Raw genomic sequence first — 72,089 nt, 5'->3', positions numbered from 1 at the left:
AGAGAGAGAGAGAGAGAGAGAGGAGAGAGAGAGAGAAGAGAGGGGAGAGAGAGAGAGAGAGAGAGAGAGGAGAGAGAGAGAGGAGAGAGGGAAGAGAGAGAGAGAGAGAAGAGAAGAGAAGAGAAGAGAAGAGAAGAGAAGAGAAGGGAGGGGAGGGGAGGGGAGGGGAGGGGAGGGGAGGGGAGGGGAGGGAGAGAGGCTAGAGGCGAGAGGGTGACGGGGTAGGGGTTGACAAGCTGGATGTTTCTGGTAAAGCTGCAGGGAGTGGAGTGATAGTCACCCTTGGATGAAATGCATCTGGATTTTCAGTTAGCCTATGGAGGCAGAAGGGACTTGCTGCCAGAGACTTCCTAAGAGCCTGCTGCAAGAACCTCCTTAATAATTCCTAACAGTTGGAATGCTCATTGACTTTCAAAAGCACAGAGCCGGGGATCTGTGCAGAGGCTGTTAACATGATCTAGGATGTATCTCATAATAAGTCTGCACCTGGCAGTGTCTTTGTCACAATGCCCTCATCCAGGAGACAGGCTTGTGGAGCTGTGTTTTCAGAATGAGATGATCTGGAGTGTGGGCCATTAACTAAGGGTGAGAAAAGAGATGAAGGTATTTGTGGGAAAGATCACAGGGCTCAGCAATGGCCTCCATGCATCTTCCCTTGAACCCCCACATATTCACCATGGCAAGTGCATACCTGCACACGTAAGTAAAAATAAATGCATGTTAAAAGCTGATTATAAATTACCTTTTAATTCCAGGGAGCAGGAGACTCAGATAAGCTGACAGCAGGCTATGACTTGAAGTCTGCAAGAAATTCTTTCCTGATCCTCTGCTAGCTTCTGATGATGACTGGGAACTGTGAGGATTTGGGATAACCCATGCCCACTCTGGGGCCTTTGTGTTGTGTTTCTTTGCCTCTCTCTTCATATTTTAAGGGAAATTTGGGGTTGCTTCTGGGTTCCACCTATTTATGAAGCTTGAGTGGAATTTCTTTAGAGTTTATGAGAAAAGCAGAGCAGACAATAAATCTATGAGCTGCAAACTGAAGGAGATGGATATAGGAAACAAGAAGGCCATTCTTTTTGAGTTAGTGTCCACAAAACCAACCTGCTCAGCAGTGGAAGTCCACAGGCAGCTGTAAGTAGAAGGTTGGTAGGTGGTGGAAGAGACATCTAGCCTGTCAAAGAAAGCAAGCTTAGACAGAGAAAGTATGCTGATGCTTTAGAAAAAGAGCAAGGAAAATTACATGTTTTTGTTTAGAATTCAAAAGCAGGCAGATTTAATGTTGAATATCTGCAAGCTCTTGCATGGGGAGGAGGGGCTATGGAAACGGATAGTATGTGATCTCATTAAGGCAAAGATTATTTCCTCCATCTCCTTCTCTTCAGGTGAATCTGCTTTCCTGTGATATGGACTCCAGGACAAGTGATTGGCAGACACGACTTGATTAACTTTTAAGGGAGAAGACAACACAGTGTAATGTTCTAATCTTTAGAACAGATCAGAATGTCACATCTCCACGGACAGAGGCATTTTTTTTTTAACAGAGAGTCTAATGAGGTGAGATGTGATCATTTCCTTCCTTTCTAGTGTTACCAAGGAAACAGGTAAAGGTCCAAAGCTGACCATAAGGAGAGAGGCCCTTTCTCAATATCATCCAAGGGTATCAATTCCTGCTAGATAACAAAGATGTTTTTCTTTTATGTATCTGTTCATGTCTTCTTCTATTTAATGTCAATGGTCATTGGAGCTGTTCCCACTCTAATCCAGTATAATATTATATTTCTAGTTACATATTAAAACACTGTGTTTACAAATCAAGTTTCATTCTAACATTCCAGTGGCATGAGATTTTTTTGCAGGGGTGCGGGTGGGTTCTAACCTAGCATGTCCTTTTATAGACACTTCATTTCCCCACAGCTGCTTCACTGAAAATCAAAACCAATTTCCAGGATCATTTTTCCAGATGGGAAGTTATCTTGATGATGATCTAAATATGAAGGCAGAGTCTCCCTTGCTGCAGGTCATGTGTCAAAAATGAGTGTGGCTGATTCTTTTGGGTTACTAGGTATAATTTTCCAAACTATATTTTTAGAACACTAAATAGATTCCCCTGACATTTCCTGAAGTGTCCGAACTAAGCCCACACTGGCACACGAGCCTTCACAACGCCTGCCACCTAAGTCAGTTTCACAAACTGCCAGTTCCAGTCCATGCTTCATGCTCCCAGGGACTGTCTTTCAGTTCAGGAACATTTTAGATAGTTCCTCAGTGTTGACAGAAGCATACAGAAGCACAACTCCTCAGCAGTAATCAGGCTTCTCGGAGAGAATGTAAAAGCTCTCCTAACCACCTCTCCATGCAGTGCTCATTCACTATCATTTTACATGGCTGAGTGAGAATAGATTTATTAATGATGCTCTGGGTAGGGAGTGAAAATAAGAGAGGTTTTCACTTCTTATACCTTGGTCTTAGTCACTGATAGCAAAATTAACCCTCACTATAAATAGACATTTAGATGCCCGCTTCCAACAAATGTATTCTGAACTTTGAAAATTCCTCCTATTATAGGGCTATAAAAGATACAAATGTACTGAATTTCAAATGAGTAACTGCATTATAAATATACACCAGAAATGACAAAAAAATCTTAAAACCAATAATGCGGAGCTATTTGAACCCCGATGAACAGAGCTATGGTTATCAGGGCAAACACATACCATATGGATAATATCTTATTGGGCCATTGTCTCAGGGTCTGTATCTTGAGGCCTGTAGGATAGAGAAAAGCCTGGCTCAAGTTTGAGGGATAGTCACTGAGGATGAGACAGCAAAATCCAGGTAGACATCCCTTCAGCCAGAGGGAGGGCTTGGCTGCCTCTCATTGGCTAGAGGTACTCCCACATCATACTATGTCACTTCACCTATATAAGATGATGCTCACAGTGATAAACTGAGTTCCTGCTTTGACTTGAGTCCCTGTCACATCTGATTGTCCTGTTTAGTGGGGCTGAAGATCTGATTGTCCTATGTCATGGAGCTGTGGATCTGAGGAATGGGTGGATAGTACACTCACCTTTCCCTGGGGAATAAGGCTAAGGAAGCCTGACAGGATCTCATGAAGCCAAACATTGCTGGCAGTATTCTATTTTTTTCCTTACTTTTCTTGCTGATGACAAAATTCTCATATTCTATTTCAGTTTCTCTTGGATCAAAAAATAAACAAGCCAGCAAATGGTACAAACTTGCTTGCACTTAACTTTTTTATTCTGGGCCATCTTCTTTGCTCCGTGATGTTACTCATTTGCTTTTTCTTTACCATCTTCCATTGTCCCCAGTAATCCAGTTGTCTGTTTTATGCTGTGATTAACTCCTGGACAAAAGCAGCTTCAGGGTTGAAAGGGTCTCTTTGGATTATTCAGCTCATCATTGAGGGAAGTCAGGGTAGGAACTCAAACAGAGACTAGGAGGTAGAACTAAAGCAGAGGCCACAGGAAAATAATTCTTACTGGCTTCTTCTCATGGCTTTGACCAACCTGCTTTCTTACACAACCCAGGACTGTCTGCCCAGGAGTGGTATCCACAGCAAGCTGGGCTTTCCCACATAAATTAAGAAAATGCACCACAGATACGCCCACAACCAATTTGAGTCAATTTCTCCATTAGGAGGGAATCTTCCCAGGGGATTCGAGTTTTTGCCAAGGCAAGGCTAGCTACTGCTCTCAGCCTTCATCGTCACTCTTGAAAAGAAGGCTTGAATCCGTGGCCCTCATTTTTCCTAAGCAGCTTGGCAACAGCAGCCTCTGATGCTTTGTTCCTTGCCTTCCTTTCATGGTGAGACCTTACCTTCTCATCCTTATATGTGACTCATTTAATTGGATCTACAGAGGAGTTCAATTTTATACCCTTCACAATGCCTGATTTATTTCATAACTGGAAAATTTGTGTCATTTTTCATTATTTTTTTCTTAAAATATATTTTAGCTTTATACATCTCTCTCTCTCTGTTTATAAAACTTCTGAAAAATGTGTGTTTGAGCTCTTCATTCTGAACTCAGTGCTTTTAAATATTTTAAATAACTAATGTGTATTTGAAAACAAAAATCACCTGCCCTATACTCAAGAAGATTCTTGATTTTTTTCTTTCTGAGTCATTTCCAATGTCACTTTTACTTTATATTTGAAATCCTGTAAGTCTTTCTTTCTTTCTTTCTTTCCTTCTTCTTTCTTTCTCTCTCTCTCTCCTTCCTTCCTTCCTTCCTTCCTTCCTTCCTTTCTGATGCTGCTTAGATATCAGAAAAAGTGGTGATGTTAGTGCTACCCTAGAAACTGCAATAAGGTTTATGTGCAAGGGCATGGTGGAGACCAACAAAGTCTTCGATGCTTTCACAAGTCATGCCAGGGGTCTCTGACTCAAACACATCACATAGATCTGTTTATTTTCTCTTGTTGTGAAAATTTTCCTTACTGTTAAAGAGTAAAATCTTTTCAGAAAATAAGGAGTACAGCACTCTAAGAGGACTCTCACTGTGCGTACCTCCTTGTACTTAGAGGACTTTCACATCCCCTTCCAGGAACAGTGAGATGGTTTTGCATTTGGTGGGGAGGATAGAACCTTTGAGGGATACCTGTCTCTGTGAACATCTTCACTGTCTATGTTTGTTTTCAGCATATCAGAATCACCAACCTCAACTCCTCTGCCTCTTTCACAAACTCCTTTCATGTGTTAAGACTTCATAGAATAGGTGTCAGAAAAAGGGCACAAGTGTTTGTGCATCCTACAGGCAACACTGCCTCCTAGAATGAATGGTGCACATCTAAGATATGTCATCCGATATAATCAATTAGCAGAAGAAATTGTGTGGGAAAACTTACTCAAATTATATAAAGACTGGAAATATGATTCAGCAGGTAAAGCCCTTGCCACACAAGCCTGAGGGCTGGAGTTCAGATCCCTAGCACCAAGTAAAGGCTTGGGGAGTGTGGTGACTGGCCTGTAATCCCAGCACTACAGAGGTTGACATATATGTACCCACATTTGTATGCATTTCACAGTAAATACACATCCAAAAGCTAGAGAGAAATTATATGTTAGTATATTTTTCTTAGTGCTATGTAGACATATGTTCTCTGTTTGTGTGCATGTGCATGTGTGTGTGCACGTGTGTGTGCACGTGTGTGTGCGCGCGTGTGTGCGTGTGTGTGTGCGTGCGTGTGTGCGTGTGTGTGTGCACGTGTGTGTACACGTGTGTGTGCACGCATGCGTGTGTGTGCGTGTGTGCACGTGTGTGCATGTGTGTGTGCACGTGTGTGCACATGTGTGTGCACATGTGTGTGCACGTGTGTGTGCACGTGTTTGCATGTGTGTGTGCACGTGTGTGTGCGCGCATGTGTGTGTGCACGTGTGTGTGCACGTGTGTATGCACATACTCATAGTGGTTCTTAAAATCTCATTTCATTTTCTAGCATCTGTCAGGAATGCACCAATCAACCTTTGCATTAAAATGTACTTTTTTTATATACATGTAGCTTAATTCATGTCCTTAATGACACCACAACACATTCTCATATCAGTCAGCACCATGTTAGAATAGAACATGAGGAGAAACTGGGTAATGTGTTGAGGGCTTCCTTCGGATTTTTTCCTGTCTCCCATTTGCTTTCATATAAATTGAGCCGAGGAGAAGCAAAGATTATGAAAATGAAGATGTAGACATTAATGACCTATTTTCCCCATGTTTCTCTGCCCTGCAGTTGGCCACTCCTGGCTGAGGCAACCCGGGACGTGCACAAGACACAGTTTTCCATTGACATTCTGGCTTAACCTAAGGAAAGAAATGTTAGCAATTTGTCAACAAGGTTAGCCCCTGAGACTTCTGTTTTTACAGACTGAAGCCCTGATTGACACCTGAACTTTAGAAGGTTTATTTAATGTACAGAACTCTGGCGTTTTAGGTTACCCTTCAATTTAAAAGTTTTGTATATGTTGTATCCAGTGATCTATTGCTCACCTCTGCTTAGCCCCCTAATCCCCTTGCTCTTGAGGTCAGCATCTCTCAGAGAAGTTCTTAAATAGATGCCCTGGTACAGTTCCTGGAAACAGGTAATGGCTGGTGGCACCTGTGATCTGCACTGCCCTCTGCTTACCTCACTTTTTCCCATGTTGAAAATTAGATCTAGTTTGTGCTTTTAGAACCTGAGATTTCAATGATACATTCTTTAAATTACATCCCCTCATACTGTCCATTCCTTTCGGCTCTTCCTACCTTCTGGCTACATAGTCATACGGAGTATCTGATTGGTTTTCATGGTGTAACTGCAAAATGCCTCTCCTGAGATGAGAATAAATTACAGTAATTTTGCATTTATGCCAGCACTGTTTTTAATTAGCCTGGGGGCAGGTTTTCTTTATGAGTGTTTCAGGAGTAAAGACACGCTGCCACAAGTGTGATTTGAGTGTTTCTGTGGAATTAAGATGGAGAGAAATGAATTAAAGTAGCAAGCAGTAGAAGAGATGTAATCAGAAACCAGAGGTTGTTTCACTCTTTCTGTTCTTATTTGGTAGTTTAGGTGGTGTGGTTCTCTGAAAGAAAATGACCCCCAAAGGGAGTGGCACTTGGAGGAATGGCCTTGTTGAAGTAGGAAGTGTGACACAAAGTGGGGTTTGGCTTTGAGGTCTCTTTTGATCAAACTTTGTTCAGTGTGGTACTCAGTCTACATACTGTTGCCTGTATATCAACATGTAGTGTCTACCTCTCTAGCACCATGTCTGCCTGTATGGTGTCATGTCCCGCCATGATGATAATGGACTGACCTCTGAACTAAAAGCCAGCCACTGCAATTAAATATTCTCCTTGTAAGAGTCACGTGGCTGTGGTGTCTCCTCACAGCATTAGAAACCCTAACTGAGACAGGTGGTAAACTCATCATTGGCAGTGTGTGTGTACACACAGTAGGAACTCAGCCTATTTGACCTTAGTGACAGATGATGAAGACATTAGACACTTGTGGCAGTAGCACTGTATATACAGTGGGCGAGCCAATGATATCAAATGGAGAAGATGAATGTGTGCTCACTACAGACCTGTCTTGAAATGGTTTGTGAAATTCTCTTCTCACTTTCTCCCTGAAAGAAAAGAAATTCAACCTGGCAGACCAAGAACTGATCCTTGAGTTATCACTAAAGATAAAGGAATCTGGTGGAAGTAAAGAGAAGTTTATGCCTAAAGAACTGAGGATCAGTTTATCATATTTGGGCTGGTAGTTCCTGAATTCACTGGTTGTGGTTGTACATACAGTTAAATTTTGCTTAAGGAGGCAGGCAGAGACAGGAAGATCACAAGTTCAAGGCCAGCCTGGGATATACATTAAAAAAATAAGTGCCTGAAGCGGGCAGTGGTGGTGCACCCCTTTAATCCCAGCACTTGGGAGGCAGAAGCAGGCAGATCTCTGGGAGTTCAAGGCCAGCCTGGTCTACAAGAGCTAGTTCCTGGACAGGCACCAAAGCTACAGAGAAACCCTGTCTCGAAAAAAAAAAAAAGAAAAAAGAAAAAAAAATAAGTGCCTGAATTCTTCTATGTATGTATCTCAACATGAATTTTGGAATAGGTAACCTGGGATAGGTGCACATGTAGTAAGAGCTAGCTCTGCTTGGTGCCTTCCTGACTATGAGGGAACCAGAAGAGTCCCCATGTGAAGGCATCTGGAGACTATGAGGGATTAGAGAACAAAAGCAGATTTGTTGAGGTATATAAGTACACTCAGCTTCTATGGCATTGGAAGTAGAAAGGTACCTGAGGTACCTGTGTCATTGGTAGTAATTTAGCAAGATGTGGCTGCGTAAATGTGAGTCTTAGCTTAGAGAGCAATGTTGTAGAGACAGACAGGGAGGGGGAACTGAGCTCTTTGAGACTCCACACCTGACACCTGTCTTTGATATCAAAGGCCATATGTTAATGACAGGCTGATTTCCCATATCTGGTGTAAGAGTCTTCAGAACAGGTTTATGCCCCTCTATTCCCGTGAGGTAATGAACACATGCAGAGGAGCTGAAGGAGGTAACAATAACTCCTAAATATTCTAGAATTGTATTGTCTGATTCAAGGTAGAGACACAGAACCACATCCACATTTCTGTGTCTTGGAATAGTGAGCCAGACACAGTTTGGGAGAGCACCCTCCTTAAGAATTAGATTTATGACTTTTGGATGTTATTACTTTTATATAATGGAAAACATCAAAATAAATTACTTTCTGTTACAGATATAGGGAAGGTAGAGGATTCCTAGGAAATTGCCTGGATGCTAGGCCCCATGTAATTATTTGGGTGAAGCTGAAGATGGCATAAGTGAGGGAGCAGGGACTCATGAACAAGGAAGTATAACTTAAGAATGCTATGAATTACCATAATGAGTTGATCTTAGCCCTCTCTTCTCCTGTGGGCGGGGAGGGACAAGGGCAGGGCAGAAAGTGATGCATCTGCACTAATTGAGTCTACCCTGTGGAACTTCTGGCCTTAGTTGGGGACCAAAGATTCTTATCCCCAGGTTGCAGTTACTACAGTTGTCCCTCAGGGATGATTAAAGTTATCTGCCACTTTGTTATATGTGAAGAAATAAAGGGCAAAACAAAGAGTGAAGAACTAAGCACTGATTCGTGATTCTATATGCAGTCTTGGGATAGAAAGTGATATAAATAGTCATGTCACATCTACAGTATGAAAATGATTAGCGTCTATACACTCAAGAAATAGGCGCCAAGGAGCATACAAATGATCCAAAGAAGTATTTTTTTTCAAATAATATGCAGCAGAGGCTAAAACTTGGGGAAAAAGAATTACAACAGCATCGTAATTTTTTCTCCATTCAGAAGTGTATGAAATGTTTTTTTATAGACTTCCTCAATAATGTAAAGATAAAACTTTGCTTAAGAATCATGCAAAAATTGCAGTGTTCCCCTTCTCTGGACTCCAGTTTGAAAATTTACAGTTTTGGTTGGATGACAATATGGAATAAATTTGTAGAAAAGTGTTAATTTATGTAGAACATGGGAAAAATTCTAGTACACAGGTTAATAATGCTGATACTTCTGTATGTGTGTGTCCCCATCTTCTACATTGAAGGGAATACATTCCAGTCCCTATGTAGCAGAATGTAGCCTGGCCTTGGTTCTGGTGTTTAGATAGGGAAACACATCCATTGTTAGATTCTTTATCGTGGGTGTGCTTTAAAGCTGAAGAGGAACTCTGCTGCCAAGTATGAAATTCAGATTAAAATAAACAGCCACGAGAAAGTCCATTTGCTTTGGTGATGCAAACACTAGCCCATTCATTTGTGCTACACTTGAAAAACATTAGGAATAAGTGCAGCTGCTATTACCTGTGGCACAACATTTTGCAGTAGATGGCTGCTCTGCTAATGAGCTCCCAGCATGAAGTGTGGTTTCTAACTAAAGCATTTCTTGGCTTCCAATGCAGGGTAACTGGTATGTTTTTCCACGTCCTGTTTACCGAGTTAGAATCTCTGCATGGTGCTTTTTGAAAGTAGACTAGGACTCTGTTTTGTTAAACACTGTGGTGTGCTCTGTTTTGTTAAACACTGTGGTGTGGATGGCTAGCAACTGCCGATCAAATAGTACTAAGCATGAGAGGAAATCTATGCAGAAAAAGACAACACATTCTAATTATGTACATATGATTTAAGTCCTTTTGCATTTTTTAGGCTAGTATTTTAATTATGGTATAATGCGTTTTTCAATCTCCTGTCTTAAGAATGACTAGCTGAGTTTGCAGCTACCACACTTTCGAAACCAGCTTTTAATAAAGATTAGCTTATGACAGGAGCTTTCATGATGAGGTTGTAAGTTGTTTGGCAGAAAGCATTTGGCAGAACCCATGTCTGTGTTCACATATGTTACCCTAACACTAAACATACAGTAGGTTCTTAAAATTTGATGATAGCATGGGGAGTGTTGGAGTTCTACAAACAGCTCAGAGAGAAAGAGAGAGAGAGAGAGAGAGAGAGAGAGAGAGAGAGAGAGAGAGAAAGCTACTGGAGAGCCGTGAATTTTTCTGCTGTTTTAGATGTTGGTTCATTTCTTTTAAAGATTTATTTATTTACAGTGTTCTGTCTGCATGTATGCCTGCATTCCAGAAGAGGCCACCAGATGGCATTATAGAGGGTTATAAACCACCATGTGGTTGCTAGGAATTGAACTCAGGACCTTTTGAAGAACAGCCAGTGCCCTTAACCTCTGAGTCTTCTCTTCTGCCTTTATGTTTTGGTTTTTCATAGTTTAGAAGGGGGGGGGGATTGGAATGCTATCAAATGGTACAAAGGAATTAAGGTTAGAAGTTAGGGAGTTGGCACAGTGAGTAAAGGGCTTGTTGAACAAAAACAAAGACCTGAGATCCAACCCTCAAACCCATGTAAAAGGATATGGTAGCTCACACATGTAACTCTAGCACTGAAGGGTATGAAGAAAGGCATATTTTAGGAGCTGTCTGGCCAGACAGTCTAGTCAAAATGGTGCTCTCCCTAATCAGTCATCAACTTTGTCTTAAAAACAAACTAACTAACTAACTAACAAACTAACAAAAAATGGATACATGATTGAGGCAGACATCCTTATGTCACCCTCCATCCTTCAGAAGTACCCATGTGAGGGAGCTCGCTTATACACATACATAAACCACACGTCCACACAACACACATACAGAGAGAGGCAGAGACAGAGACGGAGAGAGAGAGAGTTGGGGCACAACAGATGTCAGCAGGCCAGTTCCACAGCAAAGATTCCATAGCAAAGCCTGGGTGTTTAACCCTTCAACCAACTTACTGCACAGTGTTACCTGGAGGAGAGAAGCCTTGGGGTGACTATTTCTCAGCACTGTGGGGTCTTTCTCAGTCCTCTTTAGAAAGAATCTGATCTAAACCTGTCTGTACAATGTTCTCAAAATTCCTCCAGGAAAGTACTGCAGAGGCCATATGCTTCAGTGCCAAGTTTCCTGAGGGTTATGAGAAGGAAGCTTTAATACTTTGTAATAGTAAAATTTAATTAAACTAAATGTACCTCAGGGAAAAATAATGTATGCAAACTTATCACAAAATCAAGCACCATGGTGAGAAAAAGTGGGAACTTAATATGGATGAGTTCCAAAATATTTGGCTTAAGCAACAAACCAGCCTATTTCTTATTTCCCCTTAATATGTTGTGCAGGTCTGGTAGCAGTTGGTTGTTTAATAATAGTAATCTTCAAGCTTATTTCTGCTGTCAGCATGCCTGTGACAGTCCTTCCCTCCCAGGAAACAGCATGTGATACAGTTGCTCTGCCGCAGATGCTCCTTATCTATTACGGTGGCATGATCATTTGGGAAAATCTGTGAAGCTAATGCAAAATCTCCCAGAGCTATTCAGAGCTACGGCTTGAAAATGCGAGACTGGGAAAATGGCTCGTCGTAGTTCGTTAGCAGCTGCACACTAGGGCTCTAGAAACGCCTCTGCAAACGCTTCTATCCTGCATATTGCCTTTCAAATATGCCACCTTGTTTATTCTGCAAGAACAGTGAGTATAACTACCCTAGAATGTTGTATGACTGACCAGGAAAACACTAATATATTTAAAATTAAATATATGATTCAATTTAAAGATTAGTATTTGCATTTTTCTGAGAGAAACAACATTTCATGAAGGAAAAACAAGTCACTAACATAATATGATTCTATAGTTCTACTTGGATGAAAGGTATTTGTATTTCACAATTGACCAGCTTTTTAAAACTCAAATTGGTAATGAGTTCTCCATTATTTTATGAAGATTTAGTAATAAATTTTGCTTCCATCTAGTCTGCCCATAAGTTGGGTGCTAATGTCTGTCTTCTGCACAGACACAGTTATTTGTAGAGGATGATACATCTCTATACTAGGACTATTTAGCTGGGCCATGAGTACGGAGACTAGAGTGCCCTCCATCCACCGAGAAGGATTCCAGGGACTCTCTAAGAAACATGTTTGAAACATTTGCAACCTACACCTTTCACAGAATAAAAAGAAAGTTGATAAAAGTAAAAGAAAAACACATAGACACCAATGTAGAAATGTGTCCAATTCTCTAAGTTCCCGGTAGATTACCTAACACTCATCTAAATCCACACTGGCCCTTCTTGCCACTGGGCTCCAAGTCTCCTATTCTTAAGACATTTGCTTTAATGATTTTATATTGTAATTTCCCTCTCTGCACCTTGGAGGTGTGAGTCTTGTTAAAACTATCATCTCATTTCCCATCCTAGGACGTCTTTGTCTAGAACTTGCAGACATGTCTTTAAAATGTAAGCATCAAGGAAGATAGAACACTGTCTCTGTTTGGTGGAAAGGTAGGGGCCAAAATTGTTCAGGTTTGATAAAGTACCCTTGGTAATGAAGATTGCAGGAAAGCTGCTTTTCCTTTGGATAAAGCCAAGTGGTACAAACAGATGCCTGCAGAGTAGAGAGATGGGCCCAGCACTGTCCTCTCAGATTCCCAGTACCCATGGCAAATGCGCCCAAGCTCTTCTATAACTGCTCCAGGTGGTCTGACACCTAGAGTTTCCCTTAGTGTCTACATTCACGTGCACATACCTAACACAGACATACACATGGAACATGTACACATACTTAAAACTGATGATATGATAGTTTACATAAGTGATCCTAAAAATTCTACCAAGGAACTCCTACAACACATAAACACCTTCAGTAATGCAGCAGGATACAAGATTATCTCAAAAGAAAATCAGTAGCTCTCCTTTGTACAGATGATAAATGGGCTGACAAAGAAATCAGAGAAACATCATTCTTCACAATAGCAACAAATAACAAAATATCTTGGAGTACCTCTAACTCAACAAGTGTAAGACCTGAATAACAAGAACTTTAAATCTTTGAAGAAAGAAATGGAAAAGACAGAAGAAAGTGAAAAGATCTCCCATGCTCTTGGGTAAATAGAATTAACATAATAAAAAATAACAATATTACCAAAAGCATTCTACAGAAATTCCAGAAAAATTCTTTACAGACGTAGAAAGAATAATACTCAATTTCATATGGAAAAGCAAAAAAACCTCAGGATAGTCAAAACAATCCTGTACAATAAAGGAAATGCTCTACATCCTTAGCCATCAGAGAAATGCAAATAAAAACAACTCTGAGATTCCATCTTACACCTGTAAGAATGGCCAAGATCAAAAACACTGATGACAACTTATGCTGGAGAGGATGTGGGGTAAAGGGAACACTCCTGCATTGCTGGTGGGAGTGTAAACTGGTACAGCCACTTTGGAAATCAGTATGGTGATTTTTCAGAAAATTAAGAAACAACCTACTTAATGACCCAGCAATACAACTTTTAAATATATACACAAAGGATGCTCAACCATGCCACAAGGACATGTGCTCAACTATGTTCATAGGAACATTATTTGTAATAGCTAGAACGTGAAAACAACCGAGATGCCTCTCAACCAAAGTATGGGTAAAGAAAATATGGCATATTTACACAATGGAGAAAAAGAATAATGACATCTTGAAATTTTTAGGCAAATGGATGGATCTAGAAAAGATCATATTGAGTGAAGTAACCCAGACCCAGAAAAACAAACATAATATAGACTCACTCATAAGTGGCTTTTAGATATAAAACAACAACAGCAGCGAAATACCAGCCTACAGTCCACAATCTCAGAGAACCTAGACAACAAAGAGGACCCTAAGAGAAACATGGATGGATCTAATCTACAAGAGAAATAACAAAGACAAAATCTCCTAAATAAATTGGGAGTATAGAGATCATGGGAGAGAGTAGAAAGGGATGGTGGAGGAAGAGGGGGGGAGCAGGCAATAACATATAGCTCAATAGAAACAATAAACAACAAACTTGACAATGGGGATGTTCTACTGGGAACTCACCAAGGCCAGCTGGCCTGGGTCTGGAAAAGCCTGGGATAAAACCGGACTTGCTGAACATAGGGGACAATGAGGATTACTGAGAACTCAAGAACAATGGCAATGGGTTTCTGATCCTACTGCACGCACTGGCTTTGTGGGAGCCTAGGCAGTTTAGATGCTCAACTTACTAGACCTGGATGGAGGTGGGGGTTCCTTGGACTTCCCACAGGACAGGGAACCCTGATTGCTTTTCGGGCTGGCGGGGGGAACTTAATTGGGGGAGGGGGAGGGAAATGGGAGGCGGTGGCGGGGAAGAGACAGAAATCTTTAATAAATAAATAAATTTAAAAAAAAGAGAACGAGAAAGTAAAAAAAAAAAAAAAAAAACCAACAAACTTAAATCCTAGTTCCAGGCCTCCCACCCCCACCCCAAGGGATTAAATTTTCATCTGTCTTTTAGTAAAGCCTAAAATTTCCCCTTTTCTAAGTAAAAGGTTTAAATGAAGCCTTTATTATCTTTTTAACTTAGTCTGGGTCAGAGTCCGGTGTCATGTGTGTGTGTCGTGTGTTTTGTTGTGCCTCTTTGTGTGTCTGGTTATATGTGTATGTGTGTATATGTATGCATTATATCTCTATGTGGGTGTGTATCTGTGTTATGTGTGTGTATATCTGTATTTGTATATATTCTGGAGATTTTACTGTTTTCTCACATATGTTCATAACAAAAAATGCATCCATCTTAGTGTGGAAGTTTATAAAATATAACATGAATATTGAAAGCAAATAACTTTCACAGAAGAACTAACTATGGGAATTTCTTTAAATTTTTTTTTCTCTTTTATGATGACAAATGCTTCAATCATGAAAGTTATGATTTGTTCACCATACTCCAAGAACATAATAATAAAAGTAAGAAAGGGCTAGAAACTGGATTTGAGAAGGGGGGTAGAGGAAGAGAAAGGGAAATTAGGGTGAATGGATAAAATTCACTGCAAAAATGTATAAAACATCAAACACTAACAATTTTTAAAAATATAATGGTTGTGGGTATATTTATAATCATACAGTAACGTCTTAGAACTTCTGTCTTACATGATACTGTTGATGGTTGTGTTCCTTTGTGTTGAAGATGTCAGTGAACTTGCAAGTACAGATGAGTCACCATATTTACAGAGGTATGAATAGTGTACATTTTTTACAGTTCACAATATGAAACTGTGACATGTATGAGTACCTATGTAGACAACTCTGCACAATTACCCTCACAAAATCAGGCTAATTGATATACCTGTTATTTCATTTTTTTCTCTAATTTTGCAAATTCACTGTAAATGTGCTTTGATAGATTAATAAGAATGCTTGTTCTCCTTTGTCAGCTCTTTATACAACAGAAAGTGGTAAACTCACTAGTTTATGGATTTAGCACAGGCCTCAGGTGGGAAGGGACCAGGACCTTCTAAGGTGGTTCCCTTAACCCCACAAACCTGACTTCCTCATTAAAAAGAGTAAAACAAAGTCAGCACACACTGCTGCATTTTACCTCATATTTGCATAACAATGAGTTTAATTCTTTTCACTGCCCAATTTATTCCTGTAGTAATTCGCAGCAGACCCTCAGTTTGCTTGACTTTAATAAATTAAGTGCCTAAGGATAAACCCTGTAACTCTGCAGGCTTGGTTACAAAGTGCTTATTCTTGTCCCTCGCAGAGACACTGCTCTGTAGGAAGTATGGAACTCCTCTCCAATCCCTCCCTGTGTGCTCTCCCCTGGGAGCTCTGTGACAGGTAAATTACCTGTCCTCAGAACCCTCCAGGTGAATAGTAATTAGACTCTGCCTTTATAAAAATATCCCTAGCTTGGAAAGCCCTTCACAGAGTAATCTTACTGAAGCTTGTGGCATCCATGGGTGTGATGTACTGTTATCCCTGCTCTCAGGGATGGGAAGTGGAAGGGGGAAAGAGGTACCACAAGTCTTCATGAACATCCTAAAGCCTTCCAATTTTCCTGCTATCATCTATTGGCCATAAAAAGATTCCCACAGGTTTCATGTCATCTTTTGTTCTCTACTTAGTAGTAATCTCAAATCATCTCCTGGATCATCCAGGGAGTGGTATGGATAGTTTGTGTTTCTTGAAAGAGTAGCTCAGAGATGCTCAAGTAAGTAGATCATCCTATCCCTCTGTGCTTCTTTTCTCCTTTTTTCCCTGTCCAAATTCAGAGAGGTTATATTTATAGCCACATTCTTTATAATACTCTAGAGAATAGCAAATATAACCATTCTCAGGCACCAGGTGCATTCTTGGTTCTGCTTCTTTTCTTTGACCTTCCCCAAATAAACAGTACAATTACCCTAAACTTTCATTTCCTGTAGATAGCGAAGGTAATACCCGTCTTATGGAAATTTTATAACGAGTAGAGTGCAAATCAGAGCCTTGCGTTTGTCAGACCAAATGCATTATACAAAAGTCATTACTGTGTGTGAACAGCTAGGGAACATTTTATTCTCATCAGGGGGTGGTTCTTGTATTTATTTGGCATAAATAGAGCAGCTTGAAGAAACCTTGGCATGACCTCCTCAAATGGTGTTGTTTCACAGACCAAGTGATGAAGAAAATCACTTTGTGATTTTCACAACCAAGGTCAATTGGGCTCTGTTCCCCCAAATTTTTTAAAAGGTTACCATGTGCTTGCAGACATGCATTCAGTTGGCGGGGGTCAATATTGCACTTCATTGGTTGTCGTGGTGTAGGCTATACTAATTTTCCAGAGAACTACCTGCTACAAAGATATTAATTCCTACTTGTTTTTTGTATCTAACTTAATAAAATATATCCGAAATATATTGTGGTTTTTGCTTCAGTATGAAAGCTTCAAAAATCAGCTAAGACTTTAGTATGTAACTCCGAAGCAACTTGTGTGCTTTCAATGGGATGGATTCACAGGGTAACTTGCTATGGAGACTTCATGGTGCACCTGTTTTCTACATTCCACTTATTGACTAGGACACAGAACAGCCCCTTCCTGCCCACAGAGCCATAGCAAACATTTCACCCTATAGATACTTTCCACTCAGTTTCTTCTCTTCCTTCCTCCCTCTATTCACATGCTCCTCTTTCTCCTCTTTCTGACAATATTACTTGAGTCTATAGTCACATAAAACAGTGCATGCCAAGAAATGTTTTTACTCCTTGTACTCAAGAAATATCTACTCCCCCAAAAATCTGCTTCTGCACATGGCTTAGATGAGATTTTCAGATTCCTCTTGTTTATGGATGACAAAGCAAGATACAGTCCCTGTCGCTATCCTTACAGCTTCTGAAATTTATTCCTACCTCCAGTTGTTGGCAACCATTGCAACTCTTTGCTACTGGGCCTTCCTGAGAACCAACAGCTGGTGTGGGAAGTCCTTCTGTATATGAGTTGCTTTTTTTGGCTAATGAATAAAGAAGCCTGTGACATGGCAAAATAGAGCTAGACAGGAAAACTAAACTGAATGCTGGGAAAAAGTAGATGGAGTCAGTGAGAGGCTAGAAGAGAAAGATGTGAGCTGATAGGTAGAACCTTGCTGGTAGGCCACGAGCCTCATAGTAAAGTATAAAATAATGGAAATGGGTTAATTTAGGATGTAATAGCTAGCCAATAAGAAGCTAGAGCTAATAGGCCAAGCAGTTTTGTAGTTAATATAGTTTCTGAGTGGTTATTTCAGGTCTGGGTGGCCGGGAAATGAATGAGTTGCCTTCTGCCAACAAGCACTGTTTTTACACAGATCTCAACACTAACAGATAGGACTCTGAAACTGTCTCTCCTTTTATGACAGTCTCCCTTCTCATACTAGCATAATTATTCTTTCCATTGGATAACCAATTCCCTACAGCAGTGATTACCTTCTTCCTGTGGCAATTATCTTTTGGGCACTTGCATGCAATGTGTATGTGTGCATGTTTGTGGGTGTTCATGTACATGTGTGTAAACTCAAATGTCAGTTTGGGGAATCATTCTTAAGGTACTATCCATTTTGTATTTTGAAACAAGTTCTCTCATTGATTGAGAACTCACTGAGCAATCTGCACAGACGGGTCAGCCAGTGTTGGGAGCCTCTCTCGTAAGAGATGGGAGTGTAGGCACATGCTATTGTGCCTGGCTTTCTTTATGTAGGTTTGGGGATCAAACTTGGATCCCTAGGATTATGTGGCAAGTACATCAACAACTGAGCTTCTCTCTAGCCCTAAAATTGTCTTTTGAAATAAACTCTCTTAATCTGCATCCAGATTTATTTCTCTTTGGCATGTCTTTTAAATATCTAATGTTGATTCCCTTCTATCAACTATTAAAACCTAATTTTTTCATTGCACATCTGAGATTTATAATCTATATACAAGTGACTTATTTTTAACTGTTGGTGCCTTATTTCTCTTTTACTAAGTATAAGCTAAAACTACTGTCAGTTATTACCGTGGGAATGAGGGGATAAGAAAAATATATACATGCAGGTAAAAAATGTAAAATATATAAGATTAACTAGTCCAGCAATGTATGAATTGATGGCTAAAATTGTACTATATTTGGGATTTTTGTTATATTAATAGATTTTAGTGAAAGTTTCATATAAAAATGTATCTGTGAAATCATAGATGTTAACTTATTTTACTGTTGGTCAGTGAAGTATCTGACATTTATGTCTCTATCATCCATCTTGTAATATAATGTGCTAAAGATCAAAATATGCAATACAATTTATTTAACTTATTTTAAAACACATGAAATTTGACTCTTGCTCCAGGGTCTATGTGTATTTCTTTGTGTGTAGATTACATTTCATGCAAATTAGTGGCTTGATTAGTACTGATTATATGGTCATTGACTTGTTTTTATAAACATACTTAACTCAATTGAGTTTGAAACAAAAATTTAATGATTATCACTTCTGTGAAGGAATGTAAAAGGATGAATCAATCACATTTCCCATTTTTCCAGAAAACATAATTTGGCTGGAGTTCTCTAGAGTATTCATTTTTGATTTTTTTTTTGGGGGGGGGTCAGGCAATTCATACATATCTCCTCTCTCTACACATGTATAGCTATTATGTACAATAACTCTAATTGAGGGCAAAAAAAGATCCATGTCTATCACTAGAGTTTCTGATGGAAAGAGGATTTTCCCCCTTGAATTCTTACTCAAACAGACATGGGCTTAGAAGGAAAAATAGTTATTTTGAGCAGGTAGAACTAATGGAATATAGATTAGAGGTGGCCTTCCAGATGGATAAACACTTAGCAATTTTAAGTGGAAGTTCTGAAAATATTATAGAAGTTTAGAAGAATAAGCACTCGATTGTTTTACTAAATATAGTTCCTAGTATATTGATCACTGGATTGAATTATCATTATGTGTTATAAATTACATATTGAATTTTATTGACATAAACATCATGGGGACTAAAAAGTTGAGAAGAACTGTACAGAGGGCATTTACTTAAAATATGACATCAAGTATAATAAGTTTTATTGTTATATGCTTTCCACCCTATGGATACAAACTTTACCAGAAGTGCTCTCTTGGAATTTCTTTTGCTGTAAATTTCCAAGACATTATTTTACACAGTGAAGAAATATGAAGACATCTCCATGGCTTCTTTCTAAGTTCTTTCCCTGCAATGGGATGGTTTTCTGCATTTCTTTGGCCATGGAGAGATGGAAATGTGAAATCTCTCTCTCTCTCTCTCTCTCTCTCTCTCTCTCTCTCTCTCTCAGCATCACAACAGTTATGTATACATAGCAGATATATCTGACCAGATTCTTACATTTCACTCTCTGAAATGAAGAGCCAAAGAGCAAACTCTTCAATCTTCTACTTAGGTTCTATGAATCAGAAAGGCCTTTAATAATCCCAGAAGAGATGCAGACGCATCAGGTCTCTCCACAGCACTCATTCTTGTCACCCATCCTAAATAAGCATCATGTACCTAATACCAGGCATGATGAGAGGAAATGATTTTAAATCATTCATACACAGAAGAATTGTGAGAGGTAAGACAACATTCCTACATTTTATGCCTAGATTCTGGTGTTTCTAGGACACAATAAGAGGAAGAGGAATTCTAGTTTCTGTGCCTTGTGTTGGGGAAGAAAAGAGCAGGCAGATGTTCAGAAGACAGAAAACTACAGCTTCAGAATCTTTTTATTGTGTTCGGATAAAATAAGACCATGCTTTTGGGACTCTTTTCCTGAGCCCACAGTCAGAGGTTGCACACGTTGGGGCATCATATACTGAGCCCCACAATCAGAGGAAAACAACTTAGTGTCTGGATTTCTGTAGCTCAAAGACAGACCTCTCCTGAAAACCTTTTTTCTTCATGGCTTTCTCTTATTGTAATCTCGAGACATGTCTGCAGTCTGCCAGATAGATAGCTAAAATGACAGTGACAGCTCCTGCCCATGTGTGTGAAAATAGCTTTAGGTTTTGGAGAAAGAAATGCCACCACGCAGTACCGAGGACAGGACAATAGCCTTTGATTTCAAGTATTTTTTATTGCTCCCTTATCATTTTGAGACGTTGTACCTAATTATTATTCTTTAAAAATAGATTTCTGACCACCAGGAGGGCCACCTTCCCACATGGAGTCCAGCAGAGTGAATAATGAAAACTTAGCTGTTAAGGACTTGGCCTGATGCAGACATAATTAGCAGAGGATGGAGACACTTGTGATGTCCTACTTCACAGCAGAGACACTTCCCTTATTACCTTCTGCCCAAGGTGGCTTTTTCTTGTGTGTGTTGGGGAGTGTTTAAAGAGACTCTAGAGTTTGAATGATAGGTAAATTTAGAGAGGCATTCTGTTTGATTGACATACCAAATCCTCTATTAACTCAGAAGCAGATTTAGATTAATGATCAAGTACCCCTGTGTGATATGTGCATCGTGATGAATTAAATGTGCACTTTAACTAGGTGAGCAGTTCCAGTCTAATGTGTTAGGTGCTGGGATTGGTGAGTTTCCTGGTTGTTTTAGCACTTTCTTTATATTTGATGCCTGAGGAACAAGTCAGTCTCCCAGAGACAGACCATGTACAGCTTTACTTTGTGTTCTACACAGGCAAGTTGAAGTCTTTGTTTTTTTTTTTTTTTTTTGACTTTTAAAAAGAATTTAAACTTAAAGAATATTTAATGTGTATGGTGTTTTGCCTGCATGTATGTCTGTGTACCATGTGTGTTCCTAATGTCTACAGAGACCAGGAAAGGGCATCAGATTGCAAAGAGTAGGATTTATAGAAGATTGTGAGCTACCTGTAAATATCCTGGGGATGGAGCACAAATCCTCAGATGAGCCATCTTTCTGGCCTTGCATGTTATAGTTTTTTTTAAGCCTCCACTATTCACATTCAATAGGCCAAGGCCTGAATTATAGTAATTTAGTTATCACTTCCTATTTTCAGCAGAATTGTACTTTAGCTCAAAATTTCCATCTTCTTAATTTTATGTGGTTTTGTCAGATGTCAGTTAAACCAGATTGCAAGTGAAAATGAATATCATCAACATACTTAAATATTTCTCTACATGATACAAAGCAGACAACAGATGATTCTCAATAATGAAAAATGTGCTACTGGAACTTCCTTCTGAATTGCTCGGAGTATGTCAGAATGCCAGGTTACTTAGGGATTGGTGCTCAAAACTTCACTAAACAAACCTTTTTAAAAAGGTTCACCTGGAGACTATGATAAAATGATAAAATGAGCACTATCCTCTCAGACAATACTCATCTCTCTTCCTATTGTTCGAGGAGAGAGCTGCCCAGAACCAAAATAACCACACAATAATTGTATTAATTAAAAGACTCCTTGGTCAATTAGCTCTAGCTTCTTATTGGCTAACTCTTATATTAACTTAACCCATTTCTATTAATCTGTATATCGCCATGTGGCAGTGGCAAACCGGCAAAGATTTGACATGCCTGACTCTGGCGGCTCCATGGCATCTCTTTAACTCTGCCCTTCTTTCTCCCAGCATTAAGTCCAGTCTTCCTCACCTATCTAAGTTCTGCCATATCAACAGGCCAAGGCAGTTTCTTTATTCATTAATGGTAATAACAACACACAGAGGGGACTCCCGCATCACCTCCCCTTTTCTATTTAAATATAAAGGAAGGTTTTAACTTTATCATAGTAAAATTACATATAACAGGTATCAAGCAAGAATTACAGTTACAATATTTATATCTACTTTATCTTTTTTGTAACTAAGGAAAACTATATCTATAACTATCTATCTATTCTTCAACATTATCAAAGACTCCAGAAGGATATAATATTACCTAAGTAAATAGGAAGTACATTTTAAGCAACTTCCAAAACTCTAGAAATGACAGAGACATCTGTATGGACAGTTAACCAAAGTTCTTCTGTACCATTGGGGCATCCATCTTCGGCCTAAAGACCCATAGTATCCAGCAGACCTTTCCACAAAGCAGGCAATTTCAAAGACAGTTCAGTTACTTTCTTCTGTATCCTATAGAATGTCTCACAGACTGTTTCATAAAGCAGGAACCCCATAGAATCATCTCACCTTTAGGCAAGTTCAGCAGTCATTTCTCTGCAGGTCCTGCATGTCTAGTTAAGCAGTCCAGGCAAGAACACTTTCTTGCCCAAATGTCTAATCAACTCCATAAGGAGCCTCTTCAATGCCCATCTTCCACTTGAAGTAGCTTCTGTTGCCAGTAGCAGATGTGTCTCATTGTCATGAAAAGTCTTAAGTTTTAAAATATTTTAAATGCCATATTCTGAAGGTCTCTGAAAGATTTGAAGAATACCTAGATGAAATATATCGCTATATATCTAGAAAACCTAACTAACATGGCTACAAGCTTGACTATTATAAATGACTATCTATTAACCTATACTTCTTAATTATACATTACATTTTTAAATGAACTACACAATCATAATATCTTAATCAAGAGCAGAAATATACATATAACAAGATTGACCTTAAATTTTTTTCAATAGAGCAAGATCCATACCAATGCAAAGTATCCATCTCTATAACACATCCTTCTTTAAATGTAAACAAACAATTATAAACAATATTTGGAAATATGGACATAGTTCTGTCCATACTGCTTCATGCTGTTTGGGGGCACTATTAATCAGGTCTTTCATGGTATATCCTGTGTGCTAGGTTCATCTCAGCCAGCAGTTGGGTGAAGTATTTTCTTTGTGGGAGTGTTCAGAGCAACCTTTCAGGGGGTCTTGTTCCATGAAACCATATTGGTTTGGAAGCAATCCACAGGTTCTCATCTTCTGTGGAAATAAGAGAACAACCTCTTTTCCAAAGCAACATATCCATAGACCCAAATTTGGAAGTCATTATACCTTTATAATATGTGTGCTGGTTTAGCTTAGCAGCTCATACAATGAAATGTCTCTCTGTACTTAGCTCCGTCAATGTCAAAAACTCAAATAAAACACAATAATATATATATATATATATATATATATATATATAATATAGACTCAGTGAATTTTTCATTTTTATGTGGTTTATTTTTCTTTACTCCTTTTAATCTATGACTATCTGTACTGTCTCTTTAAAGACTTTACCCTTTTTAAAAAAGCATTAACTTTATTTTATGACTCTCTCTACTCTTTTTCTTCTTTCTTCCAAGCCTATATACATTTATCCAACACTGATGCCCATTTAGAGTTCTTTTATGTCTGAATCTGTCCTTATTGCATTATCTGTAATTCTCTACTGTCTTGAAGAGATTTTAAAAAGTAAGCAGCTGGTTGCAGTTGCTCTGGATGCTGGCTCTGCCTTGCTCCACTTTAAAAATGGTGGAGGTTCTGGGGCCGCCAGGTAGGAGCCACACTCAGCATTTTAACTCTGAGAATGAGCATGCAGCAAATAAACCCTTTTTATCTGAGTAATAGCTAAATATGCCATATAGGGAATTGCGCACGCTGGAAATATCTCTGTGTATGGTGGCAAAAGTCTGACATGCCCTCCTGCCTATGTATGCCCAGTAGACCTGATCCTGTTGCCTACCCAGGTAGGGGGCGCCGAGCTGTGGGCATGGTCTCAGTTACTTTCCTCCAGATCATGAGTGGGCACATAAACACCCCGGTCCACCAATGCCATTGAAATGTTCCATAGCTGGAGTTTGTGCTAGCAGCACAGCCCAGGATGCTGTGTTTTAAATTCACTTGACTATTTTTTCTGCTACAGCTGAATCAGGAAAATCTGTTTTAAAGGAGCTGCAGCACGCTGCCAACGAACAGAAAGAAGCTGTGTTAAACTCTGAATTTTTGTGTCTAGAATCCCTTTTCAAACTCTCTCAGGTTTTAAGTGGATTTAGCTGTCCACATGGGAACCAAACTGTTGGAGGAGGGTGCTTTTTTTTTTTTTTTGACTTTTTTTTCCATTTTTTTTTATTGAGAAAAGGAGAAAAAAAAAACAAGTTTCCACCTCCTCCCAGCCTCCCATTTCCCTCCCCCTACTCCCACCCTTCTCCCACTCCTCCCACCCTTCTCCCACTCCTCCCACCCTTCCCCCCTCCCCCCACTCCTCTCCCCCTCCCTCTACAGTCCAAAGAGCAGTCAGGGTTCCCTGCCCTGTGGTTAGATCCTCCCCCCTCCGTCCATATCTAGGAAGGTGAACATCCAAACTGGCTAGGCTCCCACAAAGCCAGCACATTACGTAGGATCAAAACCCCGAGCCATTGTCCTTGGCTTCTCATCAGCCCTCATTGTTCGCCATGTTCAGAGAGTCCAGTTTTATCCCATGCTTTTTCAGTCACAGTCCAGCTAGCCTTGGTGAGCTCCCAATAGATCAGCTCCACTGTCTCAGTGGGTAGGTGCACCCTCGTGGTCCCGACTTCTTTGCTCATGTTCTCCCTCCTTCTGCTCCTCATTGGGACCTTGGGAACTCAGTCCAGTGCTCCAGTGTGGGTCTCTGTCTCTATCTCCATCCATCACCAGATGAAGGTTCTATGATGATATGCAAGATATTCGTCAGTATTGCTATAGGATAGGGTCATTTCAGGTTCCCTATCCTCAGCTGCCCAAGGAACTAACTGGGGACCTCGGTTTGGGCATCTGGGAGCCACTCTAGGTTCAAGTCTCTTGTCAACTCTAAGGTGGCTCCCTTAACTAAGAATTGTGCTTCCGTGCTCCCCTATCTAACCTTCGTTTATCCCAATCCTCCTTTTTTCTCCAAGTTCCCCCCTTTCTCCCCTTTTCCCTTTTCTCTCCCCATCTCCCCTTACCCCCATCCCACCCCACCCCCAAGATCTCAATTTTCTCCTTGGCAATTTTGTCTACTTCCCATAGCCAAGAGGACAACAATATGTTTTTCCTTTGGTTCACCTTCTTACTTAGCTTCTTTGGGATCACCAATTGTAGACGCCGTGACCCTTGTTTATGGCTAGAACCAATTATGAGTGAGTCCATCCCATATTCATCTTTTTGGGTCTGGGTTACCTCACTCAGGATAGTGTTTTCTATTTCCATCCATTTGCATGCAAAATTTGAGAAGTCATTGTTTTTTACCGTAGCGTAGTACTCTAATGTGTATATATTCCACTCTTTCTTCATCCATTCTTCCATTGAAGGGCTTCTAGGTTGTTTCCAGGTTCTGGCTATTACAAGTAATACTGCTATGAACATAGTTGAACAAATGCTCTTGTCATATGATAGGGCATCTCTTGGGTATATTCCCAGGAGTGGTATTGCTGGGTCCAGGGGTAGGTTGATCCCGAATTACCTGAGAAACCGAAACACCGATTTCCAAAGTGGTTGCACAAGATTGCATTCCCACCATCAATGGATGAGGGTACCCCTTCCTCCTCAGCCTCTCCAGCAAAGGCTATCATTGGAGTTTTTTATTTTAGCCATTCTGACAGGTGTAAGATGATACCTCTAAGTTGTTTTGATTTGCATTTCCCTGATCGCTAAGGAGGTTGAGCATGACCTTAAGTGTCTTTTGGCCATTTGAACTTCCTCTGCTGAGAATTCTCTGTTCAGTTCAGTGCCCCATTTTTTAATTGGGTTAATTAGCATTTTAAAGTCTAGTTTCCTGAGTTCTCTATATATTTTGGAGATCAGACCTTTGTCTGTTGCGGGGTTGGTGAAGATCTTCTCCCAGTCAGTAGGTTGCCTTTTTGTCTTGGTGACAGTGTCCTTTGCTTTACAGAAGCTTCTCAGTTTTAGTAGGTCCCATTTATTCAATGTTGCCCTTAATGTCTGTGCTGTTGGGGTTACACATAGGAAGCGATCTCCTGTGCCCATCTCCTGTAGGTAACTTCCCACTTTCTCTTCTATCAGGTTCAATGTGTTCTGACTGATAGTGAGGTCTTTAATCCATTTGGACTCAAGTTTTGTGAATGGTGATATGGGTCTATTTTCATTCTTCTACAGGTTGACATCCAGTTATGCCAACACCATTTGTTGAAGATGCTTTCTTTCTTCCATTGTATACTTTTTGCTCCTTTATCAAAAATGAGGTGTTCATAGGTTTGTGGGTTAAAATTTGGGTCTTCTATACGATTCCATTGGTCGACTTCTTTGTTTTTATGCCCGTACCACACTGTTTTCATCACTGTAGTTCTGTAATAGAGTTTGAAGTCAGGGATTGTAATGCCTCCAGACAATTCTTTATTGCATAGGATTGTTTTGGCTATCCTGGGTTTTTTGTTTTTCCATATAAATTGATTATTGTCCTCTCAAGATCTGTGAAGAATTTTGATGGGACCTTGATGGGGATTGCATTGAATCTATAAATTGCCTTTGGTAGAATTGCCATTTTTACTATGTTGATCCTCACAATCCAAGAGCAAGGGAGGTCCTTCCATTTTCTGGTATACTCCTCAGTTTCTTTCTTCAATGCCTTAAAGTTCTTGTCAAATAGATCTTTCACTTCCTTGGTTAGCGTTACCCCAAGATATTTTATGCTGTTTGTGGCTATCGTGAAAGGTGAAGCTTCTCTGATTTCCCTCTCTGCTTCCATATCCTTTGTGTATAAGAGGGCGACTGATTTTTTGGAGTTGATCTTGTATCCTGCCACATTACTAAAGGTGTTTATCGACTGTAAAAGTTCTTTGGTGGAGTTTTGGGGGTCGCTTATATACACTATCATATCATCTGCAAATAACGAAAGTTTCACTTCTTCCTTTCCAATTCGAATCCCCTTGATCCCATTATGTTGTCTTATTGCTATTGCTAGAACTTCAAGCACTATATTGAAGAGGTATGGCGAGAGTGGACAGCCTTGTCGTGTTCCTGAGTTTAGTGGGATGGCGTTAAGTTTTTCTCCATTTAATTTGATGTTAGCTGTCGGCTTGCTGTATATAGCTTTTATTATATTTAGGTATGACCCTTGTATCCCTAATCTCTCCAATACTTTTATCATAAAGGGATGTTGAATTTTGTCAAATGCTTTTTCAGCATCTAATGAGATGATCATATGTTTTTTTTCTTTCAGTTTATTTATATGCTGGATTACATTGATAGATTTTCGTATGTTGAACCAGCCCTGCATCCCTGGGATGAAGCCTACTTGATCATAATGGATAATTTTTCTAATGTGTTCTTGGATTCGGTTTGCCAGTATTTTGTTGAGGATTTTTGCATCGATGTTCATGAGTGAGATTGGTCTATAATTTTCTTTCTTGGTTGAGTCTTTGTGCGGTTTTGGTATCAGGGTAACTGTAGCTTCATGAAAGGAATTTGGCAATGCCTCTTCTGTTTCTATATTGTAAAATACATTAAGGAGTATAGGTATTAGTTCTTCTTGGAAGTTCTGGAAGAATTCCGCATTGAAGCCATCTGGTTCTGGGCTTTTTTTGGTAGGGGGTTTTTGATAACCTCTTCTAATTCTTCGCGACTAACAGGTCTATTTAGATTGTTCACCTGGTCCTGGTTTAACTTTGGTATATGGTATTTATCTAAAAAAGTGTCCATTTCCTTTACATTTTCCAGTTTTGTGGCATATAGGCTTTTGTAGTAAGATCTAATGATTCTCTGAATTTCCTCTGTGTCTGTGGTTATGTCCCCCTTTTCATTTCTGATCTTATTAATTTGCAAATTCGCTCTCTGCAGTTTGATTAGTTTGGATAGGGGTTTATCAATCTTGTTGATTTTCTCCAGGAACCAGCTTTTTGTTTCATTGATTCTTTGTATTGTTTTCTGTGTTTCTATTTTGTTGATTTCAGCCCTCAGTTTGATTATTTCCAGTCTTCTACTCCTCCAAGGTAAGTCTGCTTCTTTTTTTTCTAGAGCTTTCAGGTGGGCTGTTAAGTCTCCAATGTGAGCTTTCTCTGTTTTCTTTAAGTGGGCACTTAGTGTTCTGAACTTTCCTCTTAGGACTGCTTTCATAGTGTCCCATAAGTTTAAGTATGTTGTTTCTTTATTTTCATTGAATTCCAGGAAGACTTTAATTTCTTTCTTAATTTCTTCCTTAATCCAGGTATGGTTCAGTAGTTGACTGTTCAGTTTCCTTGAATTTGTAGGCTTTCTGGGGGTAGGATTGTTGTTGAATTCTAACTTTAATCCATGGTGATCTGATAAGACACAGGTGGTTACTAATATTTTTGTGTAACTGTGGATGTTTGCTTTGTTACCGACTATGTGGTCGATTTTTGAGAAGGTTCCATGAGCTGCAGAGAAGAACGTATATTCTTTCCTATTTGGGCGGAATGTCCTATAGATATCTCTTAAGTCCATTTGATTCATTACAGGAGGGTACTTTTTTGTCCCAGCCATCCAGAACCAAAATAACCACACAGAAACTATATTAATTAAAATACTGCTTGGCCCATTATCTCTAGCTTCCCATTGGCTAACTCTTGCATCTTAATTCAACCCATTTCTATTAATCTGTATATCATCACAAGGTTATGTCCTACCAGCAAAGTTTCATCTATCTCCGGTGGCTCCATGGCATCTCCCTGACTCTGCCTTTTTCCTCCCAGCATTCTGTTTAGTTTTCTCTACCTAGCTCTGTTCCCCTAAAAGTCTGTTATAGGCCCAAATTAGTTTCTTTATTAATCAATGAAAGCAACACATAGACAGAAGGACATCCTTCACCACTCCTATGGTTTGAAATGTATGTCTCCAGCTCCTCATACTCTGGGTGGGCACAGAGATCACTTTGAAGAGTGTTGGTAATTTTATAGAAAGCAATGTCACCAAGCATGCAGCATTAGATTGATGGGTACTCCTGTGTTTCCTTCTTGCTGCATCTTTTCACTGGGATCACAGCTTTAGCTGGAGAAATTACACAACTTCCACTACGACTTTCTTGGTAAGCTGACAATTACCTGGGAATCTTCAAGACTCACAAACTGCAAAATCTCGGGCTGTTTTCTGTGAATTCCTTTCCTCTGTTCCTCTTGAAACATTCAGTCTGCATTGTCTCTCTTCACCTCCTTCTTTGTTAATAAATGCACGCACTCACTTCACATTAACATAAATTTCAAGTGCTCTGGTCTCGACCCACCTCACTTTTCCTTGAGCTCATCCTGGTTTTTTACTTTTAGAATGCTGTTTTTTGTCTTTATTTTAATTTAAAGTTTTCATTTTTTAAGATATAAGTACTGTATTTATGAAAGTGATAACCATTTCTCCCAATCCCAAGTGATTACCAACTCCTCCCCCACTCCCTTATCATGACTTCCTTTTCTGTATTATTGCTATATACATACATACATACATACGTACATATCACACATACACAAATATACTGAATCTATTTAGTGGTTGTGTGTTTATGTATGCATGCATACATGTGTGTGTGTGCATATGTGTGTTTAGGACTGACCACTTGGGATTAATACCTATCAGGGAGATTGTTCCTAGAGAAAATGAGCTCTTCCTCTCTCAGCAGACATTATTTGCAAGTTCTTTACCTGGGATTGCCCATATTGTTATGTCTACCAGTGTTGTCCTTACAAAGTTCTTGTTCAATACTGTTTTGTTTTATGTTTCTTCATGTTGATATTTTATCAATGAAAGAACATGTACAAGGGCTGGAGAGATGGCTCAGTGGTGAAAAGTTCTTCTCCAGAGGATCTGATTCAATTTTCAGCACCCATAGGGCAGCTCACAAATGTATTGTATCTGTCAGTTCCAGGGTACCTGACACCTTCATGCAGGCAAAACACCAACATTCATAAACAAAAAAATCAACCAATAAACAAACAAATAAATAGAAAGACTATGTAGATGTTCTTAATTCTGAAAGATCTCCCTCTTGTTCTGCCTGTGCATTCATTAGAGTTTCCATCACCATGACAAGATGGCTAATAAATGAGATAAAGTGGGAAAGATTTACTTTGGCCATAGTTTCAGATGATGATTCAGTGTGCCAGCGAGAACTTCATGGGGATCATGTCACAGGAGGTTCTTATCTCATAGCAGAGCAGAAGAAAAACAGATGGGAGATGATTGGAACTAGGTGTAACCCCCCAAGACATCCCTCCTTGGACCACCCTCCTATAGGGCCCCACCTCTTGCAGTTTCCAGTACTTCCTAAAATATTAGAACTAGCTGAGGATACTACATAGTCAAATTATAACAACCTTCCTGGCTGAGCATTGAGAGCATTCTTCTCCAGAAATGGTCTATGCAATGTTTAAGCGCTGTGCAGTGTAGTCACCCATTGATCAAGACTTAGCTGCCATACACATCTGTGATAGTTGAGTGCCCAGACTTTGGTGTTTTGTATACTTCTCAATTAATTTTCTTCATACCCTTCAAGACATTTTGCTATTTTTTTCCTCACTGTGTGTCAGTCCTTCTTGGTCCTATAGTACCTATGCATATCCCCATTATAGCATTGAGGACAATGTGGAAGATTCACACTATATCATTGTCATCATGGCCTGTTGGGTGGACCACCTAGCATATGCTCACACTAAGCAAAACCTGTTGACAAACTGATTAATTTTTAAGTGAATTGAGGCCAAAGATGAGTATTTATCATCTCCCCTACAACACTTCAAAGTAATTATATCCATAAAAGTCTCATTTGTATTTATTGTATTAAGTTGGAGCTTTTGCTCTCTAGTGAAACCTTATTAATCATTGAATGAAAGCAGCAACGATGGTGACAGTACTCACTAATCATGTAGCATTCATTATGTACAAGGCAGCAAATGTACCAGCTTAATCATCACATCTCCACCGAGGGCACTTACTTCCTTATCTTTTCTTTGCAGAAGAGAGAGGAAGCATAGAGAACATATGTGACTTTCCTTTGGTTCTGCACCTTGTCAGTGGTGTGGCTGGGCTTTGCTGCAGGGATGCAGATAGCTTCACATCCAACACTTTCATACACTGTATTAGATCTATGAAAGCACTGTGATCTAATGACCTTATAATAGAGAACTCACCACTGTGTGTTCCTTCAGCTATTGATACTCTGACTTGTTATCAATTTCCTTGGAACATCTTTAATCTGACTTGCTGATAACTGTCATGACAACATTTCTTTTATAAACCCTGTGTAAAGACCTGAAACTTTGCCTTCACATCTATGGTGTTTGTTTCTTGACTTCTGTGAAGCAGCTCCGTCTAAACTTAAATTTTGCCTTCCCATGCTTCTAGTTGAGAATGGCTCTTAAAAAAGATTTTCTGTATAAAAAAGTAGTAAAAACATTGAAAAGAAAAATGTGGTAGTGGTGGTGCATGCCTTTAATCCCAGCACGCAAGAAGCAGACACAAGCAACAGGTAAATCTCTGTGAATTAGAAATCAGCCTGGTCTACAGACCAGGACATCCAAAGCTGCACAGAAAAACCATGTCTCAAAAAACCAAAATTAAAATTATAATAATAAAATAAAAATAAAATCAAACAAAGCAAACAAACAATAGCAACAAAATCCAGGAGCCAAAGAGATGCCCCAGAGAACAACAGTGCTAGCATTCAATCATGAGGACACAATTTAATCCTTGGCTAGGCTCAGATTTGCAACAATCCTCATGCTTCAGCATCTGTAGATCTGTGTTTACAGACATGTATCCACCAGACTCAGTATAAACATGCATTTTTGAACGTAACTGTGAACATCCCATTTTCTCAAGCAAAGCACAGTGGCACCTGTGCACTTTTAAGAGCTAGTGTCTATCTTTAAAGATCTACCTAGATAATATCGAGCAGGCAAGAGCTCAAGCATGGAAGGGACTTGGAGAGACAGGAATGATGCTTACTTCCTTTCTCAACCTGTTTTTTATACACTCCAGTTCTACCTATGGGTACTGCACTCAGGGGGGCTGGGCCCCCATATCATCATCAACCTAGAGAAGACCGCACAGACTTGCCTAGTGGCCCATATTCTGAAGGCATTCTCTTCACCGGTGTTTAGCCTATAGAAAACCACCTGGCATAATGGGCAGCAGGCTTTCATCTGGCTTCCATGAGCAAGGAGCCACGCAGGGACAGGGACTGGCTGGAGCTGCCTCGGTTCTCCATGTGTTCATCCCTTTCCTTCTGTACTCAATATGAGAGCTCTGAGGCTGTGGGTACTTACTGTGGTTTTTGAGGTGATTGTTAATTTGTTTACAAATTTAAGAATAAGGATTGTATTTATTCTGTGAAGAGACAGGTTTAAATGTGTCTATTCTAACAGTTCCTGTTAAAATAGTCTAAGAATAATATTAAAAAATCTGTGGGAAAAAAGAGAAAAACCTGTGGAAATCACCCTGGGTCTGCCTGTTGCAGGGGGTGGGTAAAGTATTTTCATATGTTAGCCCACTTAAACTTCTTCAGTATTATATCTGGGGCTGAGGAGATGGCTTAGTCGGTAAAGATCTTGCAGTGCAAGCCTGGTACAGTTTGCCAGTAAACACCGGACAGACTAACACAAATGTCTGTAATTCCATCACACCACAACTCACAGAGCTGGGGTGGAGACAGGAGATTGGGTGAAAGCTGTGAGCTGGCTAGGCTGGCACCAGCAGTGCTGCACAGCAAGAGGGAACCAGTCTCTACCAAGAGTGGGGGTGAGCGCTGACAGGAGGTTATCCTCTGACTCCTCCAGCCTGCTTTCGCTTTGTCCCTGTTTCTTTCTGCTCCTGTCTCTCTACCTTTGTCCGTGTCTGTGTCTGTCTGTCTGTCTGTGTGTCTGTCTCTCTCTGTCTCTCTCTCTCTCTCTCTCTCTCTCTCTCTCTCACACACACACACACACACACACACACACACACACATACACACACACGCAGGCCAAAAAGTTACAGATAAGTTTTTGTATATATTACTTTCATCTCTGTATTTTATTCTCACATAGATGCTAAGAACACTAGGAAATGAGGGATTTTAGTTTAGAGTGTATTAACTGATTTGCAAAGGGGTAAGTATGAAGGACATTTCACATGCCAAGCTAAGACAGAACTAGGTTACTCTAACAAGAGTTATGCTTTCTTTTGCTTTGTTTGAGGGTCTTTCTCCTTTAAATTCTCTATCCATGGCATCCTATGTTATTGCATGATGCTGATATAAAGTGACAGCCTAAATCACATAACGGTGTTTGTCTAATTGTTCATCAGATGAATGACTTGACTCAGTTACATTCAATGTAACTCAACTGTGTAGATTTAAGTAGAAAAGGTGAGAGTCTCTGGAAGAATGAACAGCCACATTTCTGAGCTGCTTGAGCCATACACAGAGCACCTAGCTATTCATCAGACTGACACATTTGGCCTGCATGAGAAGAAAGGAAATGGAAAGGGCACATATTCTTAGCTTGTGACACTACCACCTGTCACCTGTCACCTCCAGGTCAAGATCCTGAACTACTCAATAATACAATCTGAAAAGGAGTCAGGGAACCTTCACTGACTGCAAAATATGATTTGTTTAAAGTGTCACAACTAGTCTTAGATGAAGGCATTCAATATGATTGGCAGCTACACTTGATGATTTTCCTGAGGACACTGAAATGAAAATCTCAGCCAGCCATCATGTTGCGATTGGGATATGGGACTAGGGAAAATGAGTTTCTAATTTATATTCTTTGTGCTTACAGATAGTGCTTTACACTCCAATCTGGCCTTAGAGACTGAGCCCTGAATGTAAAGATAACAGCCACACCAATTGCTAATGTATACCGAACTGCTTATGCAACCAGTTAGGAATTGCTGCATTTAGCCCCCAAAAGCATCTCCTTTATAATCAGAAGTCTCTCCTTGAGACCCCAGGAGATTCTTACAACCGAGCAAGTAGAGGGGTCCTTGCCACATCAGGCTCTCTAGAATGTGGTGCCAGTGCCAAAGCCGATCATATTCTTTTGTCAAATATTTTAAAAGTTGTCTCTGAAAGTGGGCTGGCTTTATACAGATGAATTTGTAAAGTACCTTTCCTTGGCACGTTTTGGATCTTTCATTAAAACTGCAGTGAAGGACATTACGAGACTCAATGGATAAACTAAAGAACAATTCTTTGGGTGGGTCTCATTTTCAAATGAAGAGATAAAAGTCTTATTTCTTTTAATGAGGAAGAAAGTGTTACAGTGTAGCTCTCTGCTTTGTTTTAAGTATTTCAGTACTGAAGTATATTCTCAGTGAAATAATGAAATTGTATAAGTTTCTCCATACTTCTTTGTTTTCCTTTTAAAGAACTCATTTAATTATTTTAATTTTTGTCTATTTTATTCCATTTACCATTAGAAACTGCATGTACCATCAAAAAGTGCTTATATAAATTATTAGAGTAAAAAAAAAAAAGACCAAAGCAAAATCATAGGTAAATGAAGCATGCTGCATTTCTCTTGTGGCCAGTACCTTGGGCACTAACAGTCATGGGGCTTCCTACCTCCTCCCCTGCTTTGTCTCCTCCCCTACCTTCCTCCTCTTCCTCATCTCTTTCCTCCTCCCAGCCTCTTCACTGCACTCAAGCCTCTACCTCTCCTTCCTCCACTACTTTCCCTCCTCCCTCTCTGATTCTTCTCCCCTGCCTCCTGCCCTAACTCCACCCCTGCCTCCTCCTCTGCCTCCTCCCCAGCCTCTACCCCTCCCACCTCCACTGCCTTCTCCCCTGCCTCCTGTGATTTTGCATACAGACCCTGTGATTTAGGGTAAGTGCAGAAACTCATTTGATTGACCTTGTCTTGTGCTCACCAGTCTTCTCTGAGACTTAGGTCTCCCTGGACTTAACCTAAATAGACATGACAAAAGGAAACCTTGAGTTATCCAATATTTTATTTACATTGGCCTTTTATTGAATTACTGTATCCAGGGAGTTACAGCTTTAGACATTTACTTAATTCATAGAAACTATGACTTCTCTCATTGCTTCATCTTCCTACCTTCCTTTCATAGGAGCCCATCTAATTCTGTGGAATTAGTAAAGACTAAACATATATAAAGTTCCAATGGTTCTATTTAGTTAGAAGTGGTTCATAAGCAGTACAAGACAAAGGGGTTTTGGGAACTGAAGGCTGAGATGACTGATCGTAATGAACACAAGTTTGAACTTTTGCCTACCATTTCCAGAAGATTATTTTCAGCATGGTGTATTTCCCAAGGATGATCTTCCCAGCATCCAGAATGTGGACACAGGAGCATCACTAATTCAGAAGACCTGGGCTAAAGTTCCAGGACAGCATGAGGCCTGTCTAAAAATTAAAAAAAGAATAAATTAAAGCATAAACAGAACATTCTTTTCAAATTTGTTTTTAGACTGTATACTAAGGATGAAAGGCCAAAATCAAAACAAAACCACCAAATACATTCTTTGTCTGATAGTTTCTGTACTCAAGAATTTTGAGACAATATTATTTTATTTTTATGGTTTCCATTATTTGTTCAAGACATTGAACACACTGTGTGTTCAGTAAATGCTTATCCAGTTTTATGTTTTATTCTATTTGTTTTGTGCTCAGCACATTGGAACACAATTTAGTCTATTTTCATTTTCTTATTCTTTGGTGTTTTAAATCCTTATTTCAAGTTCTGCCACTCTGTCAATCAAAAGAGTGATTACTACTTTATCAGTTTCTCAGTCAAGCTACAATATAGGGCCATGTGACAAACATATCTTTAAAAGAATGCACAAGAAATGGTTTATGTATAAAAGTGTTTCTACATAATCAATTAAAATGAAAGTTTGTAAAACATCTTTGAAACACATAGTGGAATTCACTGACTTTATACTGGACAATTTGCATATATCTTCATCAGGGTGTTGATATTTGTGCTGTACTACATGGGTGGTGTGAGTTTCCTGGTTAAAAGGAAGGAGAGTAGGAAATAATATTGCATATGAATTATTGTGGGCATCCTTGAGGGACAGATGAGATAATATTGTGAAAGACCTTCCACACCATTCCAGGAACTCTGGATTTTAGACTGCAGGTAGGGAAGCATCTAAGTTATAAGTAACAGCTTGCAGTGAAATGAGGGGATATTCCTGAGGAAACAGAAGAGCTTCACTTAGACTTCTGTTTGCAGTTCCATTGGTCTACAGGGACCATGTGATGCTATGCACAAAGAATGCTGGAAAATGTAGGGATGTATTGTTATGACTACAGCACGAATTGGGACCCTGGTGGGTCCTATGGTGGGTGAGAACTGCATGAGAGAGACTTTTGTGATGGATGGGTCCAAACCACAGCGGGTGACATGGAGTTTATTGAGAGGAAGGTAGAAGGGAGGGAAGTGAGACAGAGTAGGAGGAAGAGGGACAGAGAGTGATGAAAGAGAGAGAGAGAGAGAGAGAGAGAGAGAGAGAGAGAGAGAGAGACTCCTCTCAGGAGTGGACGGAGCTTGTCTCATAAAGGGACCTTTGTACCTGTGTACAGACTAGGACCTTAGGTTGGCCAGCATACTGCCTGGGTGCCTCCTGTCAGATGACAGGGCTGGCCCCGTAAAGAATGAATCCTAATATTCCCATTTTTTCTTATTATAAAAGGTGGGAAATTAAAGGGGATAGCAAGTGGGACAAGGATAGGGCACTGGGTCTCAAGACTGCTTCCTGCTAATTTGTGGGTGTTGAAATCTTGGGGGACCTGAGAAACTGGGGGTGTTGGCCACATCCTGGGGTATCTGTTTGTTTCACTGCTGTTCAAGCTCTGGGGAACTGTCTGGTATCTCTTGGATCTGGTGAGATGCTGGCAGAGCAGAGGATAAGGTTAAGTTTAAGAAAAAAATAATTGTCTTTAGATACTGGTTATTGAGGGGGAGCGGGTCAGGACCAGAGAAAGGCGGGGAAACTCGGATTCTTAGGGCTCTTAGGACCTGGTAGTTGAGGGAGGGGTACATTTGACCTGTTTGAGGTAAATCCTTCAAGTTGGCTCTCTGGGACTTATAAGAAATTTTTGAGTTTGTGAAAACGTAAGTTGTAGACATATTAGTGTTTTTACTGTTTACACTCTATATTTAAATTTACATTGTAGAAATGGCAGTATAACCATGTCAGAATGATACTGACATATGTTCTTTGCACAATGAAAAGTATCTTTGATGTCTGTAGTTAGGAAATCACCAAAGAAAATTTAAAATCTTGATCTTGCAGCTATGATACTAGTAGTACTCTGCTAGTGCTAGATTAATAGTTTATCAGGATTTATTGATTATTGTTAAGACTATCGACCCTTGGAGTCCAATATAACAGTAGCATAATGAAAGAGAGAAATCTGAAACATATTTTATTCTTTCAAATGTCTCAAATCACTTGCCTTTGGCATCACTTAAGCTTTTTATTCTCAGACTTTATAACTTGCAGTTACACACCTTTAGTCACCTTCTTGTACCCTGAGACATTCTTATCCCCAGAGCTTTATAACTTGTGTGAACACACCCTAATAACTTGCATTTGCATCCGCCAAACATCTTCTTAGACCCTCACATCTTGAGCTCTCATGTTTTTCAATAAACCTTAAAGCACCCATTTTTCCCTGTTTTAATCACTATGATATCACCTTGACGTTAAGGAGAAATCTATTTTGTGAGTTTATTTCCTATCTGAGTCTGGTAATGAGGTAAATTGTGCCTAGACTTAGTATTGGCTCTAGGAGAGTGAAGCCTGGGACCTGAGTTTTACAGAGAGAACTGAGAGGCAGTTGGCAAAGCTACCAGTTGTCAAACTGCATCAGAAATCTTGAGAAGGATAAATTTTACCTGAGTTATTGATTTTAGAATGACAGAGACTTACTTGATTGACAACCTAGACAGTCACCTCAGGGTCCTCCATGGTTATTGAGGGCAGGGCGTAGAGCAACATCTATCTTCAGCAGGCAGTACAGGGCGTGTCAGGCTTCAGAAAATCCTGTGGATTAGGAGTTTGTAGAAGGACCAGCATACCTTGCCCTGGGAAACTTGAGGCAGTCAATTCCAGTGTCCTGTTGTCAACACCTGAAGAGGTTTGCAGCAGTTGAGGTGAAAGGCAGTTTTGCTCAGTGACTAGTGTGTTCACTTGATAGGTGGAAGTTGTTCTGTTCCCATTCATCTTTTTTTTTCTTTTTTTTCAGTTTATTTATTTATTTTTTATTGAGAAAAGGAAAAAAAAAGTTTCCCCCTCCTCATAGCCTCCCATTTCCCTACCCCTCCTCCCACCCTTCTCCCTCTCCCACCACTCCTCTCCCCCTCCCTCTCCAATCCAACGAGCAGTCAGGGTTCCCTGCCCTGTGGAAAGTCCAAGGTCCTCCCCCCTCCGTCCATGTCTGGGAAGGTGAACATCCAAACTGGCTAGGCTCCCACAAAGCCCGAACATGAAGTAGGAGAAGATGAACAAGGAAGTCAGGACCACGAAGGGTGCACCCACCCACTGAGACAGTGGGGCTGATCTATTGGGAGCTCACCAAGGCCAGCTGGACTATGACTGAAAAAGCATGGGATAAAACCGGACTCTCTGAACATGGCGAACAATGAGGGCTGATGAGAAGCCAAGGACAATGGCACGGGGTTTTGATCCATCCATCTTCTTTGGAGGATAAAGGGTGGTGCCAGGAGCTTACCTGTTGCTCTGTTATGAAAAGCCTTTTAAATTAAACATCTAAACGCCATATTCCTCAGATCTCTGAGCATTTGAGGCATTTACTGGGTGTATATGCATAGATTCTGCCTGGAGAGCTGAATCCAAGTTTATAAGTTGTAGAAGAATGTTTTATCCAGAGTCCTCCAGCTTGACTGTAACTGTTTTTAACTTAGCAGGTCAGATTTATACTTGTGAAGGACAAAGAAGTAAAGAATTATCTATCTATCTATCTATCTATCTATCTATCTATCTATCTATCTACCTACCTACTACAATAGAAGCTTAACAGTGAAAACTGACAAGTGTGAAGAACACTTTACAGGAAATCTCTGGGTTAGCTTTTGTTAATCTGAAAATGATCTTTATAACCTTAAATTTTTATCACAATGTAGGATATATTTTAAAGCAGGGTTGTATCACAGAGACAGTACTTGTAAATGATCTAACTATATATTTTCATCATTTAGAAGCATACACCATTTAAAAATATTTGAGACCCTTTTTGTCTAAAAAGAGATACAATGAACAGAGTTTAAACAATAATTATATGAATATATAATTTAAATTGTGTACACACAAGCACACACATAAGAATTAAAGCTAATTTATACTCACACAGAAAGTTAAATAAAAAAGAAGCTGGTATTTTCATCTCTGACTCACACTTTGTAAAAAGTAAACAGAACATTTAAAGAAAAAGAGAGTAGACAGACATGTGCAGGTCTTTGGAGCAAAGAGAAAAGTGGAGAATCAAAGCCGCCAGTGATGAAAAAGCAGATTTGTCGCAATAGGGAGAGAACAGACGGCTGCAGAGTGGGAGACCTGCATGAAGGGCATGCTGTGGAGGGCCCTTGCCAGGCCAGCATGCAAACATGCCACATGCAACAGAGTTAGTATAAGAGTAAATTTTAAAGGCATAGCTACTAGCGAAAAGGCAAGTGGTGGAAGGTGATGACATAAGTGCTCTGGTAGTGGGGGCAGGCTGCTCCCAGTGCTTGGCTAGGGAGGAAACATGGCTCTGTGGCTCCTCCCTATCCTAACCTCAAACAAAATGGCAGCGGCCACATGGCCAACCTTAGCAAAGATAGTGGTTAAGACATCTGACCTATCCTTAGTCAAGATGGTGCTTGCCCACATACTGTAACTCTTCCCAGTTAACCGCCCACTGACAGAAGTTAGAAATGATCCATAAAAGATTGTGAAAGGGTTTTAACACCTCGCTTCCCATGGATGAGGGAGAAAAATAAGTGACTGGCTCAGGTCACTCTCTGACTTGTTAGCTGAAAAAGCGACGACCAGGACAATAAGCCTGAAGTGTAGTAGTATGAGCGGCGGGGCTGTGTCCCCAGCACCCAGCAGCCCACATGGCTAGCTCTAACTTATGCCCCGAAATAATTACACGGAAACTGTATTCTTTTAAACACCGCTTGGCCCAATTCTATCTAGCCTCTTCTAGGATAGCTCTCGCACCTGGACTAGCCCATTTCTAATAATCTGATGTAGCCCACAAGTTGGTTTACCAGGAATGATCTTAACCTGCGTCTCCCTGGAGTGGGAGAATCATGGCCACTCCCTGACTCAGCTTCTTTCTCCCTGCATTCTGTTCTGTTTACTCCACCCACCTATATTTTAACCTATGAGGGTCAAGCAGTTTCTTTATTGCTTAACCAATGAAATCAACAGATTGATATATGACACTTCCCCCATCACTTCCCCTTTTTCTGTTTAAACAAAAAAAGGAAGGCTTTAACTTTAACATAGCAAAATCCATATAGCAAAACAGTTATTAAGCAAGAATTACAGTTACAATATTTATATCTATTTTATCTTTTATCATAACTAAGGAAAATTATAACTATCTATTCATTCTTCAACTCCATCAAAGACTCCAGAAGGATATAATACTACCTAAGTAAACAAGAAATAAGGAAACTCTAGAAATGACAGAGACATCTCGCTGCCTGGACAGTCACCCAAAGTTCTTTTGTACCGTTGGGGCATATATCTTCAGCCTTCAGGTCCATAGTATCCAGCAGACATTTTCATCAAGCAGGAAATTCCAAAGACAGTTCAGTCACTTTCTTCTGTATCCTGCAGAATGTCTCACAGACTCTTTCATGTGTCAGTAACCCTGAAAGACCATCTCACCCTTAGGCAAGTTCAGCAGTCCTCTCTGTGGGTTCTTTGTGTCCAGGTTATGCATCAGTCCAGGCAAGAGCAGTTTCTTGCCCAAATGGCTATCAAGCTCCATAAGGATCCTCTTCGATGCCCATCTTCCTCTTGAAGTAGATTGGTGCTGCCAGTAGCAGAGTGTCTCATTGTCATGAAAAACCCTAAGTTATTAAAATATTTTAAATGCCATATTCTGTAGCCTTTGATAGATATGAAGAATGCCTATCTGAAATATATCTCTATATATCTAGAAAATCTAAGTAACATGACTACAAACTTGACTATTATTTATGATTATCCATCAACAACCTATATTTCCTAATTATACATTACATTTTTAAAATGAACTACACAATCACAACACCTTATTCAAGATCATAAATACATATACATATAACAAAACTGACTGTAAAATCCATACCAATGCAAATTATTCATATCTATATCATATCCCCTTTTAAATGTAAAAGAACATTTATAAACAATATTTTGGGAACATGGGCGCTGTTTTTCTCTCCAAACTGCTTCCTGCTGAATGGGGGCGCTGTTAATCAGATCATTTAGGGTGTAACCTGTGTGCCAGGTTTATCTAAGTTGGCAGTTGAGTGAAGTAATTTTTTGAGGGTGTTCACAGGAACTTTTCGGGAGGTCGTGGTCTATCATACCACATCGGGATAGATGCAATCCACAGGGTCTGGTCCTCTGTGAAAACAAAAGAAGACCCTCTCCAAAGCATCACATCCTTAGACCCAAATTTTGAAATCGTAATACTCTTATGATATCCGTTCTGGTTCCATTTGGCAGTCCATATAGTGAAATGTCTGTCTGTACTTAGCTCCTTTACAGTCAAAAATTTTAAAGAAAACACAATGACACAAAGAATCCAGACTCTCTGTGAATTTTCCATTTTTACATGGCTTATTTTTCTTTATCTCTCATAATCTATAACTATCTGTACTCTGTCCCTTTAAAGACTTTACCTTTTTTTTTAAACCATTAACTTTATTCTCTATATTCTTTTTCTTCTCTCTCTCAAGCCTACGTACATTCATACAACAGTGTGACTCATTTAGTGGTCTGAATCTGTCCTATTGTGAATCTGCAATTTTTTACTATCCAGGAGCACTTTTGATTTGCGCCTTTAAATCACTAGGCGCTTAAGAATCTAAGCTGTGTCATTCCTAGGTCAAAAACAGGTACTGCCTGCTGGCCCTGCCCAGTCCAACATGGCGGAGCCGCTCGTGCCTCTGATCCTTGCACATGGCACCATTAGCATGGAGGAGCTGCTTGTACCTCTGAGCTAGAGCACACAATGTCCCCCTTTTAGGCACACAGCAATCTAGTTGCCATCAAACAAATCGTAGCACTTTACTCCAAATGCTCCATTCAAAAGCTCTGTCTCCTGCAGGAGCCAGACCGAGATTGCAATGGCGGCACAGCCCAGAAAGCCAGCATTTTAAAACAGCCAGTTTTTTCCTGCTGCTGAGTCAGGAAAATTTCAAAATGGAGAATGTACCATTTTGTGCTAGCTCTGGGGCCGCCAGGTAGGAGCGGCACTCAGCACTTTAATTCTGAGACAGAGCTTCCAGCACAGAAATTCTTTTCATCCAAGTTACAGCCAAATCTGAGATGCAGAGCCGCCTGCCTGAGCCTGATTCAGCCATCTGCCCAGGTGCAGGCGGGGAGCACTGAGCCATCAGCACCGTCTCAGAGCACTCTCCTTTCGATCCCAAGCGGGAACAAAAACATCCAGTCCCATAAAAGGCATTGAAATGCTTTAAAGCCAGAGTTTGCACTGGCAGCACAGTCCCAAGAAGCTGCGCTTTAAAATGACACAGCGTTTTTTCTGCTGCTGTTGCCGAATCAGGAAATCTCTCTACAGCACGCAATCAACAAACAGCAAAAATCTGTGTTAAACTCTGTTTTTTTCTCTGTTTAAAATTAAGCTCTCTCAGGTTTTTAAGTGGATTTAGCCCATCACGTCTGGGCGCCACTCTGTAATAGTATGAGCGGCGGGGCTGCGTCCCCGCCCACTGACAGAAGTTAGAAATGATCCATAAAAGATTGTGAAAGGGTTTTATCACCTTGTTTCCCATGGATGAGGGAGAAAAATGAGCGACTGGCTGAGGTCGCTCTCTGACTTGTTAGCTGAAAAAACGAGGACCAGGACAATAAGCCTGAAGGACGTAGAGTCTAAAGGTATGAAGCTGAAATGAGACCATAGTCCAAACGGCAAGAAGCTGATAAAAGGGGGAGGGCCGTAGCCTGAAAGGCATGAAACCAAAAGAAGGGGGGAGGGCAACAGCCCAAAAGGATGCATAGATTTGAGAAGGAAGGCACCACTCAGCGAGGCAGGGTTAGGATACTAGGCCTGAAAGCATCACTCATGGCAAATGCTGGAGGTGATTGTAAGTGAAAGCCAGCCGAGCAGAGAAGAGCTTATCAATCGTAGCTGGTATAGTAGACAAGGAATTGGAAAGTGGGTTGTTCCTGGTACAGCATCCCTGCATGCCAAGGATGGCCTGCCAACAGGCAGGAGGGAACACACAGAGAGACTGGTGGTAATAACATCAAGTATTATGATTATAGTGTTAGTTGGGACCCTAGAGGGTCACGTGGCAGGTAAAGGCCATGCAAGAAAGACCTTTGTGGCAACTGGATCCAAATCATGGTGAGTAACAAATATGCCAAACAGACAGAGTTTGAGTGTAGAATTTATTAAAGGAGGGTAGAAGGGAGAGATGGGCAAGAGAGAGAAAAAGAGAGAAACGGGAAAGAGAGAGAGGCAAAAGCCTGCTTGCCTCTTCAGAAGAACATCAGGAAAGAAAGATCAGGAGCTTGTCTCTTTTTATTTTATTTTTATTTTTTTAATTACTTTATTTATTTATTAAAGATTTCTGCCTCCTCCCCACCACTGCCTCCCATTTCCCTCCCCCTCCCGCGATCAAGTCCCCCTCCCTCATTAAAGGGACCTTTGCACCTATGTACAGAATAGGATCTTGCGCTGGCCAAGGTACTGCCTGGGTGTATTCTGCCAGATTACAGGGCCTGCCAGCATAGTGCATGTATAGCTTTGAAGATAGAAATAATTTTCTCTAACTGCCATGTATGACTAAAGTGGTTCTTTGAAACAACTTTAAGTGAATAATATTCATAACAAAATTTTGGGAAGTATATACTGGTATTTATTTTAAAAATACAGTTGTTATTATAATTTTAGTTGACAATTGGAACATTGTCTTTTATGTACCAGGACACAAATGCAACTTACATAGTAAATGTTCATTCTAGGCTTATGTGTCATCTGCTGAGAGATCTAAATTACACATTGACAAAGACTATTCAGATAGGAAAGGCAAAATGTATGTAGAAAAAAATGAAAGAAACTGAATTGGGCAGTTGTAGAAAGTGATGACAAATCATCCATTTATGTCCAGGAAAGTGCTAGCTTCTGTATTGTTGGTATGCCATGTAGTTAAAGTTTGAAATACAAAGCTAATAATTCTTCTTTATTTATAGCATCTGTCCAAGAAGAGTTCAACAGCGCTTATGTAATAGTGTGGCCCAATAGTTCAGTGGAATAAGAGATAGTCTATGATTATAACAGGTCAGGAGTTGGCACTGACTGCTGACAATGTACTAAACTGTTGCAGCATCACTTCTTAGGGATTTGATGCAAGCCAGCAAGATGAGAGGATAAGGTTCCTGTAGCTGGCTGAATCAAATCTGGCAAGGTCTTACTTGAGCATAACTCCAGAAATGTCACCAGCAATTGTTGCGGGAGGTCCTCCCACTCCTCCAGCCTATCACCGCTGAGGTACCAGCCCATTGGGGCGTGGTTTCTCTCCCTTTAAAAAAGCAGCCACTTCCCTCTCCTCTCTCTCTTCACTTCCTGCTCCGCCGGCGACTAGACTCCTTTCCTGGTTGCGTAGAGGGCTGTTGCCTGGGACAGTGATCTGTAAGTTTTTTCCCCTTTAAATAAATACCACCCTAATAATCATAACCCCGAATTGGTGTGGCATTGTTTGTGACTTATGCCTTCAAGCAATAGATAGTAAACGTTGTCAAGATGGTTGGCATTTCAGTCTTTTTAAAAATGAAATATAAGAACTCATTTTCTTAAAATTAAACACACACACATTTACACCAAATAATAACAATAACAAAACAAAACAGAAACAGCCCTCGACTTGATATCATGTCACATTGCCTACTCACTTCCGTTTTCTCTTCTATTTTACTACTTGCCATGTTTGCAATTAAAAACATTTTTTTTTATTTTTACTATGACAAAATGATAATCGTGATTTAAAATAATATATAAACTTATTTGCTCAATATAAATGTCATATTTCTATGAATAAAAAATGGAGAAAGTTGGGACAATGTCCTATAATTTACTTGATGTTCAGTAGAATTTCAATGTAGTTAGACAAGGGTATCATTTTATTTATTTTTTATTTTGGGTAGTAGAAAGGATTTGTTTGGCTTATACTTTCACATCATAGTCCATTACTAAAGAACGTCCATACTTTCAACCAGAATTTCAAGCAGGGCTGGAGCCTGAAAGCAGCTCTGAAGGATTGGTGCTTCCTGGCTTATTACACACGACTTGTTCAGCCTACTTTATTTTCTTTTTAATTGAAAACCTTTTTAATTTTACATACTAGCCCCAGTTTCCACTCCTTCCCCTTATCCTGTCCCCCTTTTACTCACCCCTCCATCCATTCCAGAACCCTGGACCACGAGCTGTAGGGATGGCACAATCCACAATGGGCAGGAGGCTCACCCCACTAATTGCTAATTAGGAAAATGCCCTACAGGCTTGCCTATAGCCCAGCCTTATGGAGGCACAATTAAGTTTCCCTCCTCTCAGACTTTAGCTTGTGTTAAATTGACAGACAAACTAGCCATGACAGAAGTCAAATGTGATCCTTTCATTGATGACATAATTATTTAATTGGTAAAACTTGAACAGGAAAACTACTTGAAATAAAGAGTAATGAGCTAAGAAACTCATAATTAGGCCAATAGGTACAAGTTAGCATGCGCTGTCAATTGTCTTTCCATACACAAATATTAAATAGGAAACAAAATAAGGTAACAAATTGTTTTACAATTACATCAAAAATGTAAATCTTTAAAAACAGACACAACAGCATTGCAAAGCATGGCAATGAGAACGTTAAAATACTGTAAGGCTTAAGCCTAAATAAACATAAAAAGGCATATTGTATACTTGGTAGGTAGTCACTTTCTGGATCTAGAAAGAATAATTTCAATATGTAATGAGGGCAGAGAAATCAAAGCAATAGGAGCAGCAGGTGCAAGGTGTGCATGAGTCTAAAGTTGGAGACATAACATAGGAATTGGTATTGCTGGAGTACAACCAAAAAGAGCAAGAAAAATGGCAGCAAAGTGTCAGTTCCTAGAAACCCAGTCTTATAGGACTAGGATGTTTACTGAAAAGCAGAATTTCAAAGGTAATGCTGCAACCTAAAAGGTGCTGTTTTGTTTTATGGGTTTTGTTTGTTTCCTTAGCTGCTTATCCCCCTAACATTTTATAAATTAAATTTATTTATTTTTATGTAGTGCCATATTATACAGGCCCATATTTCTACATTGTATGGTGGCCAGAATTTCAGGCTAGAATGCACCTGCCACACAGGAGGTGGTCACCTAGCCTTTTGAGACAAACTGCCTCCATCCTAAACACAGGGTAAGGATATGCTAATGTCACTCTGCTCCTTCTTTGCAATTTTGGAGGACACCTGGAAAAGAGATGTTAATTCAGTCTATGTTACACAGCAGGTATACATAGGAAGACATGATAAAACTGGCATAGAAAGGTTTGGACATGACCTCAGTCATTCGCCAGGTTACCTAGAAAACAGAATGCTAATGAATTTCCCCCTCAGTTTATGTTTTCATATAAAGTTGTTTGTTTATTTAAACATGGGTGAATTTTTCAGGATGTGAACTCAGGATTTTATGAGGGATCCCTGAACACTCCCTCCCTATAAAATTATGTGAGTTGTGTCTTTCTTCCCATGCCTCCCCTCTGGTCAGAGAAATGTTTTATGGCTTGAGCTGGTCCTGGACCCTGACAATTTTATATTCTGACCACAGCTTGCCTTCCTTCCTCTCCTCCCATTCCCTCTCCTAGCCTCCCTCTGCCCCCTATTCACCTCTGCTCTGTTTCTGTTCAGAAAGGGGCAGGCCTCGCATAGATATCAACAAAGCATGGCACATCAAGTTATGGTAGGACTAAGCTCCTCCCCTTGTTTTAAGGCTGGGCAAGGCAACCCATAATGAAGAGTAGGTTCTCAAAAACCCATCAAAACATTTGAGACAGTCCCTCTTCCCATTGTTAAGGATCCTACAAATAGACAAAGTTATAACTGTCACACATATGTAGAATGCCTAGGTCATTTCCATGTAGGCTCCCTGGTTGTTAGTTCAGACTCTGTGAGCGCCTCAGAATCCAGGTTGGTTGTTTCTGTGGTTGTCTTATGATGTTCTTGACTCCTCTAGAAAAGCATCATTTTCAAATGACCTTTCCAAAAGAAAGATAGGCAAAATTATGGTGTGGGAAGTCCTTCTGTACACGTGTTGCTTTTATGGTTAATGAATAAAGAAACTGTTTTGTCTTCTGATAGGGCAGAATAGAGCTAGGTGGAAACACTAAACTGAATGCAGGGAGAAAATAGGAGTCAGTGAAAATCATGTAGCTGCCAGCTGGGACAGACGTCTCCACTGGAGCCTGTCGGAAATTTGCCAGTAGGCCACGACCTTGTGGTGATGCACAGATTAATAGAGATTGGTTAGTTTAAGATATAAGAGCAAGCTAGAAATATGCTTAAGCTATTGGCCAAAGAGTATGACAAATAATACGGTTTCTGAGTGATTATTTCGAGTCAAAGCAAGTCTGGAAATGAGCAAGCAGCCTCCACTAAAAATTTTTCCACAAATATGGCTAACTATACCCACATCAAACACCCGAGAAAGCTTGAAAAGGTATTCTAGGCAAAATAAACAGAGTTTAGTACAATTTCATGGTAGCCACAATTTTTCCCCTCTGGATGGGCTTGCAACTCCTCTAAGAAAGGTGCACTAAAAATTGTGTGGCTTCTTTAAACACAGCAACTTCCTAGTTCAACAGCACAAACATCTCTAACTCTTTTGGGAGGTCCTGCCACAGAGCATTTAAATGGGGTTTGTGAGCAGAGTGTTCCAATTTGCGTTATGGCATCATAGACCTGCTGTGTGTGGAAAAATGGGGCTGTGAGCATGGCTCACACTGACCAGACCTCCATCATGTTGAACTGGGTGGAGCCAAAAGGCAAAACAGCCTTAATCTTAGCCAAGCTGATTTGCATGTTAAGAAGTACTCTTTGACAGAAAAGGATTTCAGATGCACAATAAGACAGATTCTGATAGAAAAAAACCTCTAAACGGGACACAATGTGCTTTTAAAAATGTACGTGGGCCTTAGAGAGAGAAGGAAAAGACTAAAGAGATAGTAAATGTACTTTAAAAGCATACAGAAAGTCATATATTAGAATAGTAAAGATAATAAAATAAATAATAAACTTGTAATAGAGTAAAAATAAGCAAGCCTCATAAATATGGAATATATATAGAAACTCTGGATTGGGTATATTATTGTGCTTTCTTTCAATTTTTTGACTGTTGTCCTAAGTACAGAGAAATATTTCATTGTATGGTCTGCTAAGATAAACCATCATATATGTTTAGAGGTATCTTGACCTCAAAATTTGGGTCTAAGGTTATGTTGCTTTGCAAATAAGTTTCTTCTTTTGTTTCCAGAGTATGAGAATCTGTGGATTTCTTCCAGATAATGTGGTTTTATGGACCAAGACCTCCCTAAAGGTCACCATAAACACCCCCCAAAATAACTTCACCCAACAAAAATCAGGAAGCAATTTGGAGAGAACTATGCCTAAATTCCCCAAATATTATTTATAAATGTTTGTTTATATTTAAAGCAGGGTATGCTATAGAGGTTTGCATTGCTATGGATCTTGGTCTATTGCTACAAATTTCAGATTAATTTTGTTATAGGTATATTTCTGCTCTTGATTAATGTATTGTGTTTGTGGAGCTCATTAAAAATTATCTTGTATAATTAAGAAATATAGGTTAATAGATAAATATAATAGTTAAGTGTGTAGTCATGTTAGTTTGGTTTTCTAGATAATGCAGAGATATATTTCAGTTAGATAGGTATTCTTCAAATCTTTCAGAGACCTTCAGAATATGGCATTTAAAATGTTTTAAGAGCTTAAGACTTTTCATGACAATGAGACACATATGCTCCTGGCAACACTAGTCTACTTCAAGAGGACAATGGGCATCAAAGAGGATCCTTATGGAGTTTGTTAGCCATTTAGGCAAGAAACTGCTCTTGCCTGGACTGCTTGATGAACTGGACATGTAGGACCCAAAGAAAAACAACTACAGAACTTGCCTAAAGGTAAGATGGTCCTTCGGGGTTCCTGTTTTATAAAAGAGACTGCCAGACATTTTGCAGGACACAGAAGAAAGCAACTTATGAACTTTGCCAGTACAAGGCATAAGAGATCTTCTATTTTTCTGCTTCATGGAAATGTCTTCTGGATACTATGGGCCTACCCCCATGTTACAGAAGAGCTTTGGGTGACTGTTCAGGCAACAAGGTGTCTCTGTCCATTCTAGAGTTTTGGAAATTGCTTATAATGAACTTCCAGTTAACTTCGGTAATATTATATCCTTCTGGAGTCTTTGATGGTGTTGAAGAATAGATAGTTATAATTATAGTTTTCCTTAGCTATGATAAAAGATAAAGTAGATGTAAATATTGTAACCATAATTCTTTCTTGATACCTATTTTGTTATATGTAATTTTACTATGATAAAACCTTTCTTTTCATTTAAACAAAGAGGAGATATGGTGTGTGTGTGGCGGGGGGTCCTTCTGTATATGTGTTGCTTTTATTGGTTAAATCTGTTTTGACCAGTGACATAGCAGAATAGAGCTAGGTTGAAAAACTTAACTGAATGCTAGGAGAAAGAAAGCAGAGTTAGTGACAAGCCATGTAGCTGCCCACCAGAGACAGACCTTGCCAGTAAGCCACCACCATATCATAATATATATATTAATAGAAATGGGTTAATTTAAGGTCTAAGAGTAAGCCAGAAATACACTTAAACTATTGGCCAGACAGTATTGCAAATAAGATAGTTTGTGTGTGATTATTTTGGGGCTGGGCAGCTGGGAAAGAACGAACAGTCTCCTGCAACAGAATTATTCTACAATATTTACATAAAATTATTAGCAGTGGCTTTATTCTTAAATAGATTAATATAGAATTAACTATTAACAGTTTCCTTACTATTCCAAGGTTCTTTGTATATACATATATATGCTGGTGATGGTAATATGTGCCTCATTACATTAATCTCTTGCATATGTTGAGTAATGAGCTGTTTTTGGCATGATGCTCCATGTACCCTTCATATGCACAATGTCATGAAATTTTAGATATATTTTTGCAGTAAGAATTATTTCTTCTACTCTATAGAATAAGAACAAAGCAAGACATACCATAAAATGAAATAAAACTAGCCCTTTCCCTCCCACGGAGCTGAAGAGGATCAGTTAGAATCTAGTGCAGGGTAAGTTTATTCATACCTTCTTGGAGTTTTTGGCCTTGGCTTACATCTTTGACTTTGGGATGAGCAGAAATGGTCTTAGTTCTCACTAGAGTGCTCTCTCCAAGCAGATGTGGGCAGGGCAGTGACTAGATATTGTCACTAGGAGCCCTGGGAACTCTTCAGTCAGATAACCACAGAGTGATGTCACATCCAAGAAAGAGTCAGGGGTGATGAACTCTTTGACTGTATGGTAAACAGTTCTGATAAGGAGAATGAAGAGACATAGTGGTTTGTTGATATGCTCCTAAGGACATTGAGAGATTAACACAATTATTTTTAGTGGTTTTTTTTCTTTATTTTTTTTAATTTTACATACAAATCCCAGTTTCCTCTCCCTTCCTTCCTCTTACTCTCCCCATTCCCCTCACTGTTTCCTCACACTTCCCCACCCCCATCCATTCCTCAGAGAGCATAAAGCTTCTCAATGGGAGTCAAGAATGCCTGTCACATCACTTGAGGCAGAACCAAGACCCTCCCCTGTATCTAGGCTAACCAGACTATCCCTCCATAGAGAATAAGCTCCAAAAAGCCAATTCATGCACTAGGGATAAATTCTGATCCCATTGCCAATGGCCCCAAAACTGCCCAATCCATACAACTGTCGTCCACATTTAGAGGGCCTAGTTTGGTCCTATGAAGGTTCCCCAGCTGTCAGTCCAGAGTCAATGAGCTCCTCAGGAAAATTGATGTAAAACATATCTAGTTGGACAATACAACATTTGTCTATATTATTCTTTAATTCTTATTTTTGTAAAGAGATAATGATGTAATATTTTATTTTTTATTTTATTTAATTTTTTTTTTTTTTTGATTTTCAAGACAGGGTTTCTCCGTACCTTTTGGTTCCTGTCCTGGAACTAGCTCTTGTAGACCAGGCTGGCCTCGAACTCACAGAGATCCGCCTGCCTCTGCCTCCCGAGTGCTGGGATTAAAGGTGTGTGCTACCACTGCCCAGCAATGACGTAAAATTTTAAGATAATAAACACCTGAGGTGGCAAATAAAAACTTTTTTGAATTATTAAAATTAAAAAATATTCAAGTTTACTTCAATATAAATATATAAGGCATACCTTGGTAGTATGAGAGAAACAATCAGAATTGCCAAAGCAAATCTAACATTTTTGAGTCATGCATATCTGAAAATGGGCAAGAGGTCATGGAAGCTGTCTTCAATAGAGAGTGTCTGCAGGGGAAAGTTAAGTCTTTATAAGCATGAAAGCAGCAGGCAAATTATTGCTTCATAATTATACTCAGTTTTTAAATAAAATAACCAAATTTTCTTGAGTGATGGAGATTTGTTTGTTTATAACTGAGAAAATAGAATTTTTCTAGCTTTCAAGATGGAGTGAGAAATACATTTTGTTGTTACTATTGGTTTTGCCTAGAGTAATGGTAGAAAAATTCCTCAGCCCAGCATGAAGTCTCACATGTTTGTTCTGCATACTGTTCATTCAGCTCTGTTTACCTTCCTGAGTTCTTTCTTTGTGAGATAGTTCCTCATAAATTATGTAAATTGGTTTTAAATGAGAATACTTAACTAAAAGATTTGATCCTCATATCGTGAAAATTGTTATGAATATGGTTGTCTAAGCTTTGTCTTCTCACAACTTATTTACTTTTCAGATTTATTAATATATTTTTAATATCTTCCTGAAGAAAAGGCATGCATTTGAAATCTTTATGAAAACTTTCAGGCTGGTAAATAGGGTAAAATTGTGAAAATGAGAATGGACTATAAATTATTGAGTCTGTGTTACCAAGTTGTAATGAGATCATATCCAATTCAGCCAAGCCTTAATGCAGTGTACAGTGTCTTTCTTAGAAATAGAACGAAAATTTGGACATCAATTAGAGTACCATGTGACATAGATGGAAGAGGAAACTGGACAGACTTAGTCAGAAGTTAAGGGATACATGCCATAGCAACTATTAGAAGGTGGAGAGACAAGAAATGATCTTCATTGCAGCTGATAAAGGGAACATGGCCCTACTAACATCTTCTGTACAACTGACGAGGGAGTGTGGCCCTGTGAACATCTTTAGTATAGCTGATGAAGGGAGTATGGTCCAGTTAACATCTGGGTTTTGAAAATTTTTCCGACAAAACAGTGAGAGAGTATGTTTCCTATGTCTTCCCTTAACTGTTCTGTGAAACTTTTGTAAGTGCCTTAGGAAACTAGTACAGGCATTGCACTTCAGTCTTCAAGGAAAAATACGTGGGTCTGGATAGAACTCATCAGAACCTTAGGATTCATTCTAGAAGTCTGGAGGTAAGCCACTTAAATACCACAACCCAGAATTAAAATGCTGAATAAAGATTTGTGATCAAACTGTCCTGATACCTGCCTGGAGATTCCACTCTCATGGACGGTCTTGATTTTATTCCTAGGTGTTGTTAGAAACCTCACATATACTGCATTGTTTAGAAAGGACCATGAATCTTAATAGCTGTCTTTTCTAAGTAATTCCAAGAGAGCTTCAAACAACCCATTAAATAGCTAGGGAATATTAGGAGCCATCCATTTTCTTTCCATCTACAAACTTCTCAGAAGAATCCTTACAGTTTTCTTAATTCTAAAGTGCTTTTATTTATTTTTTCCTTTTCTGATTTGGATGGGAAATATGAGCTTCCTTTACTGAAATCCTTCCAATTGCTTCTCCAAATGTCAGTTTTATTGGACTATACTGAGGAAAAGAAAATATTGCTGTCAGGGAAGCAGTTTGTAGATCAAGTAGATAACAGAAGCCAGGCAGCTATTATTAGCTATGGAGGCGGTGAGCTTGCAGGTTACAGCAGTGAGGGAAATAGCAGCATTCAAGAAAGAGGAGAAAATGGAAAATTGATCAGTAAGGACAGACAGTTGAGAAACTGGTCCTTTCCCACTAATAAACAACAACAGCAACAACAACCAAAATAGTTCAACATGAAGCTCTGGTTGGTCTGTCTGTCTACTCCTACCATTTTAATTCAAATCAGCAAAGACTTAGAATGTCTTTTTTTTCCCCAGTGTTTCAAGGTTGATTGTAAAATCTCCAGTTTGGGTCAGTGAGCACAAATGAGAAGATAAAGGTCAAGCTGCTCGTCCCAGGAAAGTTATTTCTATCATACCCTATGTGACTGGGTCACAGTGTGTGGAACACTGACGGCCCTTTCTCCCATTGCCCTGCATTGCTTCACAGTTCATAACAATCTGACTAATGGTTTGCAATTTCTTCTCTAATTAGATTTCTGTCATGAGAAAATGCAGAGGTTCTTTATTTTTGTCTCGTTTTCCCTTCACTTGTCTCTATCTTACTTTATTTTTATTCGCGTTCACATGCTGGTTTGATGATTCTGTGGATATTTCCTAAGCCTTGGCCATGCGGCCCTTAGTGCTTCATCTCCACCAGAACTTGTGTGACTCTTCTCGGCTTCCACTTTACCCTCTGTGTTTTCTTACTACATAAAGCCCAACCGTTATTCATTGTTTTTGAAGATAATGTTGGTTGTGAGCCTGAAACAACTTGAATAAACTTGCAATAAATGATCCTGTCCAAATGCAAAGAGAATTCATGGGCATCAGTAAAAACTGCTACCTCCCCAGCAAAATCAGTGAGTAGTGCCACAGGCAGCTCTCTTCAGGACTGAACCTCCCAAGAACTGGCTTCTTTTCAGTGGCACTCAAGCATTCCCCCATATATGCACTGTACCTATTTAAAGTTAAACTTCCGAGTCAACATTCTGAAACACTTTGCATCAAATGATTCCATTCTTAATTTCTTGAAAATCAAAAAAGCAGATCTCTGTTGAGGATATATTCATCCTAAACCTCCAAGCAAGGTTATCTCTAAGTTTCTTGAAATACCATTATTTTTTTATTCTCTTAATTAGGAATTAAATAATATTCAGTAAGGATCACATAGAAGCGATGCTGTATGTGTAGTCCAGCCACATGAAAAGGCTCCTAGGGAAAGCCTAGTGAAATTCCTAGGACAGAGATCTCACTGCTATTGACTTATGGGTAGACCAACCTTGGGACATTATGCATAGTAGTAGAACTTGAAACCACTCTTGTTTTGTGGACCAAGCCAGCATCTTACATTTTATACAAAGTTGTCAATCCTGGGAAATTTAAAATTTTTTCCTTAACAATAATTTGGGTGTGTTTTATTCTTGATAAGTCATTTAGTTCTTGTGAGAAAAAACAATATCACTATCAACCAAGTATCAAATTATTACAGTGGTAGAAAATTAAGCCAGCCATAGGTAAGCTATATGGGGTAGATGTGCTGTCAATAGCCAGTTCCTCTTGACCCAGTATGAAACAAGTGGTGTGTGTGTATTTCCACATGTATGTATGTATGTATGTATGTATGTTTGCATGTATGTATGTGTCTCCCCCACTGCAAAGAATAGGCCTCCTGGGGACATCAGGTGAACAATGCACAACAGTGTACAATAACACCAGGCAAAGCCCCTCACATCAAGACCTGGCTAGGCAACCCAGCAGGAGAAAAAGTGTCCCAAGAGTCAAAGACAACAGTGGCAATATTTCTTTTATGGGATTCCTGAGTGTGCAAACAAGTGAGTTACTCTTCCTCATGCCTTCCCTTGAACTCTTTTCCTTTTGTTTTCTCTGACCAGTTTCAGTGTGTTAGTTTTTATTTAATTTTGTCTACAGTTATTCCTTTGAAGCCTATTTATTTTTTAGTGAGAGACCTAGATGGAGTGATATAGAAGGACAGGAAGTGAGGAGGAACTGGGAGGAGTAGAGAGGGAAAACGTTAATCAGAATTTATTATGTGAAAAAAATATATTTTCAATAAAAAGATAAGAAATGACTAGACAACAACAACATTCCATGAAGATAAAGACTTTGTTCGGTTGACTGTCAGATTTCCAAGGCTAAGAGCAGTTCCAGGATTTTCATGTTACTGTCATTGTTTTTTGTTTCATAAAGCAAAACAGACTTTGTGGGTTGAGTTAAGTTTGTTAATAGACTAAGTTTAAAATAATAGTTAATATTCAGGATTGTGCAGATTTTCCTTTAAAAAATAAGAAAGAAAGGGCAAAAGAAAGAAAATTAACTGACATCTCAGCACATGGTAAGCTGAGTCAGGAAGAATGTATGACTTCAAGGCCTGCTAGGGATATAAAAAGAATTCCAGGACAATAGAAACCACAAAAATGTGTCAAATGGATGGCTTTGGAAATGAAGATAGTGTCCCAGCCAGGTGGGCTCTATAGACTGAGGGACGACATCTGTGAAAACCACCAAAGCAAAAAGTAAGGACAGTCATCTGTGCTGCAGAAAAACTTATTTCTGCCAACACTGCCATTGGATAGGGAAAGGTAATCTCTTGGAGTTTACAAAGAGAAATACAAACACTGATTTTGGCCTGTTATAATCCTTCAGCAGAAAATTACTCAAATTTTACCAAGCTTTTAGCTGGGAAACGTCTATAAAACAAAACTTGAATTGTTTTAAGGGTAATAAATAAAAGGAGATTAGAGGAGTAAATTTTCTAAAGAATAATTGGGGTTTTAAGATTTAATACCCCAAAGAGAAAAGATTAAATGGTTATATGCGCTTTCTATTAGGATTGCTAGGGAAGGGTGTGCAGGAAGTAAACATACATGTATTGAAACACAAGTATGTTTTAAAAACGCTTCATGCTGAGAAAAGTTCTGACCCTTTATTTATAAGGTGGTTAAATTTTCACTCTCAAAATCACCCATGAGTCAAGTGAGCCTGTATTTTAAAATTAAACAAATGATAATATCTTCTTCAAGGGCCCTAGGAAGAACTTAAGAGATACTACATAGTAAGAAATGGTAATTGTAATAGTAAAGAAATCATAAACTATGCATTGTTAAAATATGGTAACTCAATTCTCTTGGACATAGTGGAGTTGTTATCTTTAGAAGAATTCTTCTATTGTGTTCATTCTAAGATTAGCTTGTTTTTTCAGAGGAGAATTTTCTGCTAATCTCCTTGCTTAGGTCCTCACAATATTAAACAATAAATTTTAGTTTTAAAAGAATGTACCCACTTCATGCTAAAAGTGAGAAGCTAGTCCAAAATACAGATGGTATATTTGAAGCTTCTTAATTTTTATGATGACACAACTCTGATCTGATTTAATTTCCAAAGCTAAAACAGAACAGATAAACACATACTTGAACTGTAAAGCTCTGGGAAGCCGAGAAAGACATTTATCACCTTGTACTTGTGTATGAACTGGCAACAGAAGTGTCCTTTTGGGGACAAAACTGTAGCTCAGATTCTGTCTCTCTGTCTCTCTCTCTCTCTCTCTCTGTCTCTCTGTCTCTGTCTCTCTCTCTCTCTCTCTCTCTCTCTCTCTCTCTCTCTCTCTGTGTGTGTGTGTGTGTGCATGCACATTCAATATTTTCCTGAACAATTGGCATATATTTGGATGTAGACGATAAGTAGAGAGTAATAGATATATTCATTGAAGAGGACTACCTAACGTCTTGTTCCTACATGACCTCTTGGATTCAGGCTAATCAGAGCGTCCACTTTGGAGATTATACTTTCAAGAAGACTGTGAACCATGCACAAGAAAGAGAAATTCAATTTTAAAGAGGCAGTTATTCTTATCACATCTCAAGGGGCATCCAATGCCTGACAAGTCTAGAGAGACTAAACAAAACTGCGGTGTACACAGATCTTCATTCAATGAAAACGATATCACATCCCAAGAACAGTCCCTACTTATAAAAAAGAGAACACATATCAGACACTGGTATATCCATATATACCCATCCCACACCTTATGTAAAAACAGAATTATTACAGATGTTGAGGGCTGGCTACTTCAGAAGCAGGAGAATAGGTAATCAAGGGAGGTAGGATTATGCAACTGAATATCGTAAAACTGATAGGGACAATGAGCTGTATGTGCAGTACCTAAAACAACCTAGTTGTGAAACATGGTCCAGGAATGGGGCAATTTGGGGCAAGTTCTGAGTGCTTGTGAGAGCACTCCAGGAAAACAAGACAAGTCTTGTGATCTCAGTTTTCTTCTGAACACAGAACGACCTTAGAATTGGGATTTATGCTCCTCCCAGGTGTAGCAGGTAGGCATGAGTCTGCTTCACAGTACTCAGCATTGCTTACTGATTTGTGAGCAGTTTAAACTGTTTAAATTGTTCTGTAGATGCCTCTATGAAAACACACAATTTTGTCACGTGTGTCTTATCCTTGAGATTGTATACAGTTTGACCTTATGAGAACTTAACCTTATGTTGCCTTCTTTAATCCTCAGAGTATAAATTGTCCGAGGCTCTGAATAAAGTTACTATTACATGAGACTTTAGTCTGCCTGATTTATCAGCTCCACTCTTCCAATCCTTCCACCCTTAGAGAAGTGACACCTAATGAGCTTTTTAAGTAGAGTGCAGTGCTCAATTTTTAAGTATTACAATATAATCTATAGATTACTACTATTTGTAGGAATAAAAACCTTGCATATATTTAAATATTTTATTTATTTGTTTTTAAATTTCATGTGCTTCCGATATTAGCCTGCATTTACGTATATGTACTGTGTGATGTTTAATGTCCAGAGCCTCAGAAAGGGTTTGGATTCTCTGAAATTAGAGTTATAGATATTTGTGATGACGCCTGATACAGGAGCTCGGAAATGAACCTGGGTTCTTTGTAAGAGCAGTAAGTGATCTTAACAGCTGAGTCATATCTCCATGCCCAACACTAAGTTTTAAACAACTCAGTAAACACAAAAGAAATATCCTAAGTAAACCAGGGTAATGTGAAGTCTAATTAGTCTTATATTAAAAACCCAGGGTCACAAAAAGAGGAACATGGGATGTACTCACTCATATTTGGTTTCTAGCCATAAATAAAGGACATTGAGCCTATAATTCGTGATCCTAGAGAAGCTAAATAAGAAGGTGAACCCAAAGAAAAACATACAGGCATCCTTCTGAATATTAACCTTCATCAGGCGATGAAAGGACACAGAGACAGAGACCCACATTGGAGCACCGGACTGAAATCTCAAGGTCCAAATCAGGATCAGAAGGAGAGAGAGCACGAGCAAGGAACTCAGGACCGCAAGGGGTGCACCCACACACTGAGACAATAGGGATGTTCTATCGGGAACTCACCAAGGCCAGCTGGCCTGGGTCTGAAAAAGCATGGGATAAAACCGGACTCACTGAACATAGAGGACAATGAGGACTACTGAGAACTCAAGAACAATGGCAATGGGTTTTTGATCCTACTGCACGTACTGGCTTTGTGGGAGCCTAGGCAGTTTGGATGCTCACCTAACTAGACCTGGATGGAGGCAGGTGGTCCTTGGACTTCCCACAGGACAGGGAACCCTGATTGCTCTTCGGGCTGACAAGGGAAGGGGACTTAATCGGAGGAGGGGGGAGGGAAATGGGAGGTGGTGGCAGGGAGGAGGCAGAAATCTTTAATAAATTAATTAAAAAAAAACCCAGGGTCAGACAATGGGATAAATGCTGAAAGATCAGAGAAGGAGCCACTCACTAGAGAGACTTCTTACCACTACAGAATCCTCAAACCTAATGGAGTGAGCTCCTGTCTCTACAAATCCTCAAACAGAATGAGCCAGTCCTGCCTCTAAAAATCCTCAGAATCAATGTCTTGAATTCCAATCTCCTTCCACTTTATATTCCTCTCTCAGCCCAGCCATATCCCTTTCTGTCTCCTCCTCCCTAGGGCTAGGATTAAAGACACATGACTCCCTTGTACTGAGATTAAAGGTGTGAGCCACCACCACCTAGTTCTGTTTCTCTTTTAGACTGGATCAATCTTGTGTAGCCTAGATTGACCTTGAATTTACAGAAATAAGTCTGCCTCTGCCTCCGAAGTGCTGGGATTAAAGGTGTGGAGGTGTGCCACCATTGCCTGGCTTTTATGACTAACTAGTGGCTTAGCTCCATACTCTGATCTTCAGGCAAGTTTCATTTGTTCACGAACAAAAGATCACCACAGTGGGGACTATGAGAAGGGCAAGAGAATAGCAACTGAAGTGGAGATCAAGCATGAGATGATGCTAGAACCTATCAGCCAAGGTGTATACCTGGGCTTGTCCAGTTTGTTACAGCATAAGTCTTTTATTTTAAAATTATTTGATCCTCTCTATTTTAAAAATTAATGTGACTTTCTCAATTTTTGTTCCAGTCTGCTGTTCAACTTTATTATTATTGTTGTTATTTTTGGTTTCTTGAGACAGGGTTTCTCTGTAGCTTTGGAGCCTGTCCTGGAGCTAGCTTTTGTAGAACAGGCTGGCCTCAAACTCACAGAGATCCGCCTGCCTCTGTCTTCTGAGTGCTGGGATTAAAGGCATGAGCCACCACTGCCTGGTTCTGCTGTTTAGCTTTTACAAGCAGCACTAAGGTTAATAAGGCCCTGTGGTGACATGTAGCAGCTACCGATATCTACCTGACAGCTGCAATTTCATTATATAGTAATGAACACATGACCTAGCTTCTGAAAAGATTTGATAATGTATGTAATATCAAACATGAGAGAAATCATGATATTTTAGATGTGGGAAGTTTACAAAAAGTTAAACAATTATTTTTATTCTCTCCTTAGTTTTCTCTGCTACCCATTTCTAGACTTATATTTCCTTTGATAGGATACTTATATCTTAATCCCCAAATCTGTAATTTTTCTCCTTGATACAACAAAAGTGAACTAAAGTTTGAAGATAGAAACAAGGTTACATCAATTGAATTCTAGATAGGGAGAGTATTCTGGACCAACTAGGTGGCTTGTTGTGGTCATAAACATTTCTCAACCTGGTTTAAAAGGGCAACAGAGATCAGAATCACATGGAGAGATGCAGTGAGAATAACAGAGTCAGAGATGCAGGTAGACTGCTGTGTAAATGGAGAGGGGAACATAACAAGAAAGGACACAAACATCCACTTTTTCCTTGGCAACCTTGAGGGAAAACATTCACCCCAGGTGAGGAATCACTTTTGTCCAGAGAAATGTTTGTCGAACATCTGAACTGAGGGACAGTGGTTTGTTCCAAGGCAGCATAGTGTGTCACCTTCTTAAGGAGGACATTAGTGTACTGTGTTGTTACACGGGTATGACTGTGTAGCCATGTGTCTGTATGATGGCATGCCGTTACACTGGGACTGACACATGGCTAAGGGCATTTTGCTTATTTCTCATAGCATCCACTTATTTTTGGAAACCATTAATTTATGTGCTTAAAAATTAGAATCCAGACTAAAGTATTCAAACTTTAGTTATTATTCACTCCAAAATGGAAATAAAGTTAATATTATTTAAATAATTATTAATTAATATTAATACTGTATAGTAAGAAAGAAACCTTTAAGTTAAAGTTAGAGAAAACATTAAAAGGCATTTAATGTGCTGTATTTTAAGTTAATATTCTAAAATCTTAGAATTTGTTAGGATAGTATGCTAGCTCACTTATTACTGAGAGGAGATAGTAAGCAAGTTATCCATAGTGCCTACATTATGCTTGGTAATGGCAGCATTAGAAACATTTGTCAAGAACATAGTACATAATTTCTAAAAGTATTGATATTGGCCTTCCCAAGAAATGGATTCCCATTAATAACTTTTTTGATGGTTTTTTTTTTATTTTTTTAAATTTATTTATTTATTACAGATTTCTGTCTCTTCCCCGCCACCGCCTCCCATTTCCCTCCCCCTCCCCCAATTAAGCCCCCCCCCTCCTCAGCCCGAAAAGAAATCAGGGTTCCCTGTCCTGTGGGAAGTCCAAGGAACCCCCACCTCCATTCAGGTCTAGTAAGTTGAGCATCCAAACTGCCTAGGCTCCCAAAAAGCCAGTGCGTGCAGTAGGATCAGAAACCCATTGCCGTTGTTCTTGAGTTCTCAGTAGTCCTCATTGTCCGCTATGTTCAGCAAGTCTGGTTTTATCCCATGCTTTTTCAGACCCAGGCCAGCTGGCCTTGGTGAGTTCCCAGTAGAACATCCCCATTGTCTCAGTGTGTGGGTGCACCCCTTGCGGTCCTGAGTTCCTTGCTCGTGCTCTCTCTCCTTCTGATCCTGATTTGGACCTTGAGGTTTATGTCCGGTGCTCCAATTTGGGTCTCTGTCTCTGTGTCCTTTCATCGCCTGCTGAAGGTTAATATTCAGGAGGATGCCTATATGTTTTTCTTTGTTTTTTTTAGAACGAAAATAGATCCATATCTATCACCATGCACAAAACTCAAGTCCAAATGGATTAAAAACCTCAATATCAGTACGAACACACTGAACCTGATAGAAGAGAAAGTGGGAAGTACTCTACAACACATGGGCACAGGAGACCACTTCCTACATATAATCCCAGCAGCACAGACATTAAGGACCTCATTGAATAAATGGGACCTCCTGAGACTGAGAAGCTTCTGTAAAGCAAAGGACACTGTCACTAAGACACAAAGGCAACCCACTGACTGGGAGAGGATCTTCACCAACCCTGCAACTGACAAAGGTCTGATCTCCATTAATAACTTTTTCTAAGGATTTATTTTTGTAATTGAGTTTTGTAAATATGTTATGAGAGCTTCTAACTGTATGAAGTATTTTTATACAAATTCTAATTACAAATGAAGTATCTTTAGTGGCCTGTATCCACTATAAGTTAAATAACCCACTATTTTTCCAAGAAAATAATTTAACATTTGAGGGATAAAATGGATTCTGTGCTCTCACAGCCAATCTGATGGGAGGCAGCATTACATAAACAGCGTCTCCAAAGATCAGACTTTGATAGGCAAGAGAAGATCCAGATATCACCCTCTTTGATGTTGAAGCATTTGTTAGCAGAATGATAACTGGAAGCATTGAAGTACTTAAATTCTTTGTGGCCTAGAGCATAGGCTGTAGCAGTTTAGAAAGCCTTGTTTTCACACATGCAGCGCGGACGGAAGAGAAGGGAAATGATGAGACAATTTGGCAGACCTGGATCTGTTTTGAGAGACATGTGTGTATGTACATTTGTTGTACTGAAACACAGCTAAATTAAGAATTAATGGACCTCTGTTGAAAATTAAAGGGATAGTTTTAGTTCAGCTCCATATGTTAGCAGGTCAAACATGTGATTTCTAGAACTTGTTTTTCTAAAATAACAAATATATTTTATTAAACTATTTCCAAAATCTGTTTGTCAGAAAGCATGTATACACATTTCAGAATGAGAAGCATTATATTTAATATTAAAGGATCAGTAATTTCAAATACTCCTGGAGGTATCATTTGTTCTTTTCAGAAAATGAGACTTACAGACACCATTAACTGATTCCTTATGAAGGTTTATAAGAACTGGATGCTGTTATAGTTTTGCCACAGTTTTATTCCCAGAATCACACACATATCATATACATAACAATTAGTCCTAGAATGAACTTAAATGACTGCGTACAACAGTTAAAGGTGAATAAAGTATATAGCTAATGACTTTATGTGAGTTTAAATAGTAAAGAAATTTACATACATTTGCATACTGGTATAAATTCCCGCAAATAATTCCACAGAATCTTATAAACTCTCCGTTCTGTTTTTATGTGGTGGATGAAATGGGCTCCGAATGTACTGACTTTGAAGCGATGCGTAGATAACAGTGTTGCCTAAGTAATCTCACTTTGCTCTTTCCATCTTCACTGGGAATATTCTGTCTTCCTGGTCTCAGATCTGACTGTTTTAACATTTAATCACTGGAGTCAATTATTCTTTGTCATATAACTTTGCTTGGTTTGCACTCTTTCCACATTATATCTGGCCACAAAGGAAATCAATAGCATATCGGGTATGAATAGATAAAGCAGAGGGTGGCTTAGGAAATAGCCTGCCTCAGGGTCCAGAGTGATTATAATTCTCAGCTGCTTTGTCCTTGTTAGTAAAGGATCGGTGTCTCTGTGAGCTCATCCTGCATCTTTCCCAGCTGATATTGCTCTATAATTCCCACTCAGGTTTAGGCTTATGTGGTTCAGATATAATTCTCAACAAGATGGGTTTTGCCTTACACTCGGTGACTATTATGAGTTGGTTTCATATCAACTAGCCACAAATTAGAATCACCTGAGTGGGGAGCATCAGTTGTAGTGGGTCAATACAGGAAGATATGTCTAGACTATGGCAGCAACTTCTGATGGCAGTCCATATACGAAGGGCATGGCAGAAGGAAGATCACCTAAGTTTTAACTGGCTTGGCCTTTTCTCTTTTCCTGGTGATGGTTTTCTTTGTAGTTTCTGCTGCTACTGCCGATTCCTTCACTGGTGCCAGACCAAGCATTTTCAAGCTTTCCTCGTGGACTAGGTACCAGTGCTCTCTGGGAGCCTTACAAGTTTCTGGAACCAGATTGGAGCTGCTGAGACACACAGCCTGTGGACTGAGAAAGGATAAAGTGTTACTCCTCTCCCCAAGTAAGAAACAAGTATTGAGGGAATACGCCAATTGCTGCTGAGTCACTCAGTCTTTATGACTAATTTAATCACCAGGTTTCAACTCTTAGGTATAATTTTGTGACCTGCTGTTGCCACTATTTTAAAGAAACACACACACAAGTATAAACCTGACTTTATAAACACATACACATATACACACTGGATTATAAAGATTACAATACACACACACACACTGGATTTCAAAGCTGATTTACACACACACACAGACACACACACGTGCGCGTGCACACACACACACACAGACACACATACCACTAGTTCTCTTCCTCTAGAGAACCCTAATACAGTGATTAGTTGATATTTCCATAGTAGTTAATATCCTTTTGAAATCTTTGGTAAAACCCATGTAACGATCTCTAATGTTTCACCTAGTTCAGCAAGCACTTTGTACATTTGTGATGTGTGCACTGGAACCCTCCAGGATGGCTGGGTCTTCCAGCATTTCCCAGAAGATACATGATTCTTCATCCAGGCTATGTCCAGAGGAGTAAGATGCTGTCTTCCTGTGCAGAATTTCTTCTCACTTCTAACATTTCCAGAGAAATCTATTAAATCCATCTCTTGAGAGCTGGTGTTTTACTTCATCAGTCTCTGTTTTGCTTGGCCAGTGTCTAGCAAGACGACATTCCTTCTAATGGGCACAGAACTTTTCATACCACAGACATCTCTATGTCTCTTAACTGTGGCTAATACTGTGACTAGAAGTGAAAATTTGGGTCATAATATAAAAAGGGCTTTTTTTTCTTGTTGCTATTATTACATATTCTTCCCACATACTCTCGCTGGCCCAGACTTTTAGTGGACTGTTTCATAAAGGAATATGATGCTATCTCATGAGGCTTCCAAAGTTGAGCAAGATTCTTTTTAATACAGGCAGTCTCCAAAGAACGTGTGGGTAGTGGAAAATCTCAGCCTTCTCAGATATTCTTCCAGAAGGCAATCTTGAGTGTTTCCACATGCAGGAGCCATGAGCTTTCATTTCCTTTCAAGATGCACAGAGGAGAGTGACTTTTTGGCAAGTTCAAGTTCTTTGAGTAGAGTGATTTGAGTGGGTAACACCTGACGGGTGAGAAGCTAAGATCCAAGCTGCTTCCCATGTTCCCAGGGCCTGATTGCAGGGTATCTGCCCTCATGCTACATTGTACACGTCATTAGGAAGGCTGCAAGCACCAGGGGACAGCAGAGTATGGAAGAAGAAGACTAAACTGGAAGACTAAACAGAGATCATTGCTGCTGAGAATATATCAGTATTGAGCTGTGGATGACTGTGATTATGAAAGCCCAAATATTTGAGAATTAAAGGAACAGACAAAATGAGCAGGTAGTCACCTCAGATAATAAGACAAATTAATTCCCTTCACCTTTATGGCCATGAGAGGAAAGAATGCCTGGGCTGAGTTCCATGAAAAATGTTCCCACCATTCCTTGGAGAGTGAAGAAATGATTCCTCATGGAAGCAGCTAAAGAAGCAGTAATACAGAGGATCACGTGGGACAGGAGCTTAGCCCTTACAGCAGGTGATCTTTTAAGAACTCTCTCAAACTTCCAGCAAAGCTGTCCCTGTGGCCAGGGTGGCACTTTGCATAAATTTGTGTTCATGTGCTTTGTCTCAAGAAATATTCTAGAGTTTTCAACAGATTTGCAGGAGTCCTGGACTCCAAAACACTAAGACTCACTAAAGTAAAGGGAAAGGCCCTTCTTACAGTGACCTTTTTACTCCGTGCTTGAAAACGCTGCTCCTTTCGCAAAGCTCCAGCTGGAGAGGTAAGTGCTGGGCACAGGGTTCCTCTCTATTTCTATGAATCATTTTCAGAGTAAAACACACATGAAGATGTCCATCTGAAACACAAAGACAATCATGGAAGAGAAGAGCAGCTGCCCTGGAGCTTCTTGTTACCATTCTCATATGGCCTTAAATATGGGTAAGGCAAGAATTAAGAATATCCTTAGGACACTGGAATCTAGCTTTCAGAATTCATTTGTGAGCTGGGAAGTGTGTGACAATGAACAGTCCCTCATGAAAAACAACTTACTGTAAAGGGCAAGTTTCAATGAGGAATTAACGATCTGTCCTTGGGAGGCCTTTATTTACTATTCAAAAGCCTGAGCGCCCTTTGCTGCTATCAGGCAGATAGTTACAGAGAAATTGATTCTTCTCTCAAGATTTTGCAACGGCCCTAATAAACGATTAACTGCTCTTGGCCCTACCTTCGTAGGCTTAGTGGCTGCTCTGCAGTGGTCAGCATCATTCTCTGTGCAGCAATTAGAGGTAATAAGAGGGAGGCACACAATTGACGGTGTAATATGCCCAGACAGTGTGGAAGCAGCAGTTATGAAATGCTTCATTAGAGAGAGCTCTTGTGCTCTGTACTTCCCTTCCATCAATTTTCCTGGTAACAGAGCCTAATCAAAGTGCAGTGCAGCTGGTGCAGGGACAGCGTGAGCTCAGATGAAGTGCCTTCTGTCTTAGCCCAAAAGACTAGCCTTTCTTGCTCTAAATTCCTTCCTCCATCACCCTGACTAATATTTCCCCTGACTTAATGCTTAGGAAGCTGGGAATAAAAGGCCCAGGCTTATGAGGGCTGCATAGATGGGCGCAATTCTTTTCCTGGCCTACAGTGGTTTTTATTTCAGTTATTATTTTTTATAGTTTTTTTCACATTTCCATCTCAGCTTAGACACACCTATCTGTTTCTACATCTTGTCTGCTTTTCCATTAGAGTCCTGAATACATTAGTAGCACCTATTTTGGAATCATGATCTGGCCGTTTCAATGTCCTTGTCCTGATTTGTGGGCAATCTTAGAAACTATGACGTTTGCTTTTTAGTAAGCATTAGGAAGCCTGTTATTGCTGTTAAAAGTCAGATGTGATATATCTGTGAAAGGAACTCATCATAGGCTGTGCTAATCACACATATTTGCTGCTCTACAAATCCCTGAAGGGACTATTTAAAGGAGGGGAAAATATTTTGACTCACAGTATCAGTCTTCAGTTTACTGGCTGGTTTCATCTGGCCAAAGGCAAGGCAGACCGTAAGCAAAGAGGCCTGCTGGAGAAGGGCTGCTTCTCTGTCAGCTAGTGGCACCAACATTTGCTCCCTTCTAAAGGAAGTAATCTCTTACCCTTGTAGGTAGGAATTTCTCATTGTTTACATCCACTGGATCGATATGATCTACTAAGGGATGGATGCTATGGGTGTATGAGTTGCTTTGTTCTATTGGTGTGGTGTCACTATAGATTTAGCTGACATCACATAGACACATTCTTAGTTGACATAGAAAGCTCTTAATGAGTCTCCATCCCTTCAAACTCACTCTAAAATAATTCCCTCCATGCATTAAAAGCCCAAACTCTCAAGATCAAAGTTTCTCTAATATAAATAGGCTTATTGAGTCCATATAGAATATGAATACACACATGTATATAGACATACATACACTTATGTAGATGTATGTATGTCAGAAAGAAAGGATCATGACCCACAGGAGTTTATGTAATTGCAAGCAGAAGGACTGGTTGGTGGTTGGCTATATCTGCCAGGCCCAACAGTGAAGGTCGTTTTTATAAGGAATACTTTTGGAAGAAAAATGAGTGGTATTCAATGGCTGGTGCAAGTATTTGGGGATTCCAGGTGAGTCTTTCAGGAGGACATGATGATTTTGGGTTAGGCCATATTAGTCATCCAGAAAGTTTACTCTTGAACACAAAAGGGTTAACCCACAGGAGATTATGTCAGTGCTTCATTGTACACAGAAAAATGTGCAACAACCTTTTACTGGTTTCAGGTCACAACTAATCACTGATTTAATTTCCTTGTATCCCCACCATGACTGCTTTTTAGACTTTGTAGATAAATTTAATGCACCTCAAAATACTTTATCACACAAAAAATAGACCCCTCTTCCTGTCTATTTCCAGCATAAGACCTTGACATTGAGGATTCTCTTTCATAGTATAATTTTCATACTACTATAATTTCTTAATTTTTATTATGTTATTTTGTATCATTAAGAATAGCAACATGCAGGCCAGGCGGTGGTGGCGCATGCCTTTAATCTCAGCACTCGGGAGGCAGAGGCAGGCGGATCTCTGGGAGTTCGAGGCCAGCCTGGTCTACAAGAGCTAGTTCTGGGACGGGCACCAAAGCTACAGAGAACCCCCCCCTGTCTTGAAAAACCAAAAAAAAAAATGGCAACATGCTATCCCAATTCTCTCTTCATATGACTTGGAATAATTTTTCATCCTCCCTTCTTCGTCCTGAGCTTCCGCCATTAATTTTAAGCATTTGTTTTACGTGGGAGCCCATTTATATATATATAGGTAGCTGACTACACCAACATCTTATACCATACAATCAAACTTTTGTGTGATTGTCATGTGTATCTGTGGATGATACTTATCTTTAATAACATCACTGATGAAATTAACTGTAAATTTTAACTTCCCTTTTTTGGGGTGGGTGGAACTGTATCTCTCCTTCTGCATCTCTGTCTGCTTTGTTTCCATCTCTACTGCAAGAAGCAATTGACTAAACTCTTCCAAACACCCCATCTCACCCCCAGTTCTATAGCAGAATACCTGCTGCTGCTGAGGCCTCTCTTCCCTCACCCCCACCTCCAGTGAATCATAAAGACCTCCCCGCTTCTAGTTTCCCTTCCCAAATCCAGCACTCACTCTTAGGGAACCTGCATGCCACTCCTGCCTAAGAAGCAGATAGGCTAACTGTAGATTTTCACCTGTTTCCATTCTTCAAGTCTAATCTCAAAGACTAATGACCACCTATCTCTATAGCAGAACACAGGATTCCTCTCCTCACTTTCTTCCCCCATTCCCAGAAGACTAAACAGATCCTAGTGGAACACATAATTCTCCTTCCACTTTTGAGCCCCCTCAACTCCTCTATACTAGCCCATCCTCATTCCTAAGTGTCAGCTCCAAGTACCTTGAACCACATGTTATCTAAAACTCATTGTGGCCTCATATACCAGGATACAAAGAAGAATTCCCTAATAGGCATCACACAGCTACTACAATCATCTAAGAACTAGAGAAGACAACACAAATCAAAGACAAAATACCCACCCAATAGAGACAAGACTGGATATCAGCACCCAGAATTTTAATCTTCTCCAACCCAGATGCCTATGCACCAGCATAAAATTACAATGAATAACAGCCAGGACAATGTCTCCACCAGAGCCCAGCAAGCCTACAACAACAGGACCTGAGTGCTGCGACATAGCTGAAGAATAAGAAAAAGACATTAAAAGAGCCCGTAGAGGTTCTTCAAGAGGAAGGAAATAAAATCTCTTAAAGAAATCTATGAAAACAAAACAAACACTGGGAACAAATTAATAGAATCATTTAAGACCTAAAAGTTGGAATATAATCAATAAAGAAAATCTAAACTGAGGGAAAATGTGGAAATGAAAAAGTTATAAACAGACGGCTGAGAGGCAAGCATCAACAACAGAATACATGAGATGGAAGAGAGAATCTTAAGCACTGAAATAATGATAGAAGAAATAGATATCTCTTTCAAAGAAATGTTAACTCTAAAAATCTTCTGGCACAACCATTTAGAAAATCTGGTACACTATGAAAAGACAAAATCTAAGAACAGTATAAATAGAGGAAGGAGATGAACTGCAAGTCAAAAGTAATGGAAACATTTTCAACAAAGTCATAGATGAAAGCATCCTTAACCTAAAGAAAGAGATGGCTGTAAATATACAATAAAAATACAAAACACCAAAAATGCTGGACCAGAAAAGAAAGTCCTGTCATGTTGGGGAATATTATTTTAAGATGTGTTGCTTTTGTCTGTGCTCATTTGTTTACCTCTGTGAAACTGTGATTCTTTGGCTATCTAAAGCACCTAATGGTCTAATAAAGAGCTGAATGGCCAATAGCAAGGTAGGAGCAAGGATAGGTGGGACTGGCAAGAAAAGAGTATGAATAGAAGGAGAAATAAGGAAGAGAGGGAGCTAGAGAACAAAGAGAGGAGGACACCAAGGGCCAGCCACCCAGACACACAGCAAAGCATGAGAAAGAAGTAAAGAAAGGTATACAGAAATAGATAAAGATAAAATTCTGGAGACAAAAGGTAGGGAGGATAATTTAAGTTAAAAAAAAATCTGGCAAGAAACAAGCCAAGCTAAGGCCAGGCATTCACAACTAAGAATATCTGACTGTGATTTACTCAGAAGCTGGGTGGTGGTCTGCCCCAAAATAGCTAAAAGAGTAAGTGTCACACAACATGTGAGTGCATAATTACACTAAATAAACTGAAGATCTATAGCAAAGAAAGAATACTAAAAGCTGCAAGGCAATAAGACCAAGTAACATATAAAGACAGACCTATTAAAATTACACTAGAATTTTCTCAACTTTAAAAGTCAGAAGGGCCTGCCTGGACAGATATTCTACAGACTCCAAGAGACCACAGATGTCATACTGGGGAGAATATTCCACAATATTTTATAATACCCAGGTAACGTTCAATCAAATGGATGATGAAAGTAAGACATTCCATGATAAAAGTAAATTTAAGTAATATCTACAAATCCAGCCTTACACAAGGAAAACTCCAACCCAAAGAAAACAACCAAAAAACCACAAGAAATGAGTAATTCCTGGCCAGCAAATCAAAAAGGGAAAACACATAAACAAATACAACCAACCAATTTATAGGAAACAAACAGTGCTCATTGATATCTCTCAAGACTAATGGCCCCAATTTTGCCCACCCCGCAAAGACACATTCTAAAAGAATGGGTGCAAAAACAGGATCCAAGAAACACACATTAACATCAAGGATAGACATCATCTCAGGGTAAAAGAGTGGAAAAAAATATTTCAAATAAGTGGACCTAAGGGGTAAGCTGATAGAGCAATTGCAATATCTAACAAAACAGATTTTAAACCCAACCTAATCTTTTTTTTTTTTTTTGATTTTCGAGACAGGGTTTCTCCATAGCTTTTTGGTTCCTATACTGGAACTAGCTCTATGTAGACCAGGCTGGCCTCAAACTCACAGAGATCCACCTGCCTCTGCCTCCCGAGTGCTGGGATTAAAGGCGTGTGCTACCACTGCCCGGCTTAACCCAACCTAATGTTAAAGAATATGAAAGGACACTATATGCTAATCAAAAAAATAAGGTTACCAAGAGGACCTTAAAATTTTTAACATCTATGCATCAAACACAGGGCTCCCAAGTTTATAAGAAAACAAAACAACCGCAGCAACAAGGAACTACTACTACAGCTTAAATCACATATTGCCCTCACAAACTGACAGTCGGAGGCTTCAATACCCAAGTCTCACCAGCAAGCCAGTCATCCAGACAAAAACAGTGTAGAAAATTGCTGGAGCTAATTAACTCTAAAATAAATGGACCTAACAGATATTTACTGAACATTTGACCCCAACACAAAGAATATATACTTCTTCTCAATACCTCAGGGAATTTTGTCCACAGTTGCCCACATACTCAGACAAAATGCAAGTCTCCATACTTACAAGAAAATAGAAATAACACTCTGTGTCCTGTCAGACCACCACAGATTAGGTCTAAATATCAATGACAATAGAAACAAGAGAAAGCTAATAAACTCAAGGAAACTGCATAGCTCACTACTAAGCAAAAGATAGGTAAAGAGAGAAATTAAGAAAGAAATTAAATATTTTTGAGGAATTGAATTAAAATGAATAGACAACATATCCAAACTTAGGAATACAATGAAGGTGGTTCTAATTGGCAGTCTCAAAGCTCATTAAAAAAAAATAGAGAATATCATCCTAGTAACTTAGGAGCACACCTGAAAACTCTGTAATAAAAAGAAGTATTCACATCCAAGAGGGG

This window comes from Microtus oregoni, unplaced genomic scaffold (assembly GCF_018167655.1).
Source record: "Microtus oregoni isolate MIOR12 unplaced genomic scaffold, Mior012 000003F_ref0000135, whole genome shotgun sequence".
Classification (NCBI taxonomy): Eukaryota; Metazoa; Chordata; class Mammalia; order Rodentia; family Cricetidae; genus Microtus; species Microtus oregoni.
Note: the sequence above shows the minus strand (reverse complement) of the source record.